Genomic DNA, 72,089 nt, shown 5'->3' with positions numbered 1-72,089 from the left:
CCCATGTTTCGGTTTCATCAGCCGAACGATGGCTGTGTTGTTTAGTTGGTGTTTAGGGACACTTGAGGCACTAAAGAAAACTTGAAATATAATCGCTGATATGTAGTTTTAGTTCACTGCAACACTTAAGGTTGTGAATGAGAAAAAACAATGCATCAGCAAATATATAGCCATTTTTTATGACTCACGGGGCCTAAATACCCACCACACGTCACAGTCATCGTTCGGCTGATGAAACCCGCCCCGAAACAGCATCAATGAAGAATTTCAAATACAAATAACTAGAAGGTTGTAAAAGAAATCTGCGGAGTGATCTATGCACAGTAACGTCCAACGCATCATTCAGAAGAAGAAAAAACGCGAGCAAAAGTTACCTGTCTATCCTCCTTTAAGCAAGATTACGATACTCGGTAATGAGCCATTAATGGGAAGCTGCTTGAAACTCACAGGACAATGACGATAATTGGTGAAGATCATCGTATAACGTGCAGCCGGCGCAGAAGCGCAGAAGCGCGTACGTCGACACGATCCGACTGTGAAAACCTATTCAGTTCTTCAATAAACATAAAGAACAGCACCCAAACTTCTGCAGTCGAAAGGACAGATCGCACTCCACAATAAGGCCTTGTAATAACCTTTACCGAGCATTGAAATGGCATTGCGAGCTTTTCGGAATCGTTCAAGAACTCGTGGTAGCTCGTACACTACACGAGAAAAAAACGAACAAGATTTCTAGTGTACAATGTAAAGAACCACGCGTAATTTTATTTCTTCACGTACCACCGCAGGAAGGCCTCCTTGAAGCACCTAGAACTACGTCTTAAATAGGCTTCAACAAGCGGGCTCCCAGAAAACTAGAGGCGCGTTTCGGCCCCACCAACCCAATAAGAGAACGAAACCTATAGGTCCTGTTGCATGTCGGACCTCAGGCACGGCTAAGGGACAGGAATAGACGCGGAACGCTATGGTCGTCCTCCCGTCGACGTCCCCACGCTAATAAACGCCGCGTACGTCATCCGTGGAATCGCGCGGGGTTCCCACGCGATTGCCAAACGAAGCTTCTGAAGCGTGTCTCCATATTGTTCCGAAGCTAATGGCGCAGCCACATAGCGGAACGCGCGTCCAACAGGTTGAGAGGGAGATGGGGTCCAATAAAACGCCGAGTCTATTGCTCGATCGGCTAGCGGCATCGTACTGTGCGTGCGTGTGTGTGTTTGTGAAAGAGAGAGAGAGAGAGTACGAGACGACGACGAATGGTGTCAGAACTTCGCAGGCGCGGTCAGTGGAGTGTGAATTTCGGTACGTGAACATTGCTGTGTGTGGCGGATGAGCCGGTCGCAGGTGAGCTCCTGGGTGCGGGTGCTTGCATCATGTATTTGCGGTTGACTTGGAGGCTGATAACAGAGCTTTGGAATTCGATTAAGCAGCGCGCAGCGAGCTGTGCAGGGAAATGGCAGGGGTAACGTTGAGAGACTGAAAGATAGCAACCTGACTTTGAGCACACTTGAGTTAATAGAAACATTTAAAATAGGCGGGGGGGGGGGGGGGAGGGGGGCATATCGCATTGGGGCATAGGGGAATAGCGGGACGCCAGTGTGCACGCACTGGACAGTAACACCTCTGGGGTCATTACTGTTTTGTGCACGCGCTCTGGCACCCTGCTATTCCCTAACCTTCCGAACCGATAGGGTATCCTTATTCTAAAGGTGTGTGATGGTACCCTAGTAGAAACCAAAAGGAAAGGATATGGGCAGGGAAATGTGTAGTCTTGGTGACAAGTTTTAAGGCCAAGGGCTTTTTGCTTCAGCCGCTTAGCAGAGCCATTACGGCACTAATAAAGACCTAGTTACTTTGAAATGATACCAGAAGCCTTCTTCTACGGTAGAGAAAGCTTCCTGCTTGTCTCGTGTTTTGAAACATTTTGAAAGATTTCGAAAGATTCGCTACACGGAGAATTCTTGGAACATACATTTCGCCGCAGCAGAACGCTGTGGCCTTATGACATTTGACCAAGACTGTACATGTAATGCGCAGAAATGACAGCCCATGGTCGCTTAGGGTAGCGCAGGGGATTTCAAGAAGGTAAATGAGAAGTAAAGAGTGCGGTGGGGCGGATGGGATAATGGAAGGATTTCGGAATAGTGGACGACGGCATGGTCCAAGAAATGGGGAAATGAGATTACTAGGAGGATCCTTTGGCGTCCAGCACACGTAACAGGGCTCATGATAAATATGACCTGAGCAGTGTCCACAACAATCTATGTCTGCGCGACTAGTGTTGCTATGAAGCAGCACTGTTAGCAGTGATAGGATGACTTCAGAAAAACGGTAACCAAAGCAGTGCTTATGCCGCCGAAGTAAACCAAGGCTCTTTCTTTTGAGTCATATCTACAGTGAAGGCAATAGGTAAAACAATTACTTCCGAGAAGAAATTAAATTACATTACTTATTATTTTCCTAAAATCAGATAAACGAAAATAGAATGCGATATCAATTATTCGCCACAAGAATAATATATACTAGATTACACGTGCTTGACAGATGTAATGCCATTATCTTTAAGTTACTTATTATGCGCGCATACAAATAAGTGCACTGATGATAGGTCCCCGCTAGGACCCCAGCTTCCTTAATTTATTGTTATCAAGGAGAAATTAGGTTTCTCTGCAGTCAGTGGAACTTTTTCCTTGGTTTATCATACAATGACGGAAGGTTTGCCGGCACATATTGAGCAGTGGCGCATTTTAAAGAAATGTCCTTCAGGAAAGAACCAATTCGCTTCGAAATGGCTCTGCTGAAGCAAGTAATTATGTGACTAAATTACTCGACCAGGAAAGTAATTCACAAGGTCGTAAATTATGTGAAAAAAAAAAATTAAGTTACCGGGATGATATTACAGTAATTTAATCACTGCCATAGCTCATCAAAGAAGCGCAAAAATTTGTTGTCACTCTGCCGACCGTGTATTCCGTCAGCTTCGCCTTCTCGACAAGACTCGAAATTTGGGGCAAGGAAAGCTAATTGGTTCACGGCTAAAGTGTCCGCGTAAGCCAACTAGCTGCCTCATTTACCTGACCAACTAGTTGCCTCATTTACCTGGGCAAAGCTCGTTTACGGTTTGTTTACAGGATGGCCGCTTGCTTTTCTGCCTTCAGATTTTACGGGCCACTCGAAACGCGCTCGCACAAAATAACGCACACGCAGACTCAAACGTGCGCCGTGCAGACACGCAGCGAAAAAAAAAAAACCACGTGTCGTTCTGTTTACGGGGTCAGCCATGTGTGGCGCGCGCGTCATCGCAACGCTCGGATGGCTCGGGTCACGTGACCTGGAGCGGGCCGCTTTCCATCGGAAGGCAGGTTGTTCCGCTTTCGGACCGCCACCCCCTCTCCCGCATCGATGCACGGCGGTCCCGCAAGCCATTCCCTTTCCCCCGCCTCCCCTTATTGTTCCTTATTTTCTGCTCCCTCTATCGTGACACTGATGCAAGCCGACGGCCGCCCGCTCAGCGCAGCAGGCCTATGGGACAGCACGGCACACGCAGGCATCGTGGCCGCTGTAACCAGGAAGCCGTGGCGATGGGAAAGAGGTTACAGAGCCCGCTGGACGCCTTTAATTGCCAGCAGTCGACGCCTGAGCGGAGCGACGCTGGCCCGCGTGCGAATCCGCCTCACTTCGGCGACGGCGGTGGACAATGACACTTTTCGAGACTTGCCTGACGCTTTTCGAGACGTTTGCTTGCTGCTGGGTCGGTCAGTAAAACCGATTTAAGGGGCTTAATCATTAGGTTTTGCTGGCTACGCTCTAAAATATGAAACTGAAAGATTCTGCCTTGAAATTGTGGATAAAGTACCTCTATCATGCGGTGCTTATCTCTGATAATGACACGCCCAGCGTCACCGCCATAGTCAGAAAAGCTCAGTGGACGGTTGCGAGTGTGTAAAGCAAATGATTGAGCTTTAGCTGTGAGGTGAACAGAAATAATTTTTCTTGAACACGCCGTGACGCTGCTCTCCCCGCAGTGTTTTGGCCCACTGCCAAGTTCACTGGGCAAGTCCGTGCACCCGGCTCACGCCAAAACACAAACACGCACACTGAAGATGCTGCTGCGGACGGCGCCGCCACCGGCGCTGAAATGAGCAACGAGATAAGATCTAACGCCCTGAAACGGCGTGCTACATTAACACACAGTTAAAGCAGGGTTCTAGCCGTTGAGTTTCTGACTGGAGAAGGTATTGCATATGTGAATACCTACTTTTATATAGGCAAGTTAGGTGACTCAGCGTGGAGCACCAAGGTGTTGCGCTTTAGATTATATGCCATCGAATGAGTGCAGTTGTCAACATCAGAACCAATTGGACGCGGGTTCGATGGTGAACACCTTCACCGCCCAGTCACATCCAGGCTAACATAAATGCACCGCATACGCTGTCCGGTCTCTGCATCCAGTCCATGGCTGGTGATGCTGTTTTGAAATAATTTTTGACGACCGATCACATGAAACAAACATTGATAGCTGGAACTACTTTAATATTGCTGATGAGCGGATCAGGTCATATAGATCTGGCTTCAAGCAAGCGTGCTCACTTATCTCTTTCACCCATTAAACGCAGACACAGATGCAGTTGTTTTCTTTTCTTTCTATTATCATCGTCATCTTATGGCGTGGAGCAGGTATCTACCAAGGGTGACACAGTTACCGCGCTTTTCGTTTCCTGGTAACCTGCATCACGACCCAGTATCGCTAGTAGTGGGAAGTCCTTTCGAGCCCAGTTTTCCGTCTGTGGTCCCTTTGCTTTTCCACTGTGCTTCTTCCAGGTCTCCCTCTCTGTTACCTGCTTGGTCACTGTCCTGTTCAAAGTGCCGCTGTCGTAAACACAAGGGACTATCTTTCTTTCATCGACATGTGTGTAATGTAGAAAATACCGAGTAAAACCGTAATCCATGAAAATCTCAGCGTAACTAGAGATTCTTCCTTGGCTCCCGGCGTCCGCGTCACGCCTCAGTACACGGAATTTAGAACAAACACTTCTAGTTCCATTGGCTGCTATCATGTGCAGCACGCCTTTGAGCAAACAAAAATGGCGCCTTCCCATCATCCTTGACGTAAGAAATTAAAAGAATGACCGAGTGCATTATCAGAAATTCAGGCCAACGCACGGGAAGTGTCGCTGTACAAGAACACATACAGGAACAATACAGCAACAATACAGGAACAGATACAAACAATACAGGAACAGATACACACAGAAGAAATAGAAACTTCACCCAGCTACCAAAGCTGATACAAGTTACACTTCAGCTCAACGCTCGTGCGTCACGGCTTTCCGAAAGCTAGGGCCTGCTGACTCAACACGCTCTCAAAAAAGCAAGGCCGAAATCTGTAGAAGCTTGCGGCGCTGGGAAGGGGAGTAGGGGCCGCAGCGTGCGTTTAAGGCTGCGTCTTCCTCCCCCTGTTTTCCCGATAGGACTTAAATCATCTCGACCCGTCTGTCCGCAGCTTCGCCAAGGTCTCCGGGAGAGGAGTGCTTGGGTCGTGGGCGGGACAGACGCGCCGTAACAAAATCTCAGGTGCCCAGACGTCGTCACGTACTAGTGAAAACAAGGTACCAAAACGAACGAGCGCTAGCTAGCACATTGCATATCTCGGATTCCATTTCGGATTCAACACATCTGATATGAGTTCGGTGTTTTCATCATCTTTAATCTCTGAACTGAAGCAAAGACGAGCTCTTTTCTGAGGAGCATTGCCGCCACAGGCATCAATCAGGCTAACGCAAACAAGTTTCGGGCTCGACGAATGACACTCGTCATTGGCCATATTGGTACAACGTTTCATAACAAAAAAACAGTTCAGGCCTTGGAGTTAACCCCACCGCGGCGGCTGCGTTTTTATGGAGGCTAAACGCTAAGGCGCCTGTGTGCTGTGCGATTTCAGTGTACGTTAAAGATCCCCAGGTGGTCGAAATTATTCCGGAGCCCTACACTACGGCACCTCTCTCTTCCTTTCTTCTTTCACTCCCTCCTTTAGCCCTTCCCTTACGGCGCGGTTCAGGTGTCCAACGATATACATGAGACAGGTACTGCGTCATTTCCTTTCCACAAAAACCAATTATTATTATTATTATTATTATTATTATTATTATTATTATTATTATTATTATTATTATTATTATTATTATTATTATTATTATTATTATTATTATTATTATTATTATTATTATTATTATTATTGGAGTTAAACAGAATACAGCCGTTCTTGTGTGTTAGAGCCGGACTTGTTGTTGCATTGAAGGTGTTTTGTTACTTATTAATGACAAAGCAGCACCCGCTCGGAGCCCCTTTTCAGTAAAGCAAGGACCAACGCGTAGTAACCTATACGATCCCGTGCAGCTACACGTGAAGACACGACGAGACATAAAGAAGTCGTTCCTCTCGCTGCTATAATACATGACAGAGACGAACTCATCCGCATATAGACGCAACAGCAAAGACAGCGGCTGCAAGACCGCCGTTCTTCACGCAACATTGGCGATGGTCGCTGCTGTCTATTCCACTTGAGCGGAGAATGATTGGTTCCGAGCTGCTGTTGGCGCTGCTATACTCCCACGGCGGTCGAGAACGCGGAGGCACATGCTCGGAGCCGTGACCGTACTTCACGCCGACGAGGCCGCAGACGCGGCAACCTCGTCGCTGCGGACTTGTTAAAGCGGCCGTAAACGCGTCCACCAGGGGCCGCTTCGGGAGGTACTCACGCCGTCGTCCGTCGTTAGGCTTAACTCGGGCGGGAAGACTGCGTGTAATCTCACCAGTTCCATGCAGCGTGGGCGACAGCCTGGCGCGTGCAATGTCATACGAACTGCAATGTAGTAAAGTAGTTGGAAACGCTCAGGGATAAAAGTCTAGTGTTAACAAGTCTCAGGTTATTTCAATATTCTGTAGATGTTATAAATAAATACTAGCTTCCTATTCTTTCTCAGTTCCGCTCTAAGAGCCGGATAGTTTTGTTCATCACTTGCCTCTTTGTGTAAGAATAACGTAAGGAGAAAACGAAAAATGTCTGCTGTCATCCTGGCTAGGCAACCCGTTTGGTATGGTGACGTTTCTTGCTTAGGTGAGTAACAGGTGAAATGCTATTAAAGCAGCTAGTAGCCAGTGCGCTTTTCAGTGATTTATGGTTTAAAACTAGTGCGAGAACCCTTTTAAAGATGACAGGAAAAAAAGGAAACAACGCCGCTTTCTTCATCTTTCTCCCATGTGGTCTCCTTTAGAAGAAAGGCCGTGCGCTGGTTGTAACCAAAATAACTGCGTGTAGAAACGTCCAGAGATATTTTCGAAGGTAACGAGCGCAGATGGAAGAAATAATTTTTATAATAAACCATCAGCTTCGGAGCGGTGGAGCGGCACACATTCTCCAGGCATTTGCCAATTCCACTGTACTGGAGTCACCTTACCGGGCAGATATTGCCACCGTTGAAGACATTCATCATTTTTTAATCACTTTGGCTGATATTGTGTACTTAGGAGATTTACTTACTTTTATCCCCCTTTTTGTTGTTGTCACAACAACCGCCTTCTTGGATGCTTCAGGTTTGGAGGGCAATATAAAAAAATATGTTGGTCATTGTTGGATTACATCACTTGTTCTTTCTGATTTCACTGAGACCTTAAAAGCACACCCACCTCTAAGTGTCGCGGATAAGCACTTGCACAGCCTGCACTTGTTGGACCACTCTACAGCATGTAAGTACGAACGGTGTCCACCCAGCAAGAACTGGCCGAAAGTGCCGCGTTGCTGACACTGCATGCAATTAGCGGTCGAGAGCGTATGCACATACTGGCGGCGCGAAGCACGCAAAAGCTCTTGCGATTGTGAGGGCACGCACGCCTGAGCACAAGTGGGCAGAATAGGGGACTTGAGCTCTATGTTGCTGTTCATTCTCTCTACGCTTCTACGCAGTCGACGGAGCATAAAGCTGTGCGCAGATCTGTAGTAGTATATGTAGCTGGAACGAAACTGGCATTTTATGGTGTATGTACAAGTAATAAACGCTCGTTATCTGCAGTTGTGAGATTTTTATGGGGCCAGTTATCTTTTTTTGTGTTTGTGTGTGTGTTCCAACCAGAAGGATATAATGGGCGCACAAGTGCACTTCGCAGCTTGGACTGATCATTTATGGCTGGCGCAGCACTATGCTAATAGCATCCGTTGCGTTTGTTTAGGGAAACCGTTGTCACTGTTTCGTATGCAAACATATGGATGAGAGGCGTTTGACGCAGCGTGTTCGGAGCATGGATGGAACTAGCGTCTGCTGAGTCGCTAATAGAGCTCGATGAACAGATCTCGTCGTATTGTCCACTGATAATTCATATAAGGAAGGTTAGGTTTCGGCCATCTTTAATACTTCGCCTGCTTTTAGAAACAGGCTCTCGACGAGGAAACATCGTGAGCTTGCAAAAATGGTCTATATATTTTGTATCGACTTTTCATAGACTCTATTGTCTTCCTATAGATATTTTCTTTCGTCAATTCATAGTCTCTAGGCTGTCTATAGGCAATAGTTTACAGATAGTGTATGGCCGTAAACCTATAGATTGTCTGTGGACTGTCTATAGGATTTGTAGGACTATAGACTAGAGTATAGGATTTGTCTTTGTATTGAGTGTCCGTTGACTGTCTCAAGAAATAATATGATGATCTTTATTATCGTTATCATATTGCTTTCCGCTTCGCCGAAGCCGCCGGGCATGAGCCCGCGAACTCGTTGTTACAGGTTGAACTCCATAGCTCCGCTGAATTACCGCAGCGGGTCCAACAGGTTTCTATTCGGTGTCATTGCACGCCCTCTCGAAGTTTATTACCTCCTCTTGATTCCATCTTGGTTATCACCGTACCAACCCACATCGCTAACTCTAGGTGGTATGTTTCTGTATCTTGCAGAAAAATAAATCGTGTGTGAAATATCTACACTTTAACGTCTCATGATTTACTTAAACAGCTTCCAATTTAGCCCCAGCAATCACCCTGGCTTCTCTGGCTGGCGAGGAGTTTCACTCCCGGCATGGTGAAAAAGTTCTGTTTCCTTGTCTGCAACACTACTTCCGTTATTCCTCTTGCTACAGGCGAAGCCAGCTGCCCGTAAGCTGATACTGCGACATTGTATCAGCACCATGTTCTTCAGTTTTTAAAAGCAGAAGGCAATCAAAAGCTTCTTTCAGGGGTTTCTAGCCAGCAGTTTTAAGAGCGTTAGCTCTTGCAACTCGCATTCGAACTTCTCTTGTCCATCCGAAATTTCAAGATGGTGACATGAAGGGGGGTCAGCAAACTGTGACCCCCCTTCATGTGACCTCGTGCGCGCGGTCGTCGGGACGGCACGGCGGCCGATTTAAAACCCTAACGCTCTTCATTTGATTTCGCATTCGCTAATCATTCTTTAATTTTTTATATGATATTTTGAAAAGTGACTGGCCCTTGAAATATTATAAACCCAGTGGTCACAAATAATTCATCCGCAACGGTAAACCTTATCGATATCATCATCATCACGATCCTCATCTACCTGACGTCCACCGCAGGGCAAGGCCCTCTCCACCATCTTTCTAATTAACCCGGTTCTGTTAGATCTAGTTGCAACGAACTTATCATCGCAAACTTTCGTAACCTGACCCGCCCACCTAACTTTCTGTCGCCCCTTGTTATGCTTCCCTTCTCTTGGAATCCTCTCCGTTACCCTTAACGACCATCGGTTATCTTGACTTCGCATTACACGCCCTGTTTATGACCATTTCTTCTTAATTTCGACTTGGATGTCAACTCGCGTTTGTTCCCTGACGCACTCTGCCCTTTTCTATCAGTTTCCTTTCCACTGCTTGCTCTGTTGTCCTCAGTTTAAGTTCAGCCCTTTTCGTTAGCCTCCACGTTTCTGCCCCGTAGTTGAGTACCGGCATTCATGATGCAGTGGTTATTTACTTCTCTGTTGAGGTGTATTGGTTAGCCGTTGTTCGTGATTACACTCTCGTGGTCCGGATCTGCGGTCACTATCTGTCCTATGTGGACGTATTTCTTTACCACATCCAACGCCTCGCTACCTATCTTTAACTGCTGTTCCCTTCCGAGAGTGTGCAACATTATTTTATTTTCGAATTATAACTTTTAGATCGATAGTTATGCTTTGCTTGTCTTGGCCTTTGAACATGCTGTTCCTTTCGGAGGCCGTTGAATGATTATTTTAGTTTTGTTCACAGTAATAATTAGACCCATTGTTATGCTCTGCCTGCCTACGTAGTTGATCATGCTTTGCAGTACATCTCCTGAGTGACTTAGCAAGGGAATGTCATCAGCGAATCACATATTCCTAGTTATCCTCTACTGACTCTCATTTCCAACTGCTCCCAATCCTGGCCTCGAAATACCTCCTGTAAATAGGCGGTAAATAGCACTGGAGACATCGTTACTAGCTGCCTCTCTGCACTTCTATTCACCACTCTTCACACGGTAATCATTATAAAAGATAATATTTATGAATCGCCGATCGCATTTGGGTGGCATTGACGGAATAATTAGGGCAGGCAAGATGGGGATAGAAAATGATATTACCATCCCTGTTATTGTTACAGATCATAATCATCCCTGGGGACTCGCCTTAACGAAATGCATCGTGTTGTTGATGAAATAAGCGGGAAAAATTGAACTGCAAGTTTTTTTTTTTTTGTCTGGAAGTTGCTGTGGTGCTAGAGCTAGGCCGGACGTTGAAGGCCTCTATCAGCCGTCGCCATTTCGTTTGGGCTTGTACCAGCGTTATTACGAATCCCGTTCCCGATCCCGACAGCTAAGTTCTCGCAAAGAATGGCCAGAGCTATAGACAGTCACAACATCAACATCACGGCCGGGCACACAATTTTGCATGGTGTTCCGCCTTCCGTGACTACGATGGACATAGAAACAAACTAATAAAACGGGATCCAAAGAGAGGCTGTCAGAGAAAGAGGTACGTGCCCTGCTTAAGCTGCCAAAATTTTGCCATGCAACAGCGCACAGTGTCTCCAGGGTGGAGCTGCTTGAGTTGTACATTGTCAAACATAATAACTCTGCCTCGAGGAATAGTTTATGGAGAGAAGTTGGTGCATAAGCGTTGGCCGAGCCGCATAGTACCCCATTAGCCGTCAGGTACTTCTCGTGAAGAGCCTGCGACGGGCCTCCACAAAAAAGTGATGGCTAATGATGCTCTTCGAGCGAAGGGAAAACAGGGGGAAGAAGGGACAATTGTAACGATGCCACGCAGTTGGCTGCGTCGCTGGAATTTCTTCTCGGAAACGCGTTTTACGCACGCGATACGTGTATCCTGGATCAGAATCGAGGCAGGGAGGAAAAAGAACCAGACAGGAATGCGTTCATTTCCTGCTATTCCCTGCCCAGTTGCAGCTTGCCAGCCAAAAAATCGCGACATCTTTTAGCGAAGAGTTGAGCATATCTCAAATGGAGTGGAGTTGTCGCGAAGCGCGAGGACTTTAGGTGGGCAGAAACAAGTTTCTAAGTTCGTCAGCGCCAAACCAGGAAGGGCGAAATTATTTCAAGCCGAGGAGTCAACAATATGCGCTATGGTTTCGTCGAAGCTGTGGAAGTGAAGTACTAGTAACGGTTCACTATACAGCGGATTAAAAAATTAAACATTTCGCTATATTGCATACTTGAGACTAGCTTTTGAACTTTCGACCTTTAACCCTTGAGGCGTACATTCAGACATGCATTACAGTGAAATAGATTAACCCGGAGCCGGCGGCCAAATGCAAACCGCCATATGAGACCAAATGTTTTCCAGACGATTTGTCGGTGTGCAACAAAGCTTGAGCCAGGCTCCGACAGTGCTCTGTTGTATTCTGGTTTCTGCTCGTACCAGATGCACGCCGTGGGAATATTTATTAAGTAGCAACCTTCAAAGCCTAATACCCTTCCCATACCTGCCCGAAGACCTAAGCCCTTCGTTTATAAATTAAGAAATCAAGACGACTAATTCATTCAGTAAAACAGTCGCTCACTCTTTCGCTACTGAATTCCTAAGTTATAGATACAACCGATGGTATTCAAGGTTCTTCGTCAAAGCCGACACCTTCTCGTCATAAATTACGCATCAACATTCCGGTCTTCACACTTCGACCAAAGCCCATGGTACAAAGAAACACGTACTCTCTGCAGTTTCGCCTTCCCCTCATTGTGCAGTAGTGGTAGTTACAGCTGTATAACACAACAAGTACCAGCAACAATGAGTACACCTACTCTGAGCCCCACCTGGAACCTATTACCGCAAGAGGCTGTCTTAAAAGTGACTCCCTCCTGGCCCACATGTACCTTGTAGATGTCCACCTCGTCGACCCTTACTTTTGGGCAGCAGGTGCGCAGAAGACTTTTCTGTTACGACATACTACGAAAAAACGGCGGCGCTTTCGCCGTTTTCCGCATACAGTGTTCTTGTTGTCCTACCGCTTCAATATAAGCGTACCTATGGTATATGTGAACTAAACATGTACTACCCCTCCAGTGGAGCGCGTATCCCCTCTAGACGAAAGCTCATGAAGGACAGAGCGCTGCAGTAACCGCTTGTTTCTTTGGCCAGTTTCTCCCAGCCACCGGCATAACGAGCACAGAGAACGAAGGGCGCGTCCTAGACCTTGGGAAAAGAAGAGGCCGTTCCGGTGCGTGACAGAATCGCGGGGCAGGAAGCGCATTCCGAGACGGCAGCGACCCGTCGTGGCCCACATTGGCGACGCACCCGCGGAGACAATGGAAAGTGAGATGAGGCTCCCTAGTCCTCCTACGCGACCTACACGCGTCCTTTACCGCGAGAACTGAGGGGGACGGACGAGACGAAGTCATGTGCTCGTATCACGCGATCTGAATGTTACCCGGCTGAGCATCCGGAAAGTGTTTGATGGCATCGTGAAACGACCAGTACCAGTCAGAGTTTACAGGACCGTGAAGATCCTTTGTTTTCTAAGCGGAACAAATATGCTAAAGTCGTGTGCATGAAAGAGGAGGACCAGATGACTGAGGTTTGTAGGAAATAAAAACGAAAGATATTTGTGCACTCCGAGGTAGAAATCAATAAAATTGGGTTTGGTTCTTGGGTCATTACCGCGTTGCCGTAGCCGTTGGTTTCCAGCAAAACTTCCCTCCGAGTACCTGCGTCGTAAGAACACTCGATCACTTCTGTCTGCACAACGGCAAAGCGTTCGCTGCGAGGTCTTAAAGGTGTGGTTATTTCTATTCTAAACGGTTTTAGATTAGAATGCACCATATTGCGTTACTAAAATGTCCCAAGGTGGACAAGCCCTTGCCCGAATTTGTTCCGTCGACTTGTCTTTTTCAGGAGGTCCAAGGCGTCATGCCAGGAAGTGACCGTTGTTCGATTCCACACAATTTACGTTGCCAAAAGGTACTGCAACTAGTGTCTAAAATTGGCTTGCTATATGCACATTGTGCCCTGCACACGGAGAGGTTGCGGGGCCGCACTCTGGACGTTTTTGAACGAAGAAACGCCGCCAAGTTCTTCGAATAAAGTTCTACGGTGCATTAAGGTACTATGTTTCACAGGAGGGAAAAACTCGACAGCATTTTTTGCAAAAAGTTAATATAAGTCGAGCAATTTAACAAGATAGAAAATACATCCTTTTCACATACTATTGAGATAGTACATAGAGTAACTTACGATCTTTAGCAAGAAAACTACGGTCTGACAATGGCTAGGTACGAAGGCGACAACTTCAATGAAGAAGTCAAAAAATTTGATTTAAAGAGGGTGCATTTTATAGAATCCTTTTCGTTAGGATTCACACTTTCCGCAAGGCCTTCTTAATGAAATTTTTTTTCTTTCCCGAGCTTAAAGAGGTGAACCGTGCCCTCCTGCGTCGCGGTGTAGATGTTTGCCATCCGAGCTTTCCCTTGAAAGACACTCGCTTCAATTGCTTCAAATCACCATCTTCTTTTGACATGCCAAACACTGTTCCGAGCTCCGGCACGCTTCACCACGCCGACGGCCGCTCATTCACACCCGTGTCCGTGACCTTCGGCGACGTGAGAGAGCCACCGCGCTTGAGAAAGAAACGCTTCCGGCGCCTCGCCAAGACAATGATCGTGACGCCATTCTCATTGTCGTGCAAAACTACGTCGGCGCGAGTAGCGCGGGAAAAACGGCTCCCACGACGTAAGACTCCTCGTCGTTCATTCATAGGCAGAGACAGCAAAAAGGCAAGCAAAAGGTCCACTCCTGGTGAGTGGAGCCGCGTAACCAGAGAGCCGTAACAAGGCGGAGACACTGAAATGAAAGACAAAAAAAAGCCTAAAAAAAGTCGAAGGACGCTAGGAAACAAAACAGCAACACTCTACGAGTGCGTAATCTTCGCGTAGCGTCTAAACAAAGCATTCTTCGCGGACGTAGGCCAAGGAACACTGCCATCTCCGGGGGGAAAAGCGAGGGGAGGGTTGTGTGTGAGGCTAAGGCGAGACAAGATCGCCACAGCTCGCCTCTTCTCTACGTCTTGAAGGAGGCTCACGAAATCGAAAGCGGACGAGCCGGGGCAGCGTACGCAAGGTGCGAGGGCAAAGTAGACAACCCCCTCCCCACCTATTACCCTCTTCTCAGCTGGCGCCCCCTCCACCTCTCGTCTTTCTTGCCGCGGCCTCCGTGTGTCACTCTTCGACCTCTCCGTGCGCTCTTCCCTGCCCAGCCCGCTTTCGTGCCGTCTGCGGGTCTTCTTTGTAAGCAATGGAGGCTGGCAAACGGAAATGCCTAAGCTGATGGCCCGTCCATGCACGAGATGCCTCCCTCTCTTCTCATCGTCCCCTGCTCCCGGTCTTGTCCGGAGTGACCCGGGCGCATTCTGAGGGCAACTGTCCCACGGTTTTACGTGAATGGGCGCGCGTAAGAAGGGGGCGCCGCCACGATACGCGCGTAAGAACAATGAATGGAAGTGCCCTCCTCCTTCGCCTCCATCCCCTCTGGCCTCGTCGCCTCTTGGCTGCTTTTGCTGGTCCCTCGTGTTTTTACTACGGGACGTGACGGCCGCGAGTAGCGCGTAGCAAGGGGCGGAGCGCCACGGAGGGCCACGAAGCCAAGAGGTCACGGTGCGTAGAGGGTAGTGGGTAGGCCCGTCTTGGCGAGGGGAAAGACGCGTACGGAGGCCGATTACTACTATGCGCGGTGGCTTTTCACGGTCGCGTCGCCGTGTGAACGTACCTCGTTGCGTGTTGCGTCGCGTCGGTGCGTAGAAACGAAGAGCTCTCGTTCGGAAAGGTCGTTCCACTGTTTTTGTTAAGCGAGTGAATACACGCTCTTTTCTGTTTCGGTGCTTCGCGGGATAAATACGGCGTTGCGTCTTGTAAATCATTTATGAGAGTTGGAGTCCTGGCCAGCGCAACAGCAGCGCTATACGTCTGCAAACGTGTCGTCAGGCGACTACTGTTGCTACAAAAGGGAGGAATAGGCCGTCTTGGGATTATATTGTGCTTTGCTAAATTATTGAGCTACCACGTCAAATTCTCTATCGAAGATCATCGTTAAATAGTGATAGTACATAGTATTTCAGGGATTGTAACAAGATCGAACGCATTGAAATTAAGGGACTAATTAATTAATCTTTAGTATATGCACATATGAGCGCATTCATATGTCTGCACAGAAACGTTGCTATCCAATCAAGAACTCATTAACCACAGTGAAAATTAAAGAGAGATTTAGAATCCGTTATGACTTCCTTGTTCGCAAAGAGAGAGAGAGGAGCAGTTACATATTCATATGCGAAGAATACGACTTAATGGTATGGTGTAAATGATTTACAAGGTGCCTTAATTCCTGTGCAGTTTATTCCGATGGATGGGTGAATAGCGACCGTAGCAAAAGGCGAGTCGTCAATTTCCTTTTCTTTCGATAACATCGAAGGCAGTGCTCTAGCCGAGCTGGAGGCCATTATAATGTGCGTCGCCCGCAAGCGCATTCGTGGTGTGCTTGTTATTTTCACATCGCGTTGGTGGTCCTTTGTGCGCCTCGAGGATTTCACAGCCTCACTGGTGTTTAAAGATGATTCAGTCCGACCATGACGTCTTGCCGACAAATCCAGCGAAAGTTTAGTTCAGCAACCGGTCTTCTGTATTCGTTAGCTGGTGTCGAAACTTGTTTGATAGCGCGTGGGCGAAGCGCAAATGATAGCTTGAAAATTAGAGACATGCAGTTGTGGCGCACAGCACAGTGCTCGCCCTGTAAAAGATGTAGGTCACATAAGAATGCTTCATTCTGCTTTCCGTTAAATTTACATTCTTTGCCATAGGGAAAACGGGCCGTAGCTGCCTCGTCGGAGCCTTAGCTATATCATAATGAACGCTGCAATGCAAGAAACCTGTCTTTTATGACACTTATCTCCACTTATGAGGATATTTCCTGTGATATATGAATTCAGAGATTATGTTACTAAGATGTGAAACTGTGACGCTGCAAACAGCTGCTATCGCTACATGCCGCGCATGAAGTTAGGAGTGCGCCGACAGCATGCCGCTCACGCGTTCTAGAAAAGTGATGATGATTGTGGATTTTTATGGCGCAAGGGCACCTATGGCCAAAGAGCGCCATGGCAAGATGTATTTTCGATTACTCAAGGTGGGGTCAAAGACCCTTTTTCCAAGCACTTCACCCCATATAAGCCGAGCACCAGTCCAGGGGAAAGCTTGTGCCCCATTTTATCACCGGTGGGTGCCCGGCGGCACTGGGGATCGAACCCCGCACCTCCCGCATGCGAGGCGGATGCTCAACCACTTGGCCACTGCTGCTGTCCTAGAAAAGTGAGCTCCCATCCATATCAGCTATTAGCTCTTTCAAAGCAATTTAATCCGCATTCATTGCACATCAACAGCATTCATTGAAAATCTCTAGGCTAACTTAAGCACACTCACGAGAAATATAATACCTGCGAGGCCAGCCCCTATGCTTGCACCGATATATAAGCATGTTTGATCTCTCTTCTCAGTACTGCACTTATGTCACCGATTTATGCCAGGTGACCTGTCAATAGCATGATCAGGCGCGACAAGATTGGTGCGCAAAATACCCGTGACAACAATTGTTTTCGCGATCATGTTCAAATCTTCGCACAGTCGCGATGACAACGGGCGTCAATATTCTGAACTTGTACCCCCGCATTTGATGACGGAGACGAGTAAGCGTTCAAATATTTCCACCCCTTGCCATGTCAGACCGTTTGTCCGGATGGTAGCCGCATACCATACACCTATTTTTAGAGCTTGAAGGAACGATGGCGACATTCTCTGCGGGCGTCGACCATCGCAGCCCCCATCGTAGTACACTCACTCTGCACGGCTATGTATGCCCATCGAGTTTAGCATACAAGAGGCCCTTCGATCGCGCCTCCAGAGAGCCCTCGAACGCCCGGCACGAAGACTACCTGCATGCGTCGTTTCTTCGGGGGACACTCCGAAAAACCGTGCACATCGAAGCCCCTGCGCGTAATCACAATGACATGGCTGGGAAAACGCTTTTGCCGCTTCCGCGCAAGCCCTGATGAAGATGAAAGAGGCTAGGCTCAACAATAAAGAGGGGAAGCACGACTCCAGTAGCAGAAAAAAAAGAAAGAAAAGTTTGGCCAGGTTCGCGCGAAAGCTCCCGCCGCAACCCACTGCGGTGCCATTGAGGTACGTCCAAGGAAAAACGCCGAAAGGGGGCGAATTCATTGAACCACAGGTGATTACCATAAAGCGGAGTGCACTTCAAAGGTTCGCTGAGTACACCGCGTTCTTGGTTTCCCCTCCTTTTCCTAAATGTGCGTTTTTTCTCTTTGTTTTCTTCTCAGCTCCTTCCTTTCTCAACAAGTGCAGTTCTATTGAAATAACCCCCAATGCCCCGGTAAAATAATTTTCTCGCAAATTCCCGAATTGGCTACCTCTGTCTCCGCCTCCACATATGCCTATTTTGCATGCAACTGCTGCATTCTGAGCCAAACTTGCTTCTATTTTATTTTTGTGGTTCTTCATAGCAACCTCAAAAATCACCACTTCGTTTCCCCATATAGCGGCAGTCCATTTTTTTTCATCTGCACGTCCTCTTCATCCCCTTTTTTCTTATTTTCCTTGTATTCATTCCCACCCTCTTCACCGGCACACCACGCACAGCCATCCTTTCCCGCCGTTCCCTATTCTCTTTCCCCACATCACGCCTTTTCCCAATATTCGCTCACTGTATGAAAGCTTTTCTAGTTTTATTTTCATCACTGAGAAGACTCCCACATACCGAGAACAAATACTAGGCCTCCGTGACCAAGAGACGCTTGTATTGTGGTCACGGTAAATGAGGCGCCGTCGCGTTGCGCAAAGCGGGTCCCTAGATGGCGCTCCTTGAAAGGGGCCGCGCTTTTCCGAAAGAGGGAGTAAATAATGCGGAACCCTCGTGCCACGTTGCACGCGTCGCGTTGCTGAAGGGAGTCCATCGAAGATGCGCGTTTTTTGTCACTGGGGAGAAGGAAGTCTTTGTTGTGCTGCTGCTTCGGTGAAAGCGCACTGTACGGGCAAAGACTCCGGGTTTCGCATCCCGACCGTGTTGATGTTTAGGGAGGTGACGTGAACAGCTTCTGCAGTTGAAAGGTAGGCAGGGAGCAGGCACCTCCAGCCCGCATTGGGGCGCGAGTCTATGAAAGTGAAATTTTAGGCTCGTCATAATGGGGAAAGACTAGCGGCGCCCACATGGGCGTCATGAAAGGGTCACTAAGAATGAGGGAAAGCCGAAAACTGCGAGCAAGGTGCCTTTTTTCCCCTATACATCAAAGCATTCTGTTATTCTAAAGGCCCTTTTTATACTGTGTATCAGATATCTCAACTTTGAAGGCAGGCGGCGTTGACTATGCTCCTCGATTTGGCGTGCTGTAAACAATTTTTGCAATTAAAATTAGACTAATCAAGAATAATGATTGGACTGATAAATAGAAACTTGTTTGTTTCAAAGCTAAAGGCAGTCGTAGCTCTTTTATTGGAATTTTACGCCACGCTAGCAAACCAAGCTTAAGACATCCTGGCTGATAATACGCTACTTGCATTCATTCATCTGGTGGTCTTTTTAGCAATTCCAGGCAAAAGCGAGGCTATTATCTTACACTTTAGTCTATTTGCTTTAATTCAAAGAGGCCTGTGTTGATGCTCAAGTGAGCGAATTGATTTTCGTTGCGAATAGGCCAATTCGCAAAGAGGCGTAAAAAAATGAAGCATACAAAATTCTAATACCTCTGCACTTTCTTCGCTATTTAGATGCGTTCAAAGTGTTAGGAGTTTCACTGCCACAAAATGCGTAAAGCCTTTGTCAAAAAGTTTAAAGCCCAATGGAGTTTGCATCTGATCCTGGTAAGGTGTGGCTCTTGTAGCATCCGTCGAAGTTACACTCTCCGGAGGGTGACGACTAGTATTCCTCTTACAGAAAGTGATTTCGAAAGCTGAGGATGCATAGCGGGCCACCAGGCTTGGCCAAGGAGCTCAACCTCGTGGACTCTAAACTTTTGAAAAGGCTGTGTATCATCTTCACTTATACTCCGAGAGAAGCCGATGCGGCGCTTTTAATGGCAGTGAAGCAGCAAACACGATGAACGCATACAAATAACTCATACTACTCGGACTGTACGCCTGGCTTCTCCACAGTGTGCACTGGGCGCGGGCTAACTCGTAGCAGTTTTCGTCAGCAAGAATTGAGCCGTGTGTATCATACAGAGGATGCGCATGAAAATCGAGAAATGACGGTACATATAATAAGTATGATGGTTTGAAAATCTACACAAGTCTTCAAGCGAATATGTATATAATTTATTCACTTTCAATTAAATGTAGTTCACGTGCACGGAGCTTGACCGCACTTCCCTTGCTGTTATCATCGCCGAGTGCTTATATATTTATGGTGAGTACTTGTGAGCGGCTGCGCTATTGTCGTAACACTTTTACACTTCGAAACATTGATCACCCATCTGTATGACCCGGAGACAATACTTCCTCCACTCCGGAGACGCTTACCGGGACATGCTTATACGCGGAAGAAGGAAGGAAACTCCGCGGGCCGTCCATTACACTTTATGTCTTGGCTGCCTAAGTCGCCGAATCCACCGGAGGCATCAAACCGTGCAACCAGCCTTATCGCGTCACGTGTAACTCCCACCAGTCCACTCCGCGTCCCCCTCCCTCCCCCTCTCTTTCCTTCCGCACCGCATCGACCATCACACCTGCCGCTCCCTCTCCCTCTCTCAATCTCCAGCTCCTCTCCTCTGCACGTACAATGACTGCTGCCACCACAGTGCTAGAACTCGGCGAAAACGCTTACTCCTTCTGTTTCCGTAACTTTTATTTCTTTCTCTCCACCCGGGAGTGGAAGGGGGCAATGGAAAGCCACCTATTCGCTTTCTTTGGCAGCTCAAGAGGAGGGTAAAAACGAAGGGGGAGTATGGGGGAGAGGCGTAGTTGAAGAGAAGGGGGCGTTGCGCTTCGCACGGAAAGTGGCATAGTGCCGTGGAGGGGGCTTCGACCGTTGGCACGTGCTCCCTCTCGTTCTCGAGGAGAGCACCGGTGGCGTCGCCGGGCTCGTTCCCTTTAAACACCTGCGCCGATCGGCGATCCGTGAATCTCACCGGCCCTTTTTCGTCGCCGGCTGTTCTTCGCCGACGCCGCGATGCACCCGGTGGAGCTGTAGTTCAGATGCCACCCAACCTCGCTAGCGTGGCCAAGGTGTCCGCTGAACTGTCCGTAACTTCGGGGCCTGCTGTGTTGTGGGTGAATACAAACAAAACCCACGGAAGTTAAAGGAGGGGGGAAGGCCGGAAGGAAAGGGGTCACTGTATTCGATGGCTCAGTCCCCGCGCAGGTGGCACGCGGCTCCTCTAGAAGAGTCGTATTTGAATCAGCTGCAGGTTTCGACGTGCTTACTGGGCACGTGTCCCTGTCGTTTCTTGTGCGCGAATCTCCGCTACGAGGTTTAACAAGAACGTGTATACAGCGCAGCTGAACTGTTTCATAGCTTTAACACGATCCTTGCAGTGACCGCGTTCCACTTAAAGAGCGGTGATTGTTCATAAAGTTACAGGGAGAAAAGTAATGCATACTCATTAGGATATATTTTTTTTCAATTCTAACGCTTGCAAATCTGAGTTGGCTGTATACTGTAAAATTCGTGCAGCCAATTTTTGTTCTCGAATTTCTGCTTTTGTTGTCGTCTGTCAAACACTTAGGTTTTGTTCAGAGGTTAACGATCGCTTCTAACTTGTGAAAGATTGAACGCGGACTGCAGATCGCGTTGTAGCGAAAATTTGAACTTAATTTGGACCGCCATGGGTTCTTTAACGGGCATGAAAACTTTATTTTTCGACACTGCTATTTTTGCATTCTACTTGCCTGTGAGTGCAGCTGTCGTGTTCGAGATGAACTCATAGCTTTGCGCTCAGCGTCCCAACACACTGGCCGCTCAGACAACGTTCTGAAAGTGTCTGATAAGCTAGTTTCACTTCATGGGGGGGGGGGGGGGGGGGGGATGATACTTGTTATTTGATACATTGCCAAAGCTTGCTTTGAGCGGTTTGCCTATGCCTTTAGAATACCTGAAAAGAAGGCAATTTTTGTTTTTTCTAGCTTAGAGCAAGTATTGTCCAGAAGTCGCATACAGGGAACCTTAGTCAATCAGTGAATGTTCGCGGTAATGAGCTGTTCAGATATGTAAAGCACAAAGATTTATTACAATTAAGCACCATAAAACTGGCGTCTAGCTTCAACTTCTGAAACAGTTAAGCATCAATCGAGAGGATTGATTTTGAGCACGTTTGATATGGGTGTCTGTCTTGGGCTAGAATGCCAACTTCAGAAAAAGGACCGGAGATGCTAACAACACAGTAGAAGGGGGAGAAGTGCTGGTGTTACAAACATACATGATTTCTGCCAAAGTCTCCTTAAAGAAATGCACTTCGGGAAACCTGTGTCATTTATAGTTTGTAGTGGATCTTCGATGTCGGCTAGCAGCGCTTTTTCAGTGGTAAGCGGCATATCTCTAATAGAAATATGACATATTCGATGGTAAGATTTTACGGCACGCCTAAGCAAATTTGCAACACGATTGCGAAAAGGAATATATCTCGCAAAACAATAAGCGGTTTAAATGACTGCAACCGTTCGAAACGGCAAGAAGCTTTGGCTCATTTGAATCGCTCGCAACGTTGCTAGCAACTTTTGCACCGCGCTGTGGATAGGAGCTAAGTTCTCTAACAGAAGGACACCACCCAGCCATTAAAGCAGCGACTAACTCGCGGCTTAAGACCTGTTGAACTGGTCGCGGTTCAATTTGCGTGGTTTATCTTTGTGGCTTTTAAGCTTCTGTCATCTTTCTAATGTGATTTCGAAAATTACGAAAGCATTCAAAAATAATTTGAAAGCATTTGTTACCTTGATCACGAACTCGCGTTTCTGTCCAAGCGAAGGTGCCTAATTCATTCTTGCTTGAGCACAAACACATTCTTTCCAACCACACCTGTCGGTATTATCCCCCACAGAAAACGAGAGGATCTTACGGCCTGCAGGGCATAAAAGCACATGTTCCCTCGGGTGAATATAAAACTATCAGCTTTGTGTTTACGACGCACAAGGAAGAAACCGAAAATAAAAATAAAATAATAAACTAAATTTTTCGCAACGTAATTTAATTATCAGTGGCATTCATCAGCAGAAAATGAAAATCCAGGTGAAGCCGTTTGGCAGCGCTTTTCCTGGTCTCTCAAAGCAGACAACAAATGGCTGCACGTCTTGAGGAATGTGTTTTCTTGAAAGAAAAAGATAACGAATAAAAGGCAGTCTTTCTAGATAAGGGCGATAGATTTGTATCACACGAGGCTCTAATTGATACTCAGCTCACATCCGCGGACACTTCATTCAATGCTCCCAGCTTCCAGCCGAATGATAAGAACACAAGACACAAGGAGGAGGCTGAGGGTAAGACGTACAGCCCGAAGGCCAGAGCAGGTGTTAAAGCGCAGCCTCCGCGAGCAACGCCGGAAGGCCGACCAAGGGGGAGCGAGTAAAGGCGCGATGGTCCATGGGATGGTCGATGACCGGTCTGGAAAAGAGCATTGTACGCGTTAGAGCGTAATGTTTGCGTTAAGCTCATCCCTGATGATTCAGCGAAATCAAGTCTGGAAATCAAGAGAAAGAAATGGGCTTGGGCAGGGCATGTAATGTGAACGCAAGGTAACCGATGGTCGTTAAGTGTAACAGACTGGATTCCAAGTGAAGGCAATCGTAGCCGGGGGCGGCAGAAAGTTAGTTGGGCGGATGAGATTGCGAAGTTTGCGGGCATACAGTGGCCGCAACTGGCAAAGAACTGGGCTAATTGGAGAGATATGGCAGAGGCCTTTGTCCTGCAGTGCGCGAAGTCAGGCTGATGATGATGACGATGATGATTATCCAGCTTACAATGGGCACCTGTCAGCAGTCTCAAAAAGCTTCGGATTGTGGGTGGGTATAAGATGATAACTGCTACCTTTTCATTCAACCATCGCTACATTACCCGTTTATACCCCGAGCTAATAAATATTGCATTAAAAACAATTACTACCGCATTGTACATGGAGAATTCTAGAGAAAATTGAACGTCTCATTGATTCAAACAGGAATGCGATGAGACAAATGAAAAGAAGGTGCGACAGAAGGTCGCGGCTGTCGCCTTTGCGTGGAGACTTCGATGAACGGTGTAAAAAAGCCGAGGGTGGAAAATTAGTCTGGGAACTTACCTGAACAGGGCAAAAACCAGCAGCAGAGTGCGAGAAACAACGCTTATAAACCTAAGCTTCCCGCATGAAAACAGGCAGAGAATGAAATGTCTTCATTATACGCCTGCGCGTGTTTTCCATTTTACCTAAGTGGCACATTCACTGAATAGTAGACAAAGAGACAGACGGATGGACGGACGGACGGAAATATAGACTCAGACGCAAACAGCCAGAAAGGCTAATTCATTCATTCATTCATTCATTCATTCATTCATTCATTCATTCATTCATATGAACAGATACGGCGACACACTTTCGCTTCTGACAGCACACATTCGATCCTCACGTGCACCATCGCCGATCTCCCGACCTCCGTTCTACGGGAGAGGACGGCCGATGCACTCTCGTATCGGCGTTCGCGTGTTGCGCCAAGCCGAGCAGGTGTTGTTCCGAGCGTCGGAAGAACGGAAAAGTATGAGGGGAGGGGGCGGCCTCTCCAGGAGGAACCGCTGCGGCCGGCTGCAGCGTTTTCCTGCCTCTTCTGCATCCGTTCCTCGGCGGCCTTCTGGTGCGCGGGCAGCAGAAGCAAAGAGCATTCTGTGTCAGCGGGCCAACGTCCTGCCCACGACGCCGCTTGCATCTCGCCCCGGCGTCCATTCACTTATACACGCATACGCTGCTGAGCGGCAGGGTCTACGGCCGCACGATCCGCGTTGCACCTTTGCAGGCGTTCGAACGACGACCGAGCAGATGGGCTTAATCGGCGCCGCGAGGCTTGATTGGTATTCTGCCGCAGAACGGACTTCCAGGCGACACATGAGCGGGCGCAGAGACCTCTCGCAGGGCTGTCTCTTCTACACGCTTCGCTGGTTCCGTGGAGTCTCTGCGGACAGGCCATCGATGTTGCTGAGTACGGCAGGAACGTATGGGCTTCTTTAGTGTCTTCACTCCGAGGGGGTCGATTCGGGTGTTGCTTTTCTTCTTTTTAGGAGAAAGCGAGAAGGAAAAAGAAACATGACGTTCGCCGAAGCAGTGGTGTGGCTAACTTTGTCTTGTAGCTGTTGCGACTGAAGGAAGAATGGAAAGGAAAGTGCACTGGCCTGCCCACTGGCTCAAGCTGAACCACAATCGCTGCGTTGTGTAGACAGCTGGAGAGTTGAAAGAGATTTGAGTGGAAAGATTTAAAGAAAGGACGCGCGTCGCAACAACCACGTCATCTGAAGCGACGACGACGGTTTAGCGACAGATACCCCGGTTGACAAGGAGCCCTCGCCACATCGGTGAGAGCCGCTAGGTCCCAACCCCGTAGGGCCAGGAAACCACCGCCCCCACTTTGACTTATTCCAGTGATGAGCATATTAGATTTCGCCAGCGTTGGAGGAGGGAGCAGGACGTCATGCGACGGACTTATTGACTACGGTGAGAGATTCAGTGCAAAGATGTTACCATGGGCACTACATAGCGCCGATTGAACAGAAGCGCAAGAAGCTTTAAGAGCCGGTTCGGTGAACTTTAAATAAATAAACTAGACTTCACTCAGAACCACTAAAACAAAAAAATACATGCACAGAGATGTATATTGCTTTACTGGACAGCATGGTAGCAGGCAAGCTGCAAGGCGGTAATGCAGCATGAGTGACAGAGCAAACACCATGAACTGACAGGTGATGAGCAAATAAAAATAACACGAAGGGTCACTAATCCTCAATAACTGGGTTAACTAGGAAAACTACCCGAATTATCCGAAGACCGAGCTACCAAATCCATCCCCCTCCTAAAATATGGAAACTGCGGAAAAAGAGACAATTTGCTGAATCCTTGTGTGGAGGCTTCATCGCACAGACAGTGACAGCCCTTAACGAGCGTGCACTTTAGGCGTGCTGGAAGAACAACGCGGACATAAGCAAGGGGAACGCACGTACAGTCTTTGCCAAAAATATACAGCCCAAGGGGTTTGTTTTCTAGCTGTGTAGCGGTCATCTTTAGCGCATTTGGCGGTCCTAAGCTTGGCAGGGTTGAGGACTAAAGTTCCTCCCGCCTTCGTGAGATTAGCGTCCCTGAGTACGCCAGAGGAGACCGCACTAGAGGGCTCAGAAGCAGACCTTTTGGGCTGTGTACTTTTGACAAAGACTGTACATTGGCCTCGGAACGTCGAGACTGTATATAAGAAAAAAATAGAAATTACCAGCGACGCGTCAGTCGGCGTTCGAAAGCTGCGATTAGCTGCGTAGGAAGACTGGCGAATGCACGCCAGATAGCTCAGCTCAGAAACCGAAGAAGCTCAGAAATCTCAACTACGCGCCCAGGCTATCTACCGCCTTGCGACGGGGGCCCTTCTGTCGTCTTCAAGTTGTCCGTCATGCTCATGACAGAGGTGCGCGGGCTAGATATGCGCCATGCAATGGGCGAGATTGATTTTCACATTGTCACTTTACTTGCCGGTGACACTTGAACTCGACCTTCCTTTCTGAATCCCAAGCAAAACTGCGCAAGAGGGCTTTCCCGCAATTCACAGTTGACCGAAAGGAGATGTCAGAACTCTCAATAGAATAGTTTTGAAGGCTATACAGTGCGAGTACGAGTGGTGTGGGCGATATGTGCGTAACACATTATGCATGGTTCAAACAAAAAAACCTCGACCTTTCACGTTGACTTTATGAAGCTGGTGGTGGGCAATCGAGTTTTCATCAATCGTGGTAGTGGGAAAGCCTGCGACCGGAACTTCATATGATGTGCCAATTGCGTCCGATTTTGAACATTCGGAAATTTTTCCTGTTATGCCATGCCTTTTTTACTATCTGATATAAACCTAACACATATTCTATTCGTATTCGAAATTTTGAATTTCTGCAAATCTCTAGCATTAAGATATTATGCTTAATATATCTAATTGCGATTAATGTAATAAAGGGACGGCATGCTCAGCACGCTGCGCTGTATTATAATATGTTCTGATATTAATCCGCATATTTACACCCTCACTCCGGTGTGGGCCTTAATAGAGATTCATAATAAATAAATAAATAAATAAATAAATAAATAAATAAATAAATAAATAAATAGGTTGTACTGCACAAAGTGCCATGGGGCTTCGTCACTTCGGCCTGAAGGACTTGCAGGACAACGACTGATACGTTCAGTTGAGAAAGGGAAGAATGAGCGGAGGAGAAACTAGAACGATGAGAGCACTTGGCGTTTTTAAATGCAGCGTCGCCGCACCACCTTTCATCGGGGTCACAGTGTGACCGCCGTCGAAGCGCCGGCTCATACGGAGGGAGGACGCAGGTGTTGGCCCAATAGGAGAGGAGGAAGCGATCCACTCTCCGTCCTCTCCCTCTTTTCCCCCTCTGGCTGCCTTCGTGCAGCGTTGTAGTTCGCTTTACCCGGTCGCGCAGCGTCAAAACGCCAACGGTCTCGTCCGGTGCAGGAAGGTATAGCAGGACCGATGCTAGAGCACATCGCGCAGCCGGTCGGGCTTAGTTAATTGGCCGAGCAGGTGATCGCCTCACCCCGACCAGTGTCGGTGGTGGTGACCCCAGGTTCCGTCGCTGGCAGTGCGGCTCTTTAAACAGCGGGGTCTCTGACCATGCGGAGCGCCAGGCCGGACCAGAAGACGCGTGCCAGAAGGGAAATCCCCTCTGGCGCTCCACCCTGCGAGAGCTTAAAGTGCTTAGGAAGCGCACATTTCTTTTTTTTTTCTTTTATATCTCTGCGGTCGTGACTATGTGTACAGGGAACTGGATGGTTCGCTTCGTCGCTTCGAGGTCTCTGCATGAGCAAATGACAAGTTTAAAGGGACACCGAGGACAAAGATATCATTTTTTTTGTTAGTAAAACCCGATAGCTCGGAATTTCGTTGCTTTGTTGCCGCTTGTCCGGCAGCGAAAGATGTATTTATTGCTCCATGGAAAGTGAGAGTAGCGCAAAACGGGACACAGGGACAGAGAAAGACAGACACAACACAGGCGCTAACTTCCGACTGAAAGAAACCAGGGCGGCCAAGACGAACGTAATCCGTGAGGGGAAACAGGCGCATGCGCCCAGAAAGATAGGTGAATGAGGATCTACGGATGTGCACGATTCAGCGTTTCTTTAAGAAGGCCAGCTCTCTTTTGGACAGGGAGATAGACGGCTTGCTTACACATTTATCGTCCAAGGCAGCGATACGAGCTGCTTCAATAATCTCTCGCGTTAACTGATCCCGGTGTCTGGCAACGATCGAGCACTTGTCCAGAAATGGCACACAACCACACTCCTTGCAGTGTAAAGCCAGATTACTGCCAGTAAAAGTTCTCAAGTTATTTTTGTGTTCGCGAAGTCTCTCATTCAAGCACCGACCCGACTGACCAACATACCGCTTACCGCAAGAGAGAGGGATGTCGTAAACAATGCCTTCAGTACATTTCACGAATTTCTTTCTGTGGTTAATGGTGCACTGCAGCTTTTGGGGACGTTTATCAGCGGGCAAAGTTTTTTGGAAAGCGCACTTAGTTTTTCAGGGGCAGAAAAAACGACACGAACATTAGCTTTTGTCCCAATTTTCTTGAGATTGTGGGACAGGCAATGAAGGCATGCGCCTGTTTCCCCTCACGGATTACGTTCGTCTTGGCCGCCCTGGTTTCTTTCAGTCGGAAGTTAGCGCCTGTGTTGTGTCTGTCTTTCTCTGTCCCTGTGTCCCGTTTTGCGCTACTCTCACTTTCCATGGATCACCGTTACCGACTCGCCCAAGTTTCTACCCTTGTGTATTTATTGCTAATAGGTTTGGACTCGAATTTGAAAACTTTTTCTCGCCGCTCTGATTCAAACTCTGGACTCTGTGATGACGAAATAGCCGAAAACTGACGTCAACGGGGACTCCGTGATTGCTGGTTGCGAGTGGTGCAGCCTAGCAGCAACTGAAATAAAAACTAGCGCTGGCAGGACGTTGATGGTCTGTATCAGTCGCCGTGTCGTTTACGCTTGCACCAGCGTTTTGACAAATCCCGTTCCCGATCCCGACAACTAAGTTCTCTCAAAGAATGGCTCTAGGGAGCTAGAATCACTCCAGACCGCAAATTTCCGGAGAAATAAGCAGTCCGCAAGTTGCATCAGTGCGGGAGGACGGAAAAAGCTCTGCGTGATGCTATCGTCCGACCCCCAGAATGAATAGTCCAGAACATATCGTTTAGCTTCAAGTACAGAAGCATGTGGCCGAAAAGATCGGTCTATTTCGGTCTATTTTGGGTTCCTTAAGGAATAAATCGAGCGGCCTTTAGTCTACACCACGTCGTCAGGGGAACGCGGAATACGAAAGTTCAGTCCAAACTCTCTCGCAAGGCACTTTCATAGTTCAGATGCAGCCAGCTCGTCACCCTTGTCATACGTCTACCTTGTGAGGTGGTCGCTGTGGTGCGGTAGCGAACAAAAAAGTTTACAGTCGCATTTGCTGCGCCAGCGTATGACTATATGCGGCGGGAATGCATGCTTCTTGAGTCGTGTCGTGTTGTCATGCATGCAAGCCAAGCAGTGTCAACTATGACACCGTTAGCCATTTTTGTTTCTAACTAAAGATGGTCATTCGCTGTCCTAAAATGCTGTGGTTGTCGATATTGTTTCGAATGGTTGCCTTGCAGCGAATCAACGGATAGGCCTTTTACAATATTTTTAGTAAATTCTCGATTGAAATATTTTACAGCTAATTGGCATGCCATGTATTTCTCTTCGTTTAGCGCGCAAATAGAAACCCATTTAGAGATTGTTCTGAAAGCATCACAAGACGATAAAAAATCAACAGAAGAAGGATCGACATCTGAGCCAGTTGGTAATGCATCAGGAAAAATGTAGTGCACTCATGACGAACGGCAAGGTAGACAAGACAACAGAGGTGCTTGTGTTATCTTCTCTACCTTGTCGCTCGTCGTGAGTGCGCTAAACTTTTCGTGACAAAAAAACCTGCTGGATTTCAAGTAGAAGGAGTTCCCTCAAGCGCTGTTAGAGAAAGCCCAAAAGCTGAACACGCTTAAAAAAATTCTGCATTTTTACCGCGTAGAAAAGTAAAGTTACGCTGAAACGCTGCAGAGTACGGTCGAAACAGCAAATGCACTCGACACAACAACGTCACGAGACGGCAAACGAAACCTGAACTATGCACGAAACCACAATGGTCATTTGGGGCGCTGTATTTCAAAATCTAAAAGAGAATGTGCTTATGTCGAGCTGACCCCTGTAAAGAGTTTAATCAAATGAGTATTCTTCCACGTTTCATCATCTTCCCCAGACTGGCGCATTTCCAGCAAGCACTTTTTCTATTCGTAACCAGTAAGCCCCGCCGGCACCTTCATTCTCAAATCCCACTAAGTGTCTTTCAGATAATCTTTAGCACCACTCAGGGCTTCACGCCTCGGCCCCTTCCCAAGCCCTCGCGAAGCCAGTCGATCGTGATGTACGGTACTCGTGCTCGACTCATAAACCAGGATCATGACCTCTCTTCCCATAGATCTACTCAGCAGGAGCACATAGCCCGGACGCTGAATTCACGAAGGTCGTTTCGGGAAGGCGCGTTCTTCTCCGAGCTCAATCGCCATCGTCATTAACGGCTTCACGCTTCCACACGTTAGGCGCCATAGGGAGAGGCGTCCTCGTGTGATGTAGTGTCCTCATCGACGCCGATGGCTCCTATCGGAGCGGGCAGTGAGGTAGATCGGTGCGAAAGGCGGGCGAATCCCCCCCCCCTCCCCCACGAATTTTTTTCCGAGGCACTATTCGAGCGCGTGCTTTGGTGAGGTGCGCAGTGAATGGTCCGCCTGTCCTGGTAACGCGGCGGCCTTTCCACACGGCGCGGAACGAACCTGCCGGGTTGTTTCTCATCGGAGCATCGGCTCGCGTTGCTTTCACCAGTTGAAAAGCGCGCCCCCTACAATGCGAGACACTGAACTACCGCTGAAAAAAAAAGAAAGCATAAAAAAGGAGGAATCTTTCAATGTTCCGCGTCGAGTGGCGACCGCCGTGGCGTCGTGGCGGGGGGTACTGGAATAATCTATGCAAATGCTTGTACTCCTCCAGTTGTGACGTTGACGAAGCAGTCGCCCCCTCTCTTGTGTGCGTGCGTGTTTTCATCGACGTTACGTGGCTCGGAGAGACAAAATGGCGACGGACCGTCTTTTTTCTTTTCCTCAGTTCGTAGCGGCATTCCCCGGCGTGCTCTTTCTGCAGTTTTGTCGCGTTGAATAGAAGGCCGTGTAGCTTGCGGCAGAAGGCTTGAAAGGTGGTCGGCGAACGGAGAATAGGGGGCTATGCAGTCGAGGGCGAGATTCCATCAATGGCAAGGGGCGCTTGGGGTCGCCAGGGGTCCCTTGCTCTCGCTCCATCGATGTGAAGCATGCAACGTATCTGGCCCTCGAAGGCAGACTCGAATGGCGCCATTGTTCTGGCTCCTGCCGATAGGGGGAGCCATGGGTTGTCCGCGGTTATTGACAAAGAGGCATCAAGCAAAGCCGCCACGTAGAAAGCACGCAAACACAAAGGAAAAAAAAATGGGAGAGACAGAGAGAAGCACGACCACGGCTGAGTGAAGTAAAGGCAGGGGTGAATGGGGAAGGGAACGGAAGGCAAGCTGGGTCTGTCGAAACGTGACATGTTCACCTGTTTTATTTCTTTTCGCTTTGTTTCAACTAGATTCCTTCTCTCCAGATCTAAAGGTGGCTTGCCGATCCGATCAGCGTGACGTCATAAGGGGCCCACTTAACGTCCCCACGCTGGTGTGGCTAGTGTAGTGAAGCTAGGATCTCGTAATTAGATGGCAACGAATGCTGGCCCATTAACACCCCACGCTGACGCGTGCTTCTAATGATTGAGGAAAAGAAGTAACTACAGATAGGAGCCGGAGCCATAATTTAAGGTACCAAACTCTAGGAGCAGAATGGAGCTTAGCTAACTAGAAAACGTCAGCTTTCATGCTGGGTTCGCGAATAAAGAGGGCGTCTGCCATGTATTTAGAATACACCGTTTCAGTAACTGCGTGTTGGGTTTCCTGAAATTCTGATGCCTGCTTGATATGCGGTGATGGAGTAGGTCGTTTCGCGTAATCTTGCTACCCGTGTTCTTGGGTACCGAAGTCCAACTCACGCTGTAAAGGTGCTGTGCTGTCAGTTGATCAATGGAGAGGCAATAAAGAAATCACTATAAAAAAATAAAATTAAAAGGCAATACATGACAAAGCTGCACCCTTCTGTACAATTTAGAAGGCAAACATAAGTGGTTACCTTTCATTGTAGCATTGTAGCCCGATTTCGCGTGGCTTAGATCTCTTCATGTACACTCAAAACACTCAAAAACAGGGGTAATCTGACTATATGGTGCATACTACAGTCTCATGAAGACAGAAAGGTGGCCAAAAACTAAAAATAAAAAACTCCGAGAACATTTATATGTGTCAGCACTCTCAACAAGTAAAAGGAGCTCTTGGTTAGAACCGAAAGGTAAAGAATAAACGACGCTGCATTAAGTCTTCAAGGCTCACGCTAGAAACCTATTTAAAAAAATGTCCCTGCCAAAAATAACATTTCAGTGCATTCAGTGTGGAAAAGCGGTAAGGAGCACAGAATGTGGATAGCACGAAAGCGTTTTCGACGGGGAAAAAGACGTCTTTTCTTTCTATCTTTCGCCTATTTCTTCCTTCTCCCGGTCCTCTCCCTGTCCCTTTTATTTCCGCTAACAGCAGTTCAGGCGCTTCAAGCATCGATAGCACATGTCGCGGCTAGCAACATGCTTTTCTTCCGTTTTATTTTGTTTTTGAATGGAAACGAATAATGCTAATAAAATGGCAAGAACAACAATACTAATATTAAGATAAAGAAAAAGGCTACAAAAATGCCATGGTAGCATCAACATTGTATTGAGACTCAAGAGCACCGCTGATAGTATGCTTGAAATGAATAGTTGAAAACAGAAAGGTCGTTAGATATTAGCAGTACAAATACACAAGGGCGCGGTTAAAGCTGGAACACCTCAGTTGGCTTTGGTTAATTAATATGAAGCCATTCTCGAGGACATGCTTCATTAGCCTGGTATTGCTTCAAAACTCCAAAAATGCGATAATTGAGCATTACCGGCGAACATAATCTGCAATCGGATGAATGAAGAATTATCCCGTGAGAGGCAACAGCAAGCGCATAAAGGGTGCGTCACAACAGCTATTAATATGTTTGCAAACAATCGAAATCCTTGAGGGCATCGCACTGCATTTAAATCCGATAGAAATCGCAATAGAAGAAAGAAGTCGCATGTTTTTACGTGTGTGAGACCCAACGCAGCTCCTCGGGATGAACAAGAGGGCGGTGAACCGCAAGAGGACACAGTGTCGTTCTCTTATGAATCGCACAGCGTCTACGATGACTGTGCTCTCCCACGAGAAGGGACCCTTTCTCCAGGAAAGGTTTCAAGAAGGGGCTCCGGAGGGGGCGCAAAGGGTTACCGCCTTCCGAATGACGTCCCTTCAAGGCATTTTTTTCCTCCTCTTTTCTTCGTGGCTGACTCTAGGCGTGGATGTTAGGAGCAGCGAAGACCCCGTCGACAAAAAGGAACCGGAGAGAGGTTAAGAAGAGGCAGGCAGTCGAGGCGGCCTCGTTGCTGCTCCAACTAAAGCCGGGGTTGTTTGTTTGTTGCGAGCTTCGCAGAATGCGATCCCGCGCCACTTGCTGTTTCTTCGAATTGGCCACGGGTTGGGAGGGGAGGGGGGTGATCTCTTGTCAATGGTCGCCATATGTCGCTGACGTCACTGACGCGCTCCCTGCGGGCGCGAGGGTGCTGACCTCTGATGGGGCACCTTTCCAAGTGGGCAGATTGGGCACCTCAAAGGGCAAGGGGTGATGTCCCCTCCTGTGGAGGGTAAGGCAAACGAACCAGCGACATGTCGGGCGCTGGCACGAAACGGTAACAATAAGTGAACTTCGCCATGTGATTGTAGTTTTGGAGCGCAACGCGCAATAAGGACACATTCTTCCGTGAACACGGACTATGATACAGGCGGTGTAATGGTAAGGGTAGTTTTAACAGGCGGAAATTGAGTACCGTGGATTAGAGGACAGAGAGAGAATAACTTAACTTCAGAAGGATAGAAATTTGGGTGAGTTGGTATGGCGTCATGGTGAATCTACACTTTCATGTCCCTGTCTTTCGCGCTGGTAGATTCACGATAACTTTACTTCCAGCGCAAATGCAGGCGCCAGTAATGATATCTAGCTCACCGCGGTAAGTTGATATCCCTACCTTAGGATTCAAGCCTGGAATAGAAAGCAAACGCGTTAGTGAAATCATAGCAGAAATAAACGAGATGGAATGGACTAGATAGAAAAATATGGTGCAGGGAAGAGATAATCGATTGTCGTTATTGATACCGGAGTGGATTCCATAGGTATTGATGAGAGTAGCGGGGAGAGAGAGAGTCAGCTGGACGGATGAGATTAAGAATATTAGCGGGGATAAGGTGGCTGCAGCTGGATCGAATCAGGTTTAATTTGACGTCACTAGGCGACACCTTTGTCGCGCAGTGAATGTAGTTAGGCTGCTGCTGATGACGATAATAATGAGAGAGAGAGGGTTTATTGATAGGAAAAGCAGAGAGGTTGGCCTGAAAAATAAGTATCTGGCCTGCTACTCTGCTCTGGGGGACGGGAAGAGGAGATAAAAGAAGGTCACGATGGGGGACGATGATGATGGGAGGAGGCAGATGAAAAACTACTTTAAAAAAAAAAAACAAGGCACACTTTCTGCCACCACAAACGCGAGACAAGGTCCGTGTCGCTCAAAAAGCGTGAGAGCGCTCGCGTTGCCTTTACATTTCTAAAAATATTTGGCCAAGCGCCGAGGATCAAATCCTCAGAGAGGAGCGATGTGTCCATAGGCTTCAGAGCAGATGCGAGTATGAGTCTTTCACGTGCATACGCTGGACACGCCACTAAAACATGTTCTATAGTCTCTAGCACGCTACATGTGGCACATTCCGGGGAGTCCGCTTGTCCTATTAAGTGCAAGTATTTGCGCGTGAATGCCACGTTTAAACGTAGTCTACGGATAACGCATGCAATAGGGCGAGGTATTCCGCGAGGAACTGAAAAGGTCATCGTCGGATCTGGCCGTTTAAGGCGGATGTGGCGGGTGTCTGGCAGGGCCCAGTAACTAGCCGTCGCCCTCCTCATCAATTCCAAAAGGAGACAAGTTGTGTCCACTATAGAGAACGGTACAGCTGTACGCAGACCACTGCTGAAGGCGCTCCTTGCTTCAGCGTCGGCGGTCTCATTTCCATCGAGTCCGCAGTGTCCGGAGATCCACTGAAACACTATACGGTGGCCGTTTCCCTGAGCAAATGATACGAGACTAATGATATCAAGAGCCAGAGCTTGGTAGGCTGTGTGGCGTAGGAAGCATCCTAAAATGTGTAGCGCAGGTTTACAGTCGGTGAAAATGCACCACTCCTGAGGCGGTTCTCCGCAGATGTGGCGAATCGATTCCCGAAGGCCCACAAGAATATTACAACACGCTTATGACTCCATTCTTACAGAACATAGGACGGAGCAGAGTAGGGGTTAGTTGGTAAGGCATAGATGAAGAGGATGCACAGCATCTGGTGACTCAATACTCAACGAACAGACAATTCCCGTGTCAAGTGAATCTTACTAGGCGCGCCTTCTTAAATACATTTGAAAACAAAAAAAAAGTCAGAACCCGCTAAGTCAGCAAGGCTGAAACATATCAGGCCAAGCGTTCATGTGTGCTTCGGGAAAATAACGCGAGCTTATTACGTCCCACCATAGAGTTCCTTACTTTTAACTAGAGGGAAAGCTGGCGCCCCGCCTATGGGAGTTTGCATGGAGCTTCCTCGAGACGACCTGTACCACCATGGGCGCTCTAAGCTTGATGGGGCGGAGAGCTACCGGCTGCAGAACTACAACCTTTGGCCAAAAAATAATGAGAAAACAAACGTTGTTCGATAATCAAGAATGTCTTAGCATTCAATATCCTGTCTATAAATCGTAACAAACGAGCAGAAAAGCATGTAAATACAAATTTGCTCGAAATAAGCTATGGCTTGCTCTCCTATTGGCCAAGCATTGCAGACCAAAAAAGCCAATATTTCGTGCTTAACAGGCGCACTTTTAAAAGGAAATATGTTTTTGAAAAAAATGTGGTCCCTTCAACATTTTAAAGGGTTTTTCCACAGCATTTCGGAAAACAAAAACCTTTGATTGGCGTCGTGTCCTGTTGCGTTTTCGCTACTATGGCTTTGCACACTACTTTTACGCCGAAGTCATCTGCGCGCGGAGCGTGCCGTGGATACGGAATGGGACATCTCAGTAACGCCACTCTGTGTTCCTGAAACTGATTGACTGAAAAACTATTTTAAAAATAAGAAAAGAACCCACTGTCCTGCACAAAGTAGCTCATCGCCCCATGATGCTTTGCGCGCCCATGGAGATCCATGTGCAGCGCCGCCAGCTTTCCCTCTTGTTAATATTAAGAATCTATGCGTCCCACTGCACAACGTATTCTGAAATATACAGAGAAGTGATCTAAGTGATTTTCAGTCGGTCAAGTAAAAAAAGCAGATCCTCGGACGGGTATTATTCCTGATTTATTGCTATTTACTTTCTCTATACCCTTTTTGCTTTGCTGTCTTAGGACTTTGAGTTTCCATTTATATTTCACTGAGGTTTTATTAGGTTACTGCTTTATCAGGAATGTCTTATTTGCATTGTTAGGCACTTGTCCTCATGCATGAATTTGTACAAAATATAGTAATTGTTTTTCTTTTGTCCGGCAACGAAACTGATCCTAGCCGTAAGAGTGTACTGATAATGCCAAATATCGATATTTATTTTTGTTACTTCTCTATTGTCGCTTGAGTGATTGCCGAAATCCGCAGGACTTAGTTAGATTCTTATACAAGCAAAAGCCGCTTGTGTGCCTGCGCCTCAAGGCACCCAAACATTCCTGCTTCCATTACGCTACGTGATGGCTTTGTTTCAATGCCGAAGAGCAGTCAAGTAAACCTGTTTGCGACGTTTCACATTGACACACCAAATTGGTGCGCAAATGTCTTCCCGTTTCGTTCACGTCTATACGCGTATGTTTTTCTGGAATCGTGAGAAGCGTGCAGCCATTCTGAACAGGACCTCACCAAAGATTCTATTTTCCGAGGTACCCGGCAGTTCCACTGAACAGCATGCGGCATACAAGCTTCTTTTCATAGTAGCAGAAATATAAAGACACCGCGAAAAAAACTGATCGCAGCATAACAATGGAAAAAGCGCTATGGTAAGCCGACAAAAGTACCCTTCAAGTCTCCTAACGTTCCCAGAGCCTACGGGCTCACTCCTAAGAACTGGTGCCAGACTCTCGCTTTGATGACAGGTCTTCGGAGTTACACTGCATTTATACTCAGAAAATTAGAAGTGGAAGCACTTCCTAAAAATGGCTGTCCCCGGTTAAAAATATCAAAACGGAAGATGCATGAATATGTACGAAATATAGTAATTGTTTGCTTTGTTTTGTCCAGCAACGAATTTTGTCCTAGTTTGTTCATAACGAGTGTGTTTTACCACTTTAAAACTTGTTTTCAACCTGAAGCTAGAGCAGGCCGAGAGATTCAAGCAGAGTGAAGAGCAGCTTTTGCGGCTTAGCGACGAAGAGCAACTTTTCCCTATGCGTTGCAACGATAAGGTTTCACGCCGGATACACAAGTGGCATTTGCTTGGTTTTCAGCACATCAGTGCTCTCTCCTAATGCTTAGAGAGAGGCCAATATATGCAGCATCCGAGCTGGCTGCAGCAGTTCAAACATAGCCGCAGAATCAGATTGTAACGTGATGAATTTAATCGCAACACGAATACATTTTACCAACTGATTACCGCAGTCGCACGAACTGCCTTCGGAAGTGAACTATTCCTAATCATAGCACCGAACGACGCTGTCAGCGGGTCGAATGCTGTAGGTGAGCTCTCAACACACCGCACAGAGAGACGAGAGAAGCGTCTTTGAAAACAGGTTACAGGTTTTACGCCTTCAGACATGGTGATTGTCCTCCGCCCGCTTTGACGCTGAATATTTATGCTTGTAATTTATGAACGACAGAGCACAGTCTAATTCCTAGCTTAAAATATTGGTAATTTCTGTAATTTATGAACAACGTAGTTCCGGTAGCTTCAATTATAAAATATTGGATTCAATACTTATGAAATAAAAAATATAGGCCGCGCGGAATGTTGGCTCATCGACCTGCGGCGAGGAACCCGTGATCGTTCCGTGCGGAAAGCACCAACGAACGCCCTGCCACAAGCCTCGCTCCAGTCCTGGTCTTGATCTTGAAGGACCCCAACGACGACACCAGTGCCCAGTACCAGACATCAATGAAACGCAAGTTCTTCGTTTCGCGACGGGCGTCCTGTCTTCGTACTGGTCTTAGTACGGGATCTGGTTCTGGTAGTACTGGATCATGTCGTACGTCCTCGTCCTGATGTTGAGGTACGAGTCATTGATGATCTTGATCATGAAGGCCGCGGCCTCCCGCTCCGTGGCGGTGGGCGCGAACCTGAGCCTCAGGAGTCGCACCGTCTGTCCGCGGAAGCAGGGCAGTCCGGTGTCCAGCATCAGCGAGACAAGTGTGACCACGTCCTCCCGGTAGGGCCGCACGGCCAGGAAGCAGCGCACGCAGAGCTCGGTGAACCACTTGAACGGCTCGGCCTCCTGCTTGCCACCCATGATCATGACCATTTCTTCGGTGAGCTTGATGTCCGGCTCGAAGCCGATGTTGCCGCCGGGCGAGCTCTCGAAGAGGAAGCCGAAGTCGATGTGGATGATGTGGCCATCGTCATCCAGCAGGAGGTTGCCGTTGTGGCGATCTTTCACCTGGTGGCAAAGGAATAAACAGACCTTATGCGATGCAGGTAGGTTGGATGTTTAAATACGATTAGGCCGTAAGTTGGGCCGGTGTTACAAAGGATGAATTCACGGCAGGGACCTGAACCGCAAGCTTCCCTCCGATTCCAGGATACATATAACTGGCTCTTTCAGCACAGCGGTGGACTTCGCGGTATAAAGTTTCGACCGTTTGGGGTCTTTCAAAGTGACCTGATATTGCAGAAAACAAGAGTGTTTTGACATTTCAGCTTCATCTAAATGCGAAATGTGGATCGCCGTGCTTAATTGTGTATACGTCACGCGAAAACTAGAAGTGCCCATCACTGTAAAGTTCACTTTGTCATCACAGTTGGGTCATAACATTAGAAAGGTCATTTGCTGCAGTGACGTGCGTAAACGGAGCTCGCTATTGCACTTGTAACCATATTTGCCAAATTTCAGAAGTAAATTTGTAGGTATGGCATGCGTAGGCTGGTAGCGATCGCTGGTTTCCATTTCATGGAAAAAATGTTTCTTGGTTTGTGCCTGGAGCCTCGTCACTCGACTAAGAACAAAATAGCGTGCTGTGTGCACTGATGTAAGCTCCAATACAGCTTGAATGGCCGGGGGACAAAGAAAAAAAAAGACTGTATACTCACCTGCAGCAAGAACATGGCGACGCTGTAGGCGGCCATGCTCTTTACAAAGTTGCTGCGTGCCTCCTGAAAGGCGCGTGTGGTCTCGTCCCCGTACTTCTGCAGGAAGTACTCGTACATGCCGATGTCCGTCTGGCGGCCCAGCTGGTCCCGTGACGTGGTGTCCGGCACGCACTCGATGACGCCGCAGCCGGGAGAGGTGGCCACCACGCGGTACGGGAACAGGTACACTTCGATGCCGGCGATGGAGAAGACGTTCTTGAAGAGCGAGATGACCTGCAGCGCCAACATGTCCTGCCGCACGTCGTCGCCTACCTGCATGAGAATAAAGCGAAAAGCAGGGCCTGGAACCTTGTGATATCATGCGGTAAACGTGTAGTGAAGAACGAGCTTGGAAAAGGCGAACTTTTTATTCACTAAGGAACTTTCTGTGCAGCTGGATCCTACCTGCATTGAGCTGCCATGCTGTTGAAGGATGAGAAATAGCAATAACATAGGCTTCAAGTAGCGAATATTCTAGAGCAACGAGGTCTCCACTATTACAAAAAATATGTTGGAATGCAGTATACCATGAGAGCAAGAGAACAGAAATTAAAACAGTAGAAAGAATGCGAAACTTCTACAAAAGCCTATTTGTTGCCGACTGCGAAGCTGCACCTAGAGTTACCTACGAGTACACACAAAATAAGGCGTATCTTCAAAATCTACAAATTTATCCTCTTTTTCAGTTCAAAGTTATAATCATTGACTCAAAACTACCTTTTTAGTGTGACAGGCGCTGCGAAGACTCATTATTGCTAGCTGTATAAAGCGTAGAGATCTACAGTGGGCGTTAAAGATGTATAGCGCACTCTGCAAACAGGGCAACACTAAAGCGTCATACAAAGTAAGTTCTAAGAGCAATGCGTCCGCAAAGAAAGAGCCACAAAACCCAAGCTGCTGCCTCATTTTGAATTCTACTGACTTTGTGACACAGGTCGCTGTTTCCACGACAAATGCTGGTTGCAGTGAGGAGAAAATGCCTAGAAACTACGGTACACCCCCCCCCCCCCCCCCCCCACACACACACAAAAAAGCAAACAAATTGTGATCTGTATGCAACCAGCTTATCTCAGCGCAGGCAGAAATGCAGGAATGCGAGAACGAGCTGATGTCTTCACATCAGAAATATATTGTCGCCGCATTTCTGTCGTAGTGCATTAAATGAATCTTGTTGTGGCCATTAGTGCGAACGCCTACGCAATGAAGGCATCCTGTAGAGAAGGCAGGCTGCATGCATGCTTGTAACCATGCTCACTTAATTTCGATGATACGTACTGATTGAGAACATCGAATTTCACTCATATGCGCGGAACAGTGGTGAAATTGGTTTAGATCGTCCCAGCTGACTTTATCTGCAGGTTCTAAACTGTCTCGGAAGTTTCAAGTCTCACTTTCACTAAAGCATAGCCGAATGCCACTGAGTGCTTAAACCGACCTTTGAGCATTGTGCATAGTGTTCCTTTCGAAACCGGCACGTCAGTGCAAGATTTTATGTTGTGCTGACGATCTGGAAATTTTCATGCGAAGTCTCAACTTAGCAAAGAAGAGGCAACAACCCCCGACCTTGAAGATGGCAGCCTGCCAGTGCTCCTTGCGAAGATCGGAGGAGCTGAAGTATCCGGCGTCGCGCAGGTCCTTGTAGCCGGCTGTTGCGATCTCTTGCACCTTCTCGATGCCCACGGTGCGCACCTTGAACTTTGCTCGAAAGGGCGCCTTGGCCGCGCTTTGCATGGGAGCCCCGGACGCGTAGTCGATGTCCACGATGACGGCCTCGGGGCTGGAGGGCAGGTATGAGCCCTGCTCCACCTTGATCTTGGACAGCTCGCAGAGGCACGCCCGCTTCCGCTCCGGGCCCTGCACGAGTGAATGAATTATTGAATATACATGACTTCCGCCGTAAACTGCCAGGGATTCCTTGTACACAAACTCGTGAAGAAGGAGATCAAATGCATACTGTCTGGCAAGCTCATAAACAAGCTCTGGTGGTGCTAATCACTTATGATTTCCGTGCTCCAATAGAACTCGTTACGTCATAAATGAGCAGGACAGGCTACCACCTCTTTGAAGTAAATTTGATGTCGACGCACGCATTTCACCTGCGAATGTGTTTCAAGAATAGTAATTCACCTCTGGTTATTTCAGAGGAACACAAAGAGTGATATGACAGGACGGGTGCTAGCTGACCTGCCATGTATGTATGGTAGTCTGAAATAAGAAGCGCTGAATTACTATTCTAAAAATAATGCATCACTGACTGGCCCCGCAAGGTCTTTGATTAGGCGTGCTTGGCAAATAAAAACTGAAAGAATAAAAAATAAGAACCCGATTTTTGGTGACAGTGGTCCCTTTGTTACGTAGAACACGGTAACCTATCATTACAGAGAACTTCAAACTTTCCTAAGTGTCTCTTCAATAGTCGCTTTACAGTGACAATACGTTCTAGTGACGTTACCATATGAAGCAATATCAAAATTGGCCATTGGTGCCAACCCGCAGCTTTAATTGTTAACGGTCAGTAGTTCGCAAACAGCTAGCGCTCCAACAAAACACTTCCTTGGCCATCCCCAACGAATTTGAATGGTGTGTGTCGAGAAACTTATATGGTCAGTATTAGACGATGCAATGTATATTAAGGAACTCGTAAGCTTTCACCTACTGTGTAGTTAGCTATGTTCTGCAGATAGGAAAAAATCTTAAAATTGTTGTGTTAATACGGAAACTCCGTAGCTGTTGCTCATTGCTACATGCACTAGAAGTCATGCAAGGCTGCGGAACCTCGTTAATGCCAAAGAACGCATGACAAACCTGAATACTTGACAAGCCAGAATGAGTGTTGCGATACGTGTAAACTAAAATGGTGTACACCAGACGTACGGGATCATTTCCCAGCCACCCACCTTGGGGAAGTGTCGCAGCACTCCCGAAATGGCGGTGATCTTTGTGAAGAAGTCAAACTCGGACTCGTAGAATAGCTTCTCCTTGCCCGTCAGGTTGCCGACCATGGTGTCAATCATCGAGTTGAACACCTCGAACAGGTCGGCATCCTTCTCCTGGCCGTCCTCATCCCGGAACATGTTGGTGCGCATGTTCCAGATGAACTGGTGCGTCAGCAGCTGGCTGATGTTGGCCGACGTGATGATGAAGTTCCGGATGTACCCCATGGTGTCGTAGCGCACGGCTTGCGCCAGCTGCGGGATGTAAAACATGAGCACGTCCGGGGGACACGAGGACAGCACCCTGATGGCGTACTGGGCGGTGATGGGATGCGGCGAGTAGAGGCGAGAGAAGAAGGCCAGCACTTTGACGGGGGAGACGGGGGCCCAGGCTTGCAGGTAGGACAGGTCCGGGTTGTCCTCGAGCACGAAGTCCGGTGTGATCATGTACTGGAGGGCCTCTGGCATGTGGCACACGAGATCAGGGTTGGCCTGCACCAGTCTGATGACCTCGGCGCGCAAGGCGTCGGACGATCTGGAAAAATAGTTTTTGAGAGTTGATTCGGATTGATAGAAAATACGAGACAGGGTGAAGCATACCAAGGCAGCGAATAGACGAACACGACAGGAGACGGGCTGATCGCGATGGAATTTTCTTTCAATTCACACACCCTTTAGTATAACTAGCACTCAGGAACTCGACTTACAGCTGTGCTTTCACTGACCTTAGCCAGGGAGGTGTAGCGTGTTTTCCAAAATCTTCACTTGTGCCTTTGTGTTCTTGTTTTCGGGTACGTTCCTGATGGTAGTCTATTCAGCAAGTGTCCTGAACGTATTTTTATTATTCTGCCCGTTAACTTTTTTTGCGACTGCGTACGTGAGGAAAATAGCGCTTACCAAAGAGACTACGTACTACGACTAGAACACGTACATCGCTTGAGCCGTTTGGTCACAGATATTCCACTAGTCACATTGCCCAGCTAAGCCTTATGATACCCAGTAGTGAGTTCTTCTGACTGTCAGAATCCTAATGTGTAAAACATCGTGTTCTGCAAAAATTACAAAACACATTGCCACAAAGCTTCGTAATGTTCATTTGTTCTTGCTCAATGCCGCCAGTACACGTCTTTATCACCTTGATTGCGACACAAAATGCAACCTGATTTATCACGATTGATCGCCGCCAGGCGGAGCCGATTTTGCGTCGTTCATGATTGCTGTGGCTACTTTGCGTGCCTTATCCCGAAATTTCTTTGTCACCTTTAAATTGAGCCCAGCCGAGAGCTGGCGGCGTTCTGATTGACGACCTCCGAGCACGCGCCTCTTGCTTATGCCGCCGCCGAGTCAACGAGTTTTTTGTGGGCACGAGTCAGCGCAATAGAGTTGCTTCAGAAAATCCTTTTCGCTGTCTTGCGGACTGCCGTCACCACTACGTGACAATATTAGGTTAGAGAAATAGGCAATCAGAAACGTCATTCTTTGTCAACAGTAGGCAGGCTGCGTGGTTTGTTTTTCACTCGCAAAGTGTTTCTCTTATACTGCCTTGAAGATCGAAAGGTCTCGAAAGATGAGCAAAGGTTCTCTTTACCTTAAACAGATTTAGAGCTTTGAGATCAGCATAAGTGTTTCATTATACGACTGAGATGCAAGCCATGAAGCCTGTTTAGTTTTGGCAAAGACTGCAAAGACAAAGAGCGCATGCTGTAAAACCTCGGCTCCCACAGACACATTCAATCAGTCGAGCTGTTATCACATGAGAGCAGATAGAAAAAGTTGTGTTTAAGCGACGTTAATCGGTTTTTTTTGTGCTATCACAGGCTCAATATAAGTTCAGATACCTCCAACCGTTTTAAACTCAAGTATTCCTGTCTATATTGACTATGGTCGCATATTCATTCTTTTGATGATTTATATTCAAGAAGGTGGTTGGTTTTCCAGATAGCTCACCGGAAACGGCATGGCAGGTAGACAGCCAAGACCGGCGAAAGATTCCAGGCGCACTGGGCCATTTCGATCCAGCCCCTCTCCGTAATATGCTGGCTCCTCCACGCGCTGATGATCTCTTCCCCGGGCACAACCTTGTCGGCCAGAGATAGTGGATTGTACCATGTTATCAGGAATTCGATCTCCACGGAGAGCAGCGCCAGTATCAGCGATCGCTTGCGCAGGTACTCCCTGGCGTACGCAGAGTCTGTCACCAGCGGGGTCTCACGCATCTCCCTTGAAGTTGTCGTCGTGCTCTGCCTCGTGGTCGTAGAGGTCTCTGTCGACTGCCGGCTATAACCCTGCTGCTGCCAGCCCGCTGGTGTCGTCGGGTACGACTCCCCTTGTGTGACCCCGCTTTCGAGTGCCGAGCTTCCGGCCGAGGATCCCTGGCTGCGATTGGCCAGCTGGTTGCCCACGATGTCCCTGCCGAAGCTGGTGCGACGTAGGAATTTCTTGTCGTTGTGCATGGCCATCCAAAACTTTACCATCATGAGGATGTTCTCTCGCAGTTTGCCTCCCCGCTCGGTCGGGTACAACTGCGGGCCGCAGAAGTAGTCTAGGCTGGCAGAGTAGACGCGCTCCCGCAGGATACTCCGGATCATCTGGCTACTCAGAGAATCTGCGTCGCTCTGTAGAAGAGACATAGCGCTGCTCAGTAGGTTGAATCTGGTTCGACGACAGCTATGTGGCGGCAGCTGAACTTCGGCTCGCCGATATTGGGGGAGAACGAGCGGTAGATGAGGTTGGTGAAGATCTCGATCTCGGCCTGGCTGCTGAACTGGCAGACTCGATCTTCTCGACGATGAAGTTGACCCAGACCTCGTGAGGGCCGATGTAAGGCGCCTTCGGCTTGAGGTCGCTTTTCTCGCCTACGGCGCACGGGTCTGTCTGCACGGGGTCCTTGGAGAAGATTCCCAGCTCGCGCTCGACGGTGGCGAGCCACGCGCTAGACATCTCGTGGAGGAAGCGCAGCTCCTCTTCCGGTTTGGCGGCAAGAAACCACTGCCAGCAGTAGATGGCGTTCCTGGTGGGCTCCTCCGAGAAATACTCGACGGGCGACCAGCACAGCGCTCGCAGCAGTTTCCGGTCGAGGCTCTTCATACTGACCAGGAGAGCGCAGATTCGAAAGATGCACCGTTTGTGGAGCTTTTTGTTGCAGGTCTTCCAGCTAGTGTGAAGCTGGTTAAGAAGCTTGGCCGCGAGCTCCTTCCTAGTGTACTCCGTGTTCTTCGAGCTCATGAGCAAGCCCGCGACTTCGCCCGAGTACCGACATCGAATCTCCATGGAACAGACGAATTCGGAGTAGTCTTTTTTGACACAGGCTGGCCATCGCTCCAGCAGCGACGTCGACTGCGGCGAGGAGGTGGCATTCAGGCCGGCAAACAACATGATGCTCTCAATGGCTAATCCGACGCCTGTGTGCTGAGTCAGGGCTTCGACTAGTTCAGAGTTCGTGACCATGTACTCTTGGAGGTGGGAGCGGGTGGCTATGGGCGCCCACTTCACGGCTTCTTGTACGATGCCTTGGCAGTGGGCGGCCAAGTCGCGAACGATGGTTTCCCGGCCTTCCATGGTGTCGGTCAGGGTGACCGAGTACTGGGTGAATGGCACGATCACCTCTTGGCCGGTCTCGTTCGGGTCGAGCTCCAGAGAGTAGGCCAGAGCCTGCAGGATGTCAAGCATGGCCCAGAGGACCTGCCCGCCAGAACAGCAATTAAGTGTCCGTTAGTTAGCCTCTGGAATCATTAAACAAACTTTTTGACTAATGCTTTTTTATATATATAACTTTCGTTACCGTGCACAAAGAGTTACTCTCCTAAACATAATGTTAGTCCTCAAGTGGCGCTGGATAAAACATGGGGAGCGTTCTTCACACCAACGATCCTAACACAACACTTTAAGGTATTTAAGAAGGCTGTTGACTATTATTCAGGCCATCGTGTCCGTTAGAACTTACTGATCTGGTCTACAATGACTATCCAACGTTTACCCAGAAAGAAACTAACTTTTAGCGACCAGTAAGCTGAGAGCATATCTTCCATTTGCGCTCAGAACATGTACGATCATATCGATGCAGTTTTTATTTATTTTGCTGTGCTGTACACCCCAAGTAATAAAGTAAGCTTTAAGAACGACGCCGAAAACAGCTGCTTTTTACATTACCCTCAAGCTCTTTTAGCTGCCTAGGTATGCTAACTTAAAGCTGATATTTATTGACAAGAATAAAAACGTTAATTTCCGCGTCTGACCTTGCGGCTCCAAAGCAGGTGCGGGAAGCGGTCAATGAAGTTCGAGATGAACTTGTCGGCGACGCGGCGAATCTGCTTCTCAGGATCGACGAACTTCACCAGGAGAAAGACAAAAGCATCCTCTAGTTCGGCTTCGCGGTCCTCGTGCTTGGGCTTATCGGTCATGACGTCCAGGAACATATCAAACACCTTATCGGCCACCGCAGACATGCAGACAAACATGCCTCCTTTGTCCTTCTGTATCAGCGGGAACTCCAGGTACTGCATCATAGTTTGGTATGGCGTCTTCGTCGTCACTGAATTCTGGATCCTCAGCGCTTCCAAGTCGTTCACCGACAAGAGGTAGGTGGCTTGTTGGAAGTTCATCTTGTACAGTATGGTACTGATCTCAGTACCTCCCTTGAGCTCCTTGAGAAGCTGAAACTTGACGTCGTTGAGGTCAACAATGGCCGCTGCTTCGTGGCGGACTGGGTTGTTGAACTGTAGGATCGGCCTCAGGTGTTCCTTACAGACCAGGATCGGTGACTTGAGGGCAATGTCCGCCGTGCCGTAGTACCAGTCAATGGGCCACACTCCCGACAGTACGGTGAAGCCCATGAGAGAGGCGTACAGCCAGAAGTCCCAGAAGAGCTTGTGCAAGCGAGGCTTTGCACCGGCGACTGGGTCCATGCGCTGGACCAAGGCAGAGATGACGGGTATCAGGACGCCCATGTTGGCCGCGCAGCCGGAGTCCTTGAAAGCCAGCTGGTTCTCGCAGTATCGGCACCCGTCGAGGCCAATCTGCACGAACAGCTCGAGGAGCGTGCTGAGCAACTCTAGCTGCTCGTCGGCTCCCTCAATCGCGGAGGCCACTTTGACGAGGACTTTGATTACGGGCAAAGCAACGTGCTTGTAGCCGGGGAATCTGAGAAGAAGCGCGTATAACAATGTTACTTGTCATGCTCATGATTAGAGGAAATGATAAGCAAACAGACTGGTAGTTTGAATTCAGGCCTGTAGAAATCAGAGCGACAGCAAATGGGAACTTGCGTTGCTGAGGGAACAGTGCAATTTTCGTCTGCAGTGTCGAAAGCTTCCGGTGGTGTTCGTGAGGTTCGGGACAAGGGAGACTGTTTTGAGCGATGGGCGACGCATGTGTTGGGAACTGCAGTGTCGAAAGCTTCCGGTGGTGTTCGTGAGGTTCGGGACAAGGGAGACTGTTTTGAGCGATGGGCGACGCATGTGTTGGGAACTTTGTCGTGGATCTGCGGCCGACCTTTTTTCGACATGTGCTTCGGCTGGGGGCCTATTGAAACTGCTGCGTGGCCTACTGAAATGTGCCATCTAAGTTTCTAAAAGGCCATAGGATATGTTTCAGCTATGCCATTAGCAAGGGAGCGCCCAGCACAGGTTTCCGGTGTAAAACTTCCACGGTAAATTGTTGTCAAGAAGTATACTCCTGTGGCTCCATGCAGTTCTTTCACTGAATAACAGCGTTCAGAGACTGGGAACCTGTCCCACGGTTTATTCCAACGTGAACTTTTCAGCACAAAAGGGGGCACAATTTCCTCCTATTTTCACTTGCCACAACTGCCCCAAATTACGAAACACCTTCACAGAAGGGTAAATTGATTTTTGGAGAAAGGAAATGGCGCGGTATCTGTCTCACATATCGGCGGGCACCTGAATCGCGTCGTAAGGGAAGGGATAAAGGAGGGAGTGAAAGAAGAAAGGAAGAGAGGTGTGCCGTAGTGGAGGGCTCCGGAATAATTTCGAACACCTGGGGATCTTTAACGTGCACTGACATCGCACAGCACACGGGCGCCTTAGCGTTTCGCCTCCGTCGAAACGCAGCCGCCGCGGTCGGGTTCGAACCCGTGAACTGGATCAGTAGCCAAGCGGCAAACACACAGAAATGTTGAAAACTAAAAGAAAGCAACATATTTGTTTCACGACGCAGGACTCTTGTTTGTGAAGTGCATGTGAAATGCCATGTATACTCTACCGGCGCTTTGAGGACCTCTGCACCGACTGCGCACGGCGTTCGCGTTATAAACTAGCATAAAAGCAATACTTTACAACAAACACCGCTACTGGCGAGAACAGATCGAAGCACAGCCACTGACGCCTCAGGTAATGCCACGATTACTAACGGGCGCATATAGAATGAAAGGAAACACGTCATCATTATTTATGCAGCAGTTACTCCCTATGCATGATTAAGAAGGATTCCAGTGAACGGTTATGGTTGCATGATGCGATGTGGTGGATGTCGATGGCATACCATAATGAACATCCAAACTACGCCCATCGCCAGACAAAGAACTTTCCCATGCTAATCTTTATAAACGTTCCTAGTAACATTCGCCCGACTGACCCTCTGCCGTCCTCTAAGTTTGCTTTCTTTTGGCATCCACTCCGCTACCCTGAAGGACTTTGGGAGGTCTTTGGCACTAACGAGGGAGGCCTTCGTTCTGCAGTGGGCCTTGAGCTGATGAGTCTTATTTGTGTTCCGAGTGAATTATATCTGGACTACTGATAGCGATGCTAGTTTTTTTTTCTCAATCTTGGGCCGAAGTAAAACGATTTCGTTGTTTTGCGTGAACTGAGTGTTCTCTTCCTTATTGTATGTAGCTGAACATTTCGTGAAGGAGTAACGTTACCCCTTAAATCTCTCAATCTGCCTGCACGCTCACTTGGTGTCGGCATCGGCGAGCTTTGCTTGCACAGAGTTGGACACCAGGGTGACCATGGTGAGCATCTTCACGATCTCGTCGCGCACGGCCCTGTTCCCCTTGGCGACCAGCATGCGGCCCATCTGGTCCACGATGAGCGTGTCCAGCGTCGACGGTGGCTTGCAGAAGCGCTGCTGGAAGAACTGCAGCACTGACTTCTCCGTCCTGGGCGTGCCCCGCAGCGCCACCGCCAGCTTGCCCAGCGCCATTACCGTGTTGATGGCGATCAGGGCGCCCTCTCCACCGCTGATCTCGGCCTGCCAACACCACAACAGGCAGGTTTTCGCGTGTCGCCTAATTGCAACCTGGCCACGAAACAGGCGTCAGAGAGCTCTGTATTAATTTCCACCACTTGAGCGTATTTTTTGTGTTTTTTATTGCGACAGTGTGTTTGAGCGTATCCTCTTGAATCTTGCATTTCCTCGCCATCGTAATCAGCTTCTGTAAGCTCATGCTCAATAGCCGAATGCCGTAGCCACGTCGCAATATCAAATAATTAAGACCAGGAGGTCAGGTTTTTTACCAGGTCATAAAGGACTTCGGTGGAGATCGCGTTTTCCGCGTGTACTGACGTTCCCGGGCAACCATTAGTATCGTCATGCGCCGTGGCCCCTCAGTCACGTTACGGGCGGGTAACAATCATGGGCTATGTAACTCATGTGGGCTACTAGTTTTCATCTCGTTGCCGGACCGACTGAATCTCTTACTCATCATCATAACCTCCGTGGATATACGTGGCCCCCACGGCCCTCTTTCCACGTGACTCCCTTAACCAGCTGAAAAAAAAAGCAGTTCTCACAATCTGTGAACGCCCCTTAATTTTATTTCAGCAAGCGCTATTCCGATTAACGCCACAAGAATAAACAATCAGTAACTAGCGTGAACGGCGCTCAAGTATCCTGCGAATTTGATAGCATTAATGAACCCGATTTTTTCGAACCACTGCAGCGTTTTATTTACTACGTGCCTAGGCAATTTTTAGCATACCTGAAACAGTCTGTTCGATGCGGAAGCCAGGTACGCCTGCACGATCTCGGGGTCTCGTTCGATACCCACTCGAAGAAGGCCGCATAGGCACTCGATGGCTGCATCGCGAACCTGCGCAAGAAACTTTGTTAACATAACTTACTCAAGTCTTGGAGCGAAATTCATCCCGAAGAAGCTTTTTTGGAGGGTCTGCAGCACTTCCTTTTAACGACCTATGGAATCGTACAAATGAATATCGTTATTTGCTTAGCATTACGAATGGACTTGTGTGATCTTTTACACGTTCCTTCTTTCAAGGAGTGACATGCAAAAGAGGGTCTAATGAAAAGATGCCGTGTTGTGAGACTTCTGATCTGCATACCACTTGCAGTTACTGCCACAAGAAGTCAGTTTAGGTCCCTTGCCTTAAACATTTTGGAGCGAAAGGATTGTTCAAAATACTGCAAGCTCTCGGCAACTGTCAGCTGAACTCTCGACTTGTGACGTCACTTACGCAAGCGTTTCGGCCGAGAAGAGAATACAAGAAAGACTGATGCGGGCGATCATTATCCGGTAGCTCTTGCCTTGCCTATAATCCCCTCACTGCAGCCTAAGCGCAGCAGGGTATGGTGCGGAGAGCAGATAAGCAGTGGCATGTTATAAAGAGTAGACACTTCGAGAAAAAAGGGAGATTGCAGATGAATGGAACAAGTCTCCAAGGACTTTTTCATGATTACGACGACCAACGCAAGCAGACATCCACTTGTAAGAGACTTCTATCCGAAGGCACTGACTTGTCTTAGCGCTGCCTGGCAGATGGTCCTAACGGCGGCGTGGTCGCCGCTGGTCAGTTCTTCCATGCACTGGTACAGCTTGAGGAGCACGGGCGCCGGGCCGCTAAGGAAGTCCCGCACCGCCAGGACGCACACGTCAACGATCAGCGGAAACATCTCGCCCAGTGTCCGGATGCCATCCAGGCAGACGATCAGGATCGGAAGGTGACCTAAGCAGCAAGTTTTGTACGCAAGATTTAATCACGACTGCCTTTACTTGTGAGCTCGGGTTGTAAGGTTTGTCCCGCATTGTTCTATGATTCCTCACTGTAAGCAAGCGCAGTAGTAGTCTAGTGTCTTCAGGAAAAAATCATGAATTGTTCGACTTCGCAGTACGAATATGCAATCCATGGCCACTATCGGCACGAATTCACTGTTTACTGTACTTTTCCACCAGAAAACAGAACATGATTTGAGCGTTTTCATCCGTTCTTTCTTGAAAGGTGTCCAGCTTGCAGTCATTTTCAAAGCTTTAAAGCTGACTCATCGCGTGTATTTCAACAACGAAAAGCATTCCTAAATCTTTGACTTGCTTGAACATTTCTTGAAAGCCTGCCGAAGCGTTGTGACGCTTACTGCGGCGGTGTTCCCATAAAAAGAGAAAACTTACGTAAAAAAGTTGTTCATTCACTTTGATATCACAAGACCACACTGAGACAAGAATTCGTGATCTAGAGGACCTTTGCCAGGACGTCGATTTGAAAGGCGACGCAGAGTGCAGTGCAGTACGTGTGCATAGAGCCTAAAATCATGCCAACGCCCTTCCCAGTTGTTCAAAAAATACGAACTCCCTTAAACGCGGTCCCCGATCAAAAAAAGTCATATCGTACAAATGTCGTCACAGAAGAGTGCTGCCCGGACAGTAGTCGTGATGTTTGCATTGTTTCCAATCGAGTCATTGTTTTCTCGGACGTCTGCGTGGTGTACTTTGAACGCTGCCGACTCAGCAAGGCATCAATATCCCTTTAACAGATAAGTAACTCAAATTTATTATCATACAGATCTTTGCAAATAACAATAGTGCATAAAGGGTAAATTAAATTATCGGTACGTAGTTTAACACATTAGTGGAAATATCTATGAAGGAAGCTGTCTACAAAAACCTCATGAGTGTTGGCAAGCAAATTCTTAATATCTATAGGCTTCCACATGATTCGCTCAGTGGATGAGCTTCCACACGAGCGGCTTCTGCAAACCATGCAACCTAATTTCTCTCCAATCGTCAGTGATCAGATTGGTAAATGGAGATACGGGCTGCAAAAGGGAGGCTAGGGGTCGGCCTCCAGCGCCAAAAGCGCACATAACCATTTTGGGCACGCTTAGCCTGAAACTATGTAGCAGGTGGCGCTAGCTACAACCACCCGCAAACCATCGACCAAGTAAGTAATTGGCGCGCACCCAGCGCCAGCTTGAGTCCGTGCGGCGTCATGAGCTTCTCGGCCAGCTTCCCGCAAAGCAGGTCGGCGCCGCTCTCGTCCCCTTCGGACCAGACGAGGATGTCGACGCAGGTGGCCACCGTCTGGACGCTGACGCGGAACCGGTTCACACACATGTGCTGCAGCTCCTTCTGCTCCTGCTCACTTACGTCGTACGCCTTCACCTGCGCCCGTAATGCACGCAGTGCAGAAAAAAAGAAAATTCAGATCCAGATTTCCTTAGCCTACACAAGATATATGAGCAGGCGATAGCCTATCATAGCTCATGTTTTGTAGCAATAGCTCCATTTCGTGCCTTCAGCCGGGGGGGGGGGGAGTGCCGCCACACTTCGGCTGCGCCACCACCGCCACGTGGTCACGTGGTAGATCACGTGACCAGCCACGTGGTCCGGAGCAGCCGCTGCAGTTCAATTGAGCTAGTTCCACTCGGCCAGCTGTAGCTATTGCGTCACTCCAGGTTTAACCAGAGCTGAACTACCACCAATTTTTTTTTTGTTTGGAATATCCCAAGGCCCTTTTGTCCTCATTCCTGTATTTCTTATCCTCCCCGTAGAGCTCAAATAATCACAACACCGCGACTGCGGCAGATGTACTCGTATAAAAAAAAATTAGCTGCGGTTTAACTACTGCTCTACCTGCCGCCGCAGTGGCTGAGTGGTTACGGAGCTCGGCTGCTGGCCCGAAATACGCGGGTTCGATCCCGGCCGCGGCGGTCGAATTTCGATGGAGGCAAAGTTCTAGAGGCCCATGTGCTGTGCGATGTCAGTGCACGTAAAAGAACCCCAGGTGGTCGAAATTTCCGGAGCTTTTCACTACGGCGTCCCTCATAGCCTGAGTCGCTTTGGGACGTTAAACCCCCATAAACCAAACCATAAACCAAGCTACTGCTATACCTGGATAGAGAGCGAAAGCTGTAGTGTATCGGCCAAGTAGACACGGCTTGGCGTCTGTAACGATGAGTGCGTTCCGCACACTGGATATGTATCCGCCGCGGTGGCTCCGTGGTTAAGGCGCTCGTCTACTGAGGAGTACCCGGGCTCGAACCCGTTCGCAGCGCTCGCGCTTCGATGAAGGCGGAACGCAACTGAGGGCACTTAAATATGTTTACGTGGAGGAATGCGAAAGCATGTGTTTTGTGGAAAGGAAACGTTTTTGACGAAAGGAAAGGGCGCAGTAACTCTCAGATGTGGACATTTCGGTGGACACCTCTACCCCGCGAAAGGATGACCTCTGGCTCTGGGAAGGCCAAATTTAGCGACATGCGAAGAACGGCTTTATCTAGCGTAGTGAAGCTTCATAAAGCCTATTGCCTGTACAAGAAAACAAATAATGCGAATAAGTGGCGGAAGTTCTGCAGAATATTTAAACGCGGTGGTTGACACAGCGTTCCGGCTGGCTGTCAAAGGGAAGAGGCATGTCCAATCTGAAGTTGCTGCGAAGAACGTGCGAGGAAGCTATGAACTGGTGAGGCTCTTCGTTGCTCGGGCAGATTCCATAACTTAAGAATACCTGAACGGTAATTCGAATTCAACTTCACATAAAAATCGGCAGAATGCCTGCAGAAGCGTAGGAATGCCATAAAAGGCTGATTTCGGGAAAAGAGGATTGATAAAGCGACATGTGCTATGCCAAGTGTAGTTTGTGCAGCCGGCCAATTTTGAAAATACCGCGCGAGCGTCGACTGCCGGGCGCTGCTGAGCCTGATGATGATGAGAAAGTGCAAGGGCATGCCCATAATTCCTGCTGCTGTACTTAGTGCCGTGTGCTAGGCTGTTGTGATTAGTGCTATGCAGCTCTTGCCCATCGCCCATCGCCAGCTGTTTTCCACTTGCAGCCTCAAAAAGCTTCGGCCAATGTCGCCTTTATCGGCTGCATATAATGCGAATATCTGAAAAGAGCACACTTTTTCGATAAACAGCCTAGCACGCCCAGGAAACCATTTGCAATCGCTACTTTTATAAAGTAATTGCAGAGGAGCCCTGACATCGAAACAATAATTTAGTTAATAGCAACAAATTACTAAACGCTTTCTTGACGCTATCCACAAACGGTGCACTAGCGTCGTGCTTGGAACGTTGAGTGCTCAATCAAATCCATAACCAGAAACTCAATAGAGTACGAAACAAACGCTCTCAGAACTAGGCCATAAAACCTGCTTCGCGGGGGTTTCTCCGCACAAAGCAGAACAGCCGAGTCGACAGCCCTCGTTCCAAAAGGGTTATCTGTGCGCATGTTCGTTCCCTGTTCAAATTTTATCTCTACTGCGCCGGGCAGTCTAATCTCACTCGATGAGCGGTCGGCTGTACGTTGTTTCAAAAGAATTACTAGAGCAGAGTACAAGCATCTTTCATCTTCTTGTGGTTTTCATCTTCTGCCGTTAAATCTCTTCAATAAGGAACACAAACTAACTCCCCGACAAGTTTCCCCACACATAAAGGTTATGGCGTCTAAGAAGTTTCCAGGACCATGGTTTTGCCACTGACCAGTTTCGCATGCATGCCGTGGTTGGCATGGCATTGGTCTGAGCTTCTACTCCTGTACAGTGTCGGTAATTCGCCTTAAATGATGGCAGACGTATGGCCTGAATTGTGCGAGTACATAGAGCGACGGTTTAGTGAAATTTCCTGGTGGTTATGCCCCTCACCTGTATGTCCTTCTGGCCTGCTAGGAAGAGATGCTTGGCCAATTTCTGCAGGTCCTTCGAGAGGCTGTAGAAGAGGGGGGAGCTGACCTTCCACTCCTCCTTCTCGGCCAGCGTGTAGAAGCACAGCAGCTCCTGGAGCAGCGTGATCCACACCAGCTTCAGCACTTCGCCGAAGGAGCGGTACGGGTTGATGACTATCTGGCCGCTCTCGTAGGCGTCCACGGCACATCGGTCCAGGTACTCGATCATTTCGTCCGACAGGATGCGGTCGGCAAATGCCAGGATTACCTTGAACGGGCCCAATGCAAAAAAAAAAAATGATGGTTGATTTGCGTAGTTAATAATAATAATAATAATTGGTTTTTGGGGAAAGGAAATGGCGCAGTATATGTCTCGTATATCGTTGGAGGTCGTGGGTTCGGATTCAACCGGCGGCATGGTTGTTTTTTCTGCTTTCTAATTAATTTTCTTTAAGCGATTTATTGATCTAAGTAATATCCCACTGATAAGCACAACACATAAAAAAAAACATTCCCCTATGCACCTTGGTTTCGGTGACTGTTAGCTCCCTTCATAAGTTTGTCAAACGGGCCCCTCATTTAATTTAACTTATCTGCTAATAGCTTAACGAGGGTCTCGGTTCTGGCAGTCTTGATGCCATAGGTAGCTTAAGAGGGCTCCCGCACAGTTTCCGCCCTAGCCGTTGGATGACGTTCCACGTCACACTCGCGGTATTACAGGACGTGCTACGTCCGCCGCTATGGTCGAGGGTGGCGCTGGTGAACACTCTCAAGGTTCGCTTACACCCAATGAACATAAATTCCCACGAGAGCAGCAGATTGGACAGCCGTCGCCGTAGCTCAGTTGTAAGAGCACCGGACGCGATATTCGGAGGTCGTGGGTTCGGATCCCACCGGCGGCATGGTTGTTTTTTCTGTTTCTTTATAATTAATTTTCTTTAAGCGATTTATTAATCTAAGTACCATAACATCCCACTGATAAGCACAACACATAAAAAAACATTCCCCTATGCACCTTGGTTTCAGTGACTGTTAGCTCCCTTCATAAGTATATATATAGGGTGCCCAGGCTAACTTTAGCCAAGGGTTAGAAGATAAAATATTTGAGGTAGGCCAGGGATACCACTTACATACACCTACCAACCGGCTTGCGCATCATTGGATTTTTTTGTTTTGCAATTAATTAGCAATTAAGATAATTTTTCTAGCGGTGGCTCAGTGGTTAGCGCGCTCGGCTACTGATCCGGAGTTCCCGGGTTCGAACCCGACCGCGGCTGCTGCTTTTTTATGGAGGCAAAACGTTAAGGCGTCCGTGTGCTGTGCGATGTCAGTGCACGTTAAAGATCCCCAGGTGGTCTAAATTATTCCGGAGCCCTCCACTACGGCACCTCTTTCTTCCTTTCTTCTTTCACTCCCTCGTTTATCCCTTCCCTTACGGCGCGGTTCAGGTATCCAACGATATATAAGACAGATACTGCGCCATTGCCTTTCCCCAGAAAACCAATTATTATATTTTTTTCTAAATGCGTAAATATTGACTATAGAGCAAATGTGAATAGCAAAGTTGGTGAGCACCTTCATAGAACCCCATTCTATTTACTTGGGATAAAGAAAGCCTCACGTGTATCTTTTTTCCCAGCTCCAGAAAAAGCCCGCGAAATACAAAAAAAAAATCACGTGACTAGCGCATTCGCGCACCACGATTGTGCTGCTGTCAATCCTGGATTGAGTGAACGAAATCGCCCGCTGGTATGGCGCGACGACCCCATTGCTCCGGCGGGCCGATATGTCGACGGTGGTTGCACCGTCGAGTTTGCAGACTGGCTCGCGCGGGCGTCGCAACCACCGTCCGCGCTAGTCACGTGATTTCTTTTTTGTATTTCGCGGGCTTCGTACGAAGCTCGGCAAAAAGACACACGTGAAGCTTTCTCTTTCGCAAATAAATGAAATGAGGGTTTCTGAAGGATCTCTCGAACTTTGCTATTCACATCTGCTCTATAGTCAATATTTACGCATTTAAAAAAATTATCTTAATTACTACTTAATTAATAGCAATACAAAAAATTGCCTAGATGCGCAAGCCAGCTAGTAGCTGTATGTAAGTGCTTTCCCTGGCCTGCCTCAAATATCTTATTTTTTAACCCTTGGCTAAAGTTAGCCTCGACAACCTGTATACTCCGGCAGGTTGGTCAGGTGAGCAGCCTACCACAAAGCCGGCTTCAGACAAACAGCTAAAGTGCTAGAGTATTAAAACCAAATGTACTGGAAAACTAATGCACTTGCAGGGACTGCGTGATGATGTGTTTAATTGTGGCATAAGCTGCACAAGCAAAAGTTTGACTGCAGCAGTATGCTACAGACGTAAACCAATAACACTACGACGAAGCACTCAGAGTGGCTATCTAAACTATACGAAGTAAACCTCTCCTTAAATGGTTTTGCTAGAATTTTTGCTGCAATACGCTCCGTTTTTACTATGGCAGCCATGCATTGTCGACTTGGGTTAGTGCCGGTATCCACGTGTCACAAACGCTTCAATACAGCACGCACCTGAATCCTGTTCGCCGAGAACTTGACGTGGCTCTTGCGCACGATGTCATGGCGCTCACTGATGATCCGCATTTGGCTAAAGCTGGAGCCGAACGTCCTGAACAGGAATGAGGATGCCTTGAACGCGATGGGCGTGGTGATGTTCTCGTAGGGCCTCAGGGCCTCCCTGCGTTCTCGGGCAGAGCCGCGGTACGCCCTGGGCATCCAATAGTCGACCATGGCGCGGCGCGACACCAGGATCGGGTTGTACAGTTCGGCCTGCTTCTTCCGCTTGAGATAATTCTCGGCGCCCATCTCCTCCTCCATGAAGTCCACCTTATCGGGAGCCGGAAAGATGTGGCAGATGAGGAAGGGTGCCTCGAAGCTGGCGCGGCCCAGCGCGCGGCAGGTGCCGATGATGAGCGGGACCACAGTCTGGCCGACCTGGGGAGGTCGAGAAGCCGCATATCCCCGTCAGACCTAAGTAGTTCGCATAATACGCTTACGGGAGTACCCAAAGATGGAGTAGCGGGATTAACGTCACACCAGGATTAATCTGAGCATTGAGTACGCAGCTACATAGGAAAGCTGCACAACTCATTTTTCCTGAAAAATTTGTTGTGGTCTGTGATTCGAGGCCAAGAACCCCACCTTTCAAGCAGCCGCGTAAGGTTGTCCCATTAGACAAGCGCAGTTTTGCTGCGCAGTGCTGTCCACTGGAACTTCTCTGCTTCGAAGCAGCGCAAACAAGACATGCTACCATACGAGGATGACCCACGACTTTGTGTATCGTGCTCTTTTGTTTTTTAAGCGGGATGGACAAAAATAAACTAGATCAGGAATCCGTGGCGTCAAATGGCACTTTTTGTTCCAGCATTGGAAACAGTCCTAGCTGGTGCTGAATAGAATGTTCAGGTTCATGCCGAAGTAATGTTGACAACACGGAAGAAAGTGTATACGACCGAGTCTATGGGAGCATTGTAAGAATGGTGCCCTGTAGTGAAGTATGCATCAGAAGCGTCAATACATCTTCCACCAGTCAAGCCTCCGAGACTGTAGCTCTGAACGGATGGAGAAGTAGTTGTAGTTTAAACAAAGAAGGCTGAAATTCTCAGAATCAAAGACAACACGCTTAAAAGGACAACTTAAGCCACCGCGGTGGCTCAGTGGTTGTGGTGCTCAGCTGCTGACCCGGAAGACGCGGGTTCGACCACGTCCGCGGCAGTCGCATTTCGATGGAGGAGAAATGCTAAAGGCCCGTGTACTGTGCGTGCGTAAGTGCACGTTCAAAAACCCCCAGGACGTCGAAATTATCCGAACCCCTCCAATACGGTGTTCCTCATTACCTGAGTAGCTTTGGGACGTTAAACATCATACAGTAAAGGAACAACCACAACAGATACTACATTAGAACATGTGGCTCATGACACAATAACCGTTCAAGGCACGACGAGAGCACAAATAAGGACACAAGGACTAAACAAACCGCAACTCATCTATCCTATTGTAACCTGTCCAATCCAATAAAAGCTCATCTAGAAGCTGCAAGGCCGCCTATCCTCAGCACCTACACACATTCAGCCCCGCAGACTACTTAAGAGAAGCCTAAGGCGCGGTACTCACCTTGACGTTGAGCGTGGCCGCAGTACTGGAGGGCTCAGGGCTCGCCGTGCTGGCGGCTTGGGCGCTGGCGCAGATGCGCACCAGGGCTCCGAGGAACTCCGTCTGGCAGTTGCCAATTTCCTCGCTAAACTCCTCGCAGTGGTAGGCCACGTCCGAGAGCACCGTGTGCAGCAGGAAGCAGAAGCGCTCGCGCACTGGGATCCGCTCGTCGGGCTCGTACTTGACCTCCTCGGAGAAGCTGGCCTTGAGGAGGCCGCGCAGCAGCTTCATCAGGTAGGGCACGATGCGCTCGCGGTGCTGGAAGCCGGACTCCATCAGGTACACGCTGAGTGCGATCACGGAGTCCTGGCCCCGCTGGTCGATGCGGAACACGCCGCGGGACATCTCCACGGGGCAGGCGGACATCACCTTGGCCACCTGCGGGCACAGGGGCACGTGTGGTGGCAACAGCAGGGACGTTTATCACCCTTAGCCAAACTTCACGCCTTTTCTTAGAAGCAAGTGTTAACAAGAAAACACACAACCTCCCTACGCCACCTGTATCCACGATTGCATCTAATTCCAGGACCCCTTTGACACTTATTATCGGCCCGACTACGCCCACTGAAAGGCAAAGGTCTCTCCCATGTCTCTCCAAATAACCCTGTCTTTTGCCATCTGCGGCAACCGTATCCCCACAAACTTCGTAATCTCAACTGGCCACCTAACTTTCTGCCGCCCGCTGCTGCAATTCCCTGCTTTTAAAATCCAGTCTGTTACCGCTAAACCATCGGTTACCCTTTGTTCCCATTACATGCCCTGTCCACATGGCTAAAAATATCGGTTTCAAGAGCAACCATTGCCATGGACACATGTCTGAGGCTCACATCGAAAACTATTCTGAACGAAAATAAACGCTAAAGTTCTCAACTACTTGTAACTAAAAGGAGACTGCCGAGAGAATGGTGTCGACCCATTGACAGGCTGTTGCGGTTGATCGTGTTGCACCTGCTACCTTGGCATGGCAGATCGCTAACTTAAACAAGGAGATTGATCGCGGTGTAATCACGAAACATAGTCGCCATTTTCTAAACTGCTTCCTTCAAATGACACTTGTCGTTGCGTTCTTGAGCTGTATACGGCCAATGGGCGTCAATGCCGTTTAATCAACATGAATCCCCCTCGTGGCTGAATTTGTCAGGAATAAATTCCAGTCGATTGATACAGCGCCGTGCACCGGTTTCATGGTCAGCTTTGCTACCTGTAGGTAGAACAACGCGATGGCATCTTGCCTGCAGCTGAAGCACTGCGCACAAAGAGATCAATCTCACTTCCAAGTGCCATGAAGATCAAAAGGCGTCATTTCCACGGCAGGAAACTAGCTGTATGTGTTCGCGGCTGTTGGGTAAAGCTATCATGCGCGAGTTGCGCTTGTGTTGCTTATTCGGCCCTCCTGGCATCGAGCAGACAGCGCAGACAGTGTTTGCTGCAATTGACAGCACGATATATATACACACACGACATACCAGGCAAAGAACTGGCAACGGCATAGCTAGCCCAAGACTAACCCTAATGAAAAGCCTGAGGCTTAACTACGGTTTAGTGAACCCTGGCGTATAGCAGCATGGCAAACTGCCCTGCGGTTAACTTGTTTATCATGGTTAGCACAATGTGTGCGACCTTGAAAGCTTAACTTCTCCAATGTTGAATCCGCCAAACCATGGTCCCGCTTAACCTCATTTACCGTGTCAAAAGACGAAATTATAACTTGAAACAATTTAACGGTACTTGCAACTGGGCTCTGCTAGTGCATCGTGGTATTTGCGTTCCACGACGGTCGCCCACCGTTCTCGAAACCCTCGCCCTCTCACCTTGGGCCAAGGCGTTGGCTGAAGGCGAGCCAGGCAGCGGGACAGTTCCATGAGGCTGTGCCGGAACGCCGCGCGCTCCCGCTCCTGGGCCAGCATGGCGGGGGCTGCCATTGTCGTTTCTCCGGGGGCCTTGGCCGCCACCGGGTCCTGGACAGGACCGTGGAGGGGCGCTCCGCGCGGCCTGTTGTTCTGTGGAAATCGAACGGGGCAGCGAACGTGGCACGCGCTTTCTAAGTTTTCTTCTTTGTCCCCTGCATGTCACGTGGCACTCGTCTTCTCAATTTTCATCGTTGTCCGTTGCCTGGAACGTGGCCCCAGATATTACTGTTGTTGTTTCCTTAGTGGTATGGTGCCTAGAATATCCTGCAAGTATATTCTAGGCACTATATAAGTGGCATGGCGTATACCCACGAAAGGGGACTGAACTCGCCCCAACCCCACTAATCCCTTCCATTTTGTGGCAATAAAGCTGTAACCACCACCACCACGTGAACCGGGTTCAGTGAGGATGGCAGAGAAGAGGATCAACTGGTTGCAAGCTAATGAAAATGCTTAGTGTAATAAAGCACAGATCAATTAAAGGAAATATTTAGGATACAATCTCGTAGAAGTGAATAAAACAAAAACACTGAGAGTGGCCGGCATTGCCACCTGTAGGTCTTCATTCTTGTCCTCTTCCTGGGTGTCGAGCCGCCGCGGTGGCTGAGTGGTTACGGCGCTCGGCTGCCGGCCCGAAAGACGCGGGTTCGATCCCGGCCGCGGCGGTGGAATTTCGATGGAGGCGAAATTCAAGAGGCCAGTGTACTGTGCGATGTCAGTGCACGTTAAAGAACCCCAGGTGGTCGAAATTTCCGGAGCCCTTCACTACGGCGTCTCTCATAGCCTGAGTCGCTTTGGGACGTTAAACCCCCCTAAACCAAACCAATCTTCCTGGGTGTGGCAGCGAACGTCCCACTTAAGTCTTTTTTGTCGACGGCCTGGCTCTCTGCACTATGCTGTACTCTGTACTGTAGTTGGTGTCGTAAAACCTACGCGTAGAATGACCAAGGTTTATTGTAGAATTTTGTCCTACAGACTTTAGTGACCGCCAGGATTGAGAGATGACGCCACATGCACGCTTCCGAAGCGCGAGCGTGTAACGTTGCGATGCCAAAACTACAAAAATGTAGGATAAAGGCCACAGCTTCTAGAAATTCGTCGCTGGTGGTTTTTATAGTGCAGAAGTTAAAGAGACTGGCGTGTTCATGAAAGAAATTTTTATTTACTGCAGTATTAGAGTGAACGAGTTATAATAATCGCTCTATGACCGACACCGATAAAAGTTGTGCACAGATGCTCAAACCCAAACAGGAAATGAAGAGCCAAATTCTAAACCGTTCCATCACTTTCAGTGCAGTGATTGATTTTCTGAATGCAAGCCTTTATTAGAAATAACAAGAGTATTCATCAGAGAGCAGGGTTGGGTACTTAGTCCAGTACTCCACTACCTTTTTCAGCATTCTCGACTGCTTGGATCAACTGAAGCTGTTAGTTAAGGTCAGAGCTGGTCAGCAGGGCAAGCCCACTGCTCTCGAGAAGTGCATATATGTTTTTCTAGATCGTGCTTGCACTCACATTCCCACATAATGCGGTATATACGGCGTGCCACACAAGGAATTTAGATCGTTTTGTCCTTTGTGTTAGCTTTTGCAGAGAGTGATCAGGCAGTAGGCCTCCTGCGCCTCTGGCGGCTTGAACTTTGATCTTGCTTTGGTAAGTATGTGAAACATTGCTGTTTGTGCGGTAATTCCAGGAGTTATATTATATACCTGCATGACTAAAGGTAAACTATCACACGTTTACTGTCTCCATCGTACGTGATACGCTGGGCATTCCATGGTGCAGGGTTAAGAATCTGCGCGTGCGTTCCTCGTCGTCAAATTAGCTTTGGTGCCAATATCAAAGAAAGAAGGATTATGAGTGGAATGAATTTGCGTCGCTAAAGTCTACAGCGTTGCTTGCAATGTGTGTCGTCTTGCTTGATGCTTAGAATTGTCAGTAGAGGTAGATAACGACAAAAATTTCAACTCTAGAAAGTTGTTTACATTGAGAAAATAAATAATCTGAGAGCAAAAGAACACCATGGACATTTTCCCGTTCCCTATGGGCGAACAAGAGACACTGATATCTGCAGATAACTTTAAAATGGCTAATTCGCGAGAAGACCTCAGCAGTAAAATTATTTTTTCTTTTCTCTTAATGAACTTACTGCAATTCTTTCGATGGGCCGTAAATAGAAGAGCCCTCAACATCAGGCAAACCTGAGTTTCAGAGTGCTGAAAAGCTGCACCTAGCTGACAGTGAACAGCCGAATGTGAAATGAATCAGAACATCACTGTAGTAATCGCTATGGGCAGCAGCGTTCAGAACTCCGTGCAGCTTGTCTTGCTACTTCATCGACCATTTACATTCATTACCTCGTGCCCCCATAAAACAAAACACTTGCTGTCTAAAAAGTGCAGTTTTTTTTCTTTGCATTTCCTGGCCGTGCCGCCCCTTGCGTCGTCTACGCTACAATCGCACGCCACTGCTTGCTGGAGAAGACCGGAAGCGAGCGTAAGCATCACCAAAGTAAAGCGCTTCCGTTATGCTCCTGCACGGAAGATTCGCCGCGAAAAGCAACGGTCCGCCATTCCCGTAGAGCAGTTTGCATTGTGGTGGTGGATGCGCGGGATGACACGGTAGGCAATTTACTCAGCGCAGGTGCGTTCGCCACTGTCAAGGAGTGCGGTAGTGGGGGAGGGGGGGGGGGCTGTGGAAGAAAGCGCTGCAGGATGTTACGCGGTAAGCAAGCGATGCGCGCGCGCTCTTTGCATGCAGGGAGAAGGCAGCACGCGAACGGTTAGAGGCAAGCGCGTCTCCACGGCTCACTTGACGACATGCCCGATGCGCGGTGAAACTACGCCTTCTTCCTATGCTGTGACTCTGAGAGCTTTGAGCCGAGACTGCGACCAGCTGCATGTCACGGCGCATCTAGCGCCGGCAGGAAATTGGGTCGTACTCGCGTGTGTTGCTTAGCACATGCACACCATGGTCGGTCGCGTGATAAGCATTGACGAAGTCACGTGGTTCAGTTAGCGAAGACGACTGTCCCCTTACAAATTTTTTTAGGCAGACTTTCCATACACTTGTGTCTATAAAGTCTAGAAAGACTATAGACAAATCGTAGAGAGCAGTCTATAGGCAATACAAAATTACATAAATGGTCCACAGGCAATCTATAGATTTATGGCCATACACTTTTAGTAGACTTTTGTCTATAGACAGTCTATAGTCTATGAATAGATGAACAGAAAAAAGAAATATCTATAGGAAGGCAATATACTCTATAAAAAGTCTAAAGACTCTCTATAGACCATTTTTATAACGGGTGACAGCGGATTTCTTTGCAATCGTTACATTGCTGTGGTTACCAAACCAGGCTTACTTTGCTCTACGTGAGCTTGTTATCGGCTAAGCTCAGTAAGTTTGTTTATGACGGTGACAGTGCAGTGCTTCACAGCACCAGTCGATTGCAGAAAGGACAACACCCACCGGGACCGTAAGGGCGGCGCCAAATGGTAGCAAAGATGTTCTGACAGCAAGTGCTCTATTGCGGAGTTATGCTAACTAGTCTACATTCGTGACCTGTGAATTTGACTGAGAAAGGAGGGAATAGTGATGAATGCAGTTATTACGGAAGCAAGGCTTATTACCTTGCCTCTATAATGAGGACTGTAACGACAATAGCCATCACAATACCTCTTAACGGACCTCTAACAGGACTATAGCAGTAGGTACCAGTGGTCGAGCTACCCTTCCCAAATCCGCGTAGTGGAAAGGAAATGCGATGAAGCACCCACAGTGTTGTCAGCGACTTGTCTATGCCTGCGTTTCGCAAAAAATCAAGATCTCAATGATTTTATTATCGTTTGCCCACCTTAGTCTCCAGACTGAACCGGAAATTTTTTGGTCCATTTAGGTACTTTTTCGTTCCATTTTACGCTGACAGTGCCCGCGTACTTGGTTTAAGAATGAAGCGTTTCTGCTAATATCGCAGAGCAGTGCTTCCCGCATTCGCTTCATGAACAATTACGAGGCGTTGGCACTCCGCGTTGAGGATTAGCACAAGTAATTGGTGTTCACTTTCTTTACAGGTTAGCATTTTATTCCTTATTAACACTCAACACTGGCTGCCTTTATTATCGCTTCCACGCTTTCGAAATATTTGTGCTACTAATCCTCGAGGCGATATCGGGGTAAAAGTCGAGTTTTCACTCTGTCCTCCCCCGTAGGTTCATGCATCTGGGATATTTCAGACTGAACAGAACTGTCGGTAAAGCAGATAGTAATTACTGTACGCCCGCGAATATAGAATTATCATGACGTAACATAACAGTTGGGGAGAAATGTAGTAAGAAGAGTGAATGCATGCGTCGTTCCTTGCGTGAGAGAATGTTTTCGCAACATGTTGTGCAAAAATGACTGTTCATCCTCAAGCGACGCTCTTTCATTTTTATTCTTTTTCATGCCTTACCATAATTTATGTATATCCTCAAGTGCCTTGATATTGCTGGGGTGAATAGCTTACGCGTGAGTGGACAGGTAATGGGCGCAGTAATAATGTTTCAAACTGGACTGCTTGGCTTTTCATAGATTCTTTTACCCTGTTGGTGTTCATTCAGAGGCGCAGCCTTGCAAGAGGTGAAGTGTGAAGCCGAAAAGCTGGCGAGAAAAGTTGACGCACAGGTGCCTTTTTCAAACCAGATACTCTTGAAACATCCGAGATGCATATGACATCATCGCATCCGGTTCAAATGAATGCCGCTACTTCCGTTCTTAAAGGACTTTTCTGCAGTGGAGGCGGTCAGTTTTTTCTTTCCTGTGAAGCTGCAAAAGAAAATAAACAAAGAAGCTTAAAGCCAATGCATACACGGCCACACAGCAGAAAAATAGAATAAAAAACGGTCCACTAAGCCTTCTTTTGTGTTTTCGCTTGACAGGAGACTTCGCCATAGGCAGTCACAAAACCGTGACTCGACCCCGTTAATCGCCAATTACCGATCGAGCAACACGAACGATAGGTGTGACCCGTTCTTCTCCAGGTACACGCAACCATGACGTCACATCCGCCCCCTGTGATTCCATTGCAGGTGGGCGGTCATGAATGAACTTCCGGCTTGACCCGAACCACGCACGAAAGTTGTCTCTCATCCACACGAACGTTGAGCTTTTTTATCTTCTTTTCCTGCTATACATCTCAAATGGACACGCAATCGACCACATCCGACCAATATTTTTTCTTGGTGTTCTGTAGCCTCATTTCACTTCTAGAAAATATTCCGTCTCGCAGCGCTTATTGTCACATACAACTGTATCGTCTGCTAGCCGCGCATCTTTCTGCTTGGCAGACGATGCCGTTTTATCTCCACTGCTTTGCTCGGGCGCATCCGACTTCGTCACACGACCTTTTGTGGAGTTTTTTTTTTTTTGAAGAAATTATGCATCGTTACAACTCACCTGCAAGAAACCTCCACCCACTGAAGGCACGCTGGATGATGCGGCACGTCATTGTGAGTGTTAGGCATCTCACTGTTGTATGCTGGTCTGCCGTCACGGGGTGTCTGTCTACAAGGGAAAGCAAAAAGGTGTAGATATGAACAAAAAAAAGAATCCACAAGTGAAGAGCAGCCAATGAGTGTGGAGGAATTTCCGGTCCGTAGCGGAAGTCGTGTCCACCACTCGCTTAGTGTAGGCGAACGTCAACGATTCCAGCGGAGAAAACCCAGCTGTGCTTGCTTTTCTCGTTTCGAATGAGCGAAGCCGCTTCGACGTGACAAAAGAGCGGCCTCCAGTAAGCGAACGACGGTGTAGCAGGAGGATGAGTAATTCCCGGTCAAGGCGAGGAGGACCTGCGAAGGGAAGCGAGGATGGCGGCGTAGCGGGTCGTGCGGATCGTCTTCGACCGCGTAGAGATTGGTATCTGAACTCTTACACGCCAGGGGGAGCACCGTGCGAACGATGTTCCGGTGAGTGGCGCCACCGTAGGCGAGTTCGCGCCAATTCAGGGCGGCTGACAGACGGCCGTTGCGTGCAGAAGGGCAGTCATTGAGTGCCTTTTGTGGACTTATTATTTGCTTGCCTTCACGGACTAAGAATTTGCCGTTGTCGCTTTTTCAAGCTCCGAAGCCGTGGTGTAACGAACATTGTGCAGTGGCCCACTCTGGGAAGACGAAAGAGATCCCAACGCTGCCTGAATGAAGTGTTTATATGTACTAATGCAATGCTTAAGAAGGCGCTTTGGTACTTGGAAGAAATACCTTGGCGCAAATAAATTCACATACAAAAAAGAGACGAGAAATGTACAGACAGGATCCTGTCCGTTGTCGCCTCCTCTCTTCTGTGTATGTGAAATTATTTGCGCCAAGGTGTTTTTGCCAAGTTTCAAGATGCCCGGCAACATGCTTTTCTGAGTTATGAAGGCGCATCTCTTGTAGAAAGCTCCCATGGTCGACGATCTACGCCGTAATTTTGGCGCGGAAATGCTATGATAGTGAAAATAAACGCTTCATATGACATGAAATGTCGCTTTCCTTGGAGAACATCACCAAATCTTGGATCGAAATGTCTGCGTTTCCTTCCAGAAGCTAAAGTGTCCAAGAAAACCCCAGCCGGTGGTATCCGCGGCTGAGCGGGCATCCACAGGTATGCGACTGAATGTATTTGAGTATGCAATCCCTTATATACACCTATGAACGCGACCTGAAATTAGTACAATGGTGTCTAAATGAACAATTTCGAGATTATAACAGAAGAGTCAGCGTCGCTGCCTTCAAAGAGTTTCTCGCTCAGTGGCATTTGCCACTTGTTGATCATATTTGTTTCGGGCCGAGGGATACTCTGCGGCCTCAATAAAGTGTTATTCATTCATCATTCTCTCCTGTAGCTTAAGGCACATATACGGCTGATAACATTGAATGAAAAATATTTTCTCGTCCCTCGGTTCCAGCTTCGGACGTCTACACGCCGGACTGGTTTTTGTTCTTCTGAAATGAATGACACTGTGGCATGGCCTCTGGGATCAGGGCATAAAATTCATAGCGACGCCTAATTACATTACGTGTTTACATTGCGACAATATTCGCAGCTGTTGAAGCATTTACTAGAAGTGACATCACTTCCTGTCTCGTGACGTCACTTCTCTCAAGCCAACGGGCGAATTTTATGACACGAGGGTGTTTTTGTATCTACGGGGCTTAAAATGCTTTCGCATTAAAACTCTATGTCGAAGCACCTAGTTTTTTTTGCAAAATCAGTCGTTGATGATGTCATCCGTATGTCATTTTAAATTTTTTTTTTCTAGCTTGTAAAGCTATATTTTCTGGGAGAGCAGTATATTTGTCTTGCGAATGCCGTGCTCCATCACCCTAGGCCCAGCTCCAGTTTTTCCTCTCTCTACCGTTAAAGGTCTTCGTATTTGTGGCGTACGCCAATGATTTCGCTGCTTTATGGCCAAATGACGAGAACTCTGAAGCCACTGGGAGTGAGGTATCGATTTAGCGGAAATTATTAACGTAACTTAACTGAAGCCACGTGAACTTAAACAGACTTTTGCGCACCAAAGTCGACATCCTTCCCACAACGCGCATAAAGGCGTGAAAGTCATTTGAAGAGGTGGTGTGTATCTCTGTGTAGCGTTGCATAATTGCAATAAGAGCAAACACTTTTCCGCTCACACTGCGAATAGGTTCTTGAGATGTCATATGTGTGGGCGGGGAGCTGCGAGTGAAATTTTCACCTGAGCAAATACATAAATTAATTTTCCGTGAAGCTTTTTTATCTTTACCAAGCAGTACTTGCTCCAATATTGAATGTCCAGAAATGAGCGCACTCTGGTATGGATGCAGTCGTTTGGCGAGAGCAGTGCTGCTGGAATAATCGGAATAACGCTCACAATAGGCATCCCCGTCACAACTTATGCTCTGGAGCCTGCGTGAGGGACTTTATCTCGGGTAGCAGGTACAGAATTCTTGAACATCAATTTGAATTGTGAGGAAACTGAAATATTCTCAAGTACTGGTATAAAAATATTTACGGTAATGGTCAATTCCACTCACGCGTTGCATAATCCTTTTAAGTTTGCCCATCGATAACATCGAGTAGTTATATGACTCCCATACAAAATCAATGAAGAACATTTCTGAAGGCAGCAGAAATGTTAATAGTAATAAATGCAAGCCGGCCGAGGTGAGATCTGCGGATGCAATGATTGCTACAGAGCAATCATACGAAATACGAAAATATTGCGGTCATAACTTCCCGTTGAAAAGCACGCTTGACCATAATTTCTGTGTATGGCACAAATGTTGGCATCTGCGTCGGGGATATCGTTGTTACGGGACAACGAAGGTTGCACAACGCGCGTGGGACGACCTACGTTCCCGGTGTGGTCACGTGATCAGCGGAGAGCGGGCTATCCACCCGAATACAACAAAAAAGTAACGAGATGCACACGCAGGGGGTGGTGTGGCACGCTATCGCGGACAAACTCTCAGCGCACTATCATAACGATAATCATATATGTCGTAACGAGACCTGTTTCCATTCCATTGTCTGCTAGCGTAATGATAGACTCATCTACCCAGAATCGAACAACTTCGTCAGAAAATCACATCAAGTCGCATGTTGACCGCTTCAAACAAACACTTTCTCATGCGCCTACATATACTCCCTGGTCTACCAGTTAATGTTTACTACCGAGTGTACATTGCGTGGAAGGCTGAAGCCAAACTAGCCCACATTCTGCATGAATTTCCAACCTCTTGAGGACTTGCAGCTCTCGAATTCTGACCAGTAGGAGGCTGCGCTGCTCAGGTCCATCCTGGAGGACCCTCTGGAAAGTAACGATTAACATGGAGGTCGCCGAGCGCCAATGACTGAAGGCCACTTCACGGGGCTGTTCCCTGCAGCCATTTCCAACCAAGCCTTTTGGTCGACGAAATAGAAGTTTTCATCTCTCTCTCCCTCTCTCTTTCAGCATGTGTTTCGGGGAACATCACGGATGCCGCTCTCGCTGTACAATATCAGCGTCCACTCACTGCCCAGAGACGATGTTTTCCTGGTGAACCTAAATCATAAGGAACACGTACAGCCGGCGCTCATGAAAATGCGGCACCTGTGGTGCTAAACTGGCGCGCGAGTTTCGCGCTATACGGGTTGATGGCGAGAAGTAAGAAAGTATATTTTTTTTGTAAAGAATGTTGCTCGTACTGTCATCGAAAAGCAGTTGACTTGGAGAACGCTTGCTAGGACATATGCTAGTGACACGCAGAAATGCAAGGAGCACTAGGGAAGGAAGACCAAGTCTCTAGCGCAATGCATGATTAAGGATACAAAGGCTCTAGCGAGCACAGGTGACCCACATGGCGGCGCCACCAAAGCGGCTAGTAGTGCAGCAATGAACTTTCGTTTAGCGGGGATGACGAGCAATATCTTTACGAAACGACACTAAAGCTTGCTTGATGCTCAAGCTTTCGGCTGCGGCTTCCTAAGTCGCATTCGTTTACCTCGGAAACATGCAATAAGTAGCTATCTTCTGAAATAATTTTAATTAATTTTCTTCACTGTTCTCCAGATGCCTTACTTAATATACAGCGTGGGGTTAAAAAAAAAAAGATTTTCCTGACCGATTTTAAAGGACTATAGAAATTGCATGTTTTTTTTTTCTGTAGAATGATGTGCTAGATATTAGGTTACAGGGGTTACCGCGTGGTATTCGCCTACAACCGGCAAATAATTTATGATTGAATTCTCTCATGCTGCTTCGGTTTCATCAACAGAATGATATCTGTGACTTTAGGTCACGTGAGGCGCAGAGAAACAGCAGTTGCAATATATAAATGCTGATGCGCATTTTTAACTCTTTACAGCGCTTAAACCGGCCTGTTTTCAGTTCTAAAATACAAGAAACAACGTATGAGCAGTTATTCTGCTTTTTCTGCTTTACTTGACCTAACGTTGAACCATTAACAGCACGGCACAGGCATCGTTCGGTTGATGAAACCGAAACAGCGTCGAGGAAAAAATTTGAATTATAAATTATTTAGCCGGTTGTAAGCGAACAGCACGTAGTGCTCCATATGGACCAATATCTAACGCATCATTTGAAAGGGAAAACACAAAAACAAGAATTTGGTGTTCATGCAACCGCCGTGCCGTCCGTGCGCCAACGGGTAGACCACTCCAACGATGTACATCGCGAGTAGTGATGCAAGACTATCGATAGTTGTGCCACTATCGAACTATCGATGGTAAAATAACTATCGATAGCGGTATCGATTGTAGCATCGAGAGTAATACTGATAGTACGGTAATACTATCGATAGTACTATCGATATTAATATCAATAGTAATATCGATAGCACTATCGATAATACATTCAAACAATCCCAGCTACGTTTTAAGCTGAATTTTCCCGATTTTGCGTCTCAATTTTAAGTAGTAGTCATTTTTTTTAACTCTAGCAAGCTCTCACAACCCCGACGGTTATCTTTAGGATTGGTTAACTTGTATACAGCTCGGCGTGTAGAAGAAAAATGTACTAGGCTTGCACAGTGCATGTGCCATGCTATCCTGAGGCACAACAATTAACGGTCGTTCTTCTTCTTGCGTCGTCTTGTTGCATTCTTCGTCGCAAGTTAAAGAACCACAGCTGGTCGAAATCATTCGGAGAACTGCAAACGTTCCCCTCATAGCCTGTGTCTCTTTCGGGCATTAAGCCTCATAAAACCGTGAAACCAACAAGGTATCGCGGATGTTTTGGCAATATCGCTGGGCAACAAATGCAGATTATGGATAGTGGTATTATCGATAGTCTTCTGTCGACAGTCTTACTATCGACAGTCTTGCTATCGGTAGTCTTACTGTCGATGGTCTCATTATTAATTGTCT

The 72,089-nt window shown here is 48.0% G+C and overlaps 1 protein-coding gene across 1 annotated transcript; it reads right to left on the bottom strand.

The window, feature by feature from the left end:
* Positions 1–37,594: 37,594 nt before the first annotated feature.
* LOC144103842 (phosphatidylinositol 4-kinase alpha-like) lies at positions 37,595–61,319 on the bottom strand. The gene is given in 16 exon segments (XM_077636543.1): positions 37,595–38,649; positions 39,300–39,611; positions 40,902–41,192; positions 42,236–42,806; positions 44,219–44,930; positions 44,933–45,037; positions 45,040–45,952; positions 46,507–47,410; positions 49,182–49,477; positions 50,208–50,318; positions 50,981–51,189; positions 52,418–52,619; positions 55,100–55,387; positions 57,670–58,092; positions 59,272–59,688; positions 61,122–61,319. Coding segments are annotated over 16 exon segments (6,312 nt in total). The 5' UTR covers positions 61,233–61,319; the 3' UTR covers positions 37,595–38,202.
* Positions 61,320–72,089: the final 10,770 nt, after the last annotated feature.

The sequence above is a fragment of the Amblyomma americanum genome, chromosome 9, assembly GCF_052857255.1.
Source record: "Amblyomma americanum isolate KBUSLIRL-KWMA chromosome 9, ASM5285725v1, whole genome shotgun sequence".
NCBI lineage: Eukaryota > Metazoa > Arthropoda > Arachnida > Ixodida > Ixodidae > Amblyomma > Amblyomma americanum.
This window is presented reverse-complemented; position numbering and strand designations above follow the sequence as displayed.